This window comes from Amblyomma mixtum, chromosome 6 (genome assembly GCF_055824585.1).
Source record: "Amblyomma mixtum isolate Tamu chromosome 6, ASM5582458v1, whole genome shotgun sequence".
Taxonomy (NCBI): domain Eukaryota; kingdom Metazoa; phylum Arthropoda; class Arachnida; order Ixodida; family Ixodidae; genus Amblyomma; species Amblyomma mixtum.
In genome coordinates, this window is record NC_143017.1 from 49110895 (window position 1) to 49182768 (window position 71874).

General features: G+C 46.6%; 3 protein-coding genes across 4 annotated transcripts in view; all 3 read left to right on the forward strand.

The window, feature by feature from the left end:
- Positions 1–24742: 24742 nt before the first annotated feature.
- LOC149339029 (uncharacterized) lies at positions 24743–30888 on the forward strand. Its single transcript, XM_089547857.1, has 3 exons — positions 24743–24979; positions 28290–28337; positions 30606–30888. Exons 1-3 carry the CDS (start codon positions 24851–24853, stop codon positions 30828–30830), a joined length of 402 nt encoding a protein of 133 aa, XP_089403983.1. The 5' UTR covers positions 24743–24850; the 3' UTR covers positions 30831–30888.
- Positions 30889–36919: 6031 nt separating this feature from the next.
- On the forward strand, positions 36920–37990 carry LOC149339030 (kelch domain-containing protein 3-like). The gene has a single exon (XM_089550862.1). It carries the CDS (start codon positions 36920–36922, stop codon positions 37988–37990), a length of 1071 nt encoding a protein of 356 aa, XP_089406988.1.
- A 20135-nt stretch (positions 37991–58125) lies between these two features.
- LOC149339031 (uncharacterized) overlaps positions 58126–71874 on the forward strand; it is a 15041-nt gene continuing 1292 nt past the window's right edge. For both annotated transcript variants that reach the window (XM_089547858.1, XM_089547859.1), the window contains exons 1-4: positions 58126–58347; positions 58918–58992; positions 63228–63358; positions 69230–69332. In XM_089547858.1, the coding sequence (XP_089403984.1) occupies positions 58176–58347; positions 58918–58992; positions 63228–63358; positions 69230–69250 (399 nt within the window). In that variant the 5' untranslated portion in view covers positions 58126–58175 and the 3' untranslated portion in view covers positions 69251–69332. The remainder of the gene's footprint in view (positions 58348–58917; positions 58993–63227; positions 63359–69229; positions 69333–71874) is intronic.

Sequence of the window (71874 nt, forward strand, 5' to 3'; positions counted from 1 at the left end):
TTAATGCTACAACTTGCCATAGCCCTGCTGCAGTTGTAAACTGGTCCATGACCTTTCTGCTTAGCCCAAGTGACGATTAATGAGATTTTATAAATTTTCTTCGCGGCGTGTCTTTCTCTAAGGCAACCTCGTTATTTCCTTTTCAGAGCGACTTTTGCCTCATTTATTTCTGAAACGTTCTGTGTGACCGCGACTGCGCACATTGCCTTAGCCTTCCTGGCAATGCTTACAACTACGGCAGACGGCAAATGCGTTTTATTACCCAATGAGAAAAAACCAAAACAACAAATAATGAGCTTACGATGATGCTGAAGGGAATACTCCATCCGTTTTTTTGACACTTTCAACATCATAACCACCACACCGAACTACGTCCGCTCCAGGACAAAGCCATCTCCATATCCCTTCAATTAATCGTGCGATGTGCAAGCGACGGCCGCCTTATTCCTTCAGATGTCTTGATCGCATCCGCCCACCTAACACTATGACGCCCCCTGCGACGGCTGAACCTACTTTTGTCTTCCCAATACATGCCATACGTATCGTCATTTCTTCTTTCGGATTTCAACTCAGATTTCAATGACGCCATACAAAGTCAGAATTCTTAACGCGATAACGTTGAGGGCCTCGTGCTCCAAAAAATCCGACGTCGGCGTTGTGAGCGAAAAATCATCGGCATAGCTATGGCAGGTGGTCCCCAGAGAGCAACCTAGGAGCCAAGTGGGCCGTCTAAATCACGTGACCTTGTGGTGTCATCACAACCTGCCCACCAGATAGTGAGGAAACTGATTACCCTGGTAGGTGGTAATTAAATTAATGATTGATAGCTCAGGAAGAGCAACCTGGACCGCACCAGGCCCACCACTGGGAGCTCCTGCCATCGCAGGGCTCTGGTGCCTCGCTTAACCACTGCATCATTGTGCCAGGAGGGGTGTGAAGACTATCATATATCTATGAGTGTAAAGTACAGAACAACCTTCTAAATATATGGGATTTAACCAATTACGCTATTAGGCAGATAAATAACCCATTGCGCTATGATTCTTAGTACGCAAGCACTCATACCCTTTACAGCACCGACCAAGGATCTTGTCACCGTACGTACGATCTTTTGCCGTTACATAGCAACCCGAATTACTACCCGAGTTAGTCAGGTAAACTCGAGTAGAAAGTCTAGTAAGCTCGGGTAATTTCGTAGGAGCTTCACGGCAGCTGCGCGAGAGGCTGCTCGGGAAGATAAACATGGGTCGCACAATCCAAACCGGTGGCTGTGATAGGAACAGCCGCATGCCAGTGCAGTGGTGCATCGCTTAACCGCTGCGCCCCCGCGCTGTTACTGGTATAAGGACGCGGCGCCATTTAAGGATGCTAAGTAGAGAATTGCCAGTTCATCATGTATGGGCATTACACACTGAAAATGTCACGTCGCATCCTTAACGCGAAGCTTAAGTGCCCCTGCCAATTCAAGAATGAAGAACTGCTTTCGTAGGTGTACTCGGTTTAACAACGTTAAACCCTTACCAATTTTTATGCATCTGTGATGATTTCAGATGGGGTTTATGGCTTTATAAACGGCCCAGTCGTAAATTACCAAGGTGATTGTCGTTAATTAATGTAATATATAGTAGCATAGCAGTGACAGCAGCAAGGCCGCAGGCGCGCACGTGTTCTGAACACAAATTGTTTATTGGGAAATACTGGAATGTTTTAGGTTGCTAAATTTCCCGGCGTTACACGATAGCTATGAGGGACATCTTTATGGAGGGCTATGAGTTCATTTCTGCCCTCGAAGGTTCTTTTACAAGTCATAAAACAAGTGCTTTTGCTTTCTTACATCGAAATGCCTTCGCCGCAGCCGGGATTCAATCTTGCCACCTTGGGCTCACGAGAGTAGCGTTATAGCCCCTAAGGCATTGCGCGGCTTTAGTCGGTTATACTGGGGTCCTCGAAAGAAACTGAGCTGGGTTTCGGCGGTAGCGAAGCGCATTTGGCAGCCGTCGGCATCGGAATGGCCGAGTTTTTTGTCCACACTCCATTTAAAATGAATGAAAACATTTGGGAAACCGGTGTACATTCTTATAAAGTCCGAATGCAGCAGACTGGCAAATATGAGGTCGAGGATAATGTAGTCACGTCCAATGGCGTTACACAGACACAGCTTGCCTTGGATGGGGAATAAAATAATTATAAGGACAAGGCAATAATCGAAGAGCACTGTCACTGTAAACGTCACAGAACCATTGAGAATTTCGCACTGAACTTTACGTAGTGCGCTTAACAAAAAACGTTCTCATTTTGTTTTCTCCGCAGGTTTCATGACCAGTGGCTATGACGCTAGAATCGACGCAGTGTGGAAACCGACGCTGCCAGTAGCCGCCGTCGCCGTTTTGCTCGCGTGCGGTATTATATATTTGCTCGCGACCAAGTTTGGAGGCAAACCGCCGGTAACGGTCCGTCGCTGTGAGGGCCTGGCGTGCAGCGACCCGTACGAAGCTCTGGAAAGCCTTCTGAACCACACCGTAAAACCATGCGACGACATCTACGAACACGTGTGCAGTCGGTGGACCTGGAACTGGGAGCACCTGGGATTCCTCCAGGAGTCTCTGGACAACTACCTGGTCCAGATGCGCGCCATCTTCGATAGTTCCAGCGCGAACGCCGCGGGAGCGGGGCTCGCTGGTGGCCTGCGGGCCGGTGGCGGCCTCTACTCGCGATGTCTGGCTGCCATGGAGAGCAGGGCGCTCACTCTGGAGGAAGACATGCTCTTCTTCTTGCACAAGTTTCTCGTGAGAAGAATAACCGACAGCAGGACGACACGCGATGCCATGAAGGTGGGCGCGGAGACATCGTTCACACTCGGCCTCAGTGGATTTCTGACGCTGCGCCCTCAGCGGCTCTACGCAGCCGTAGTGGCGTACGCACTTAAGGGCAGAGCTCTGCAGACGTCGTTCCCGGCTACGGCTGATTTGGAACTCCATGTCAGGGTCATGCTTGGGGCCGTCAGCGCGCCAGCGGCTCCGAGGCTCGCGACAGCTGTAGTGGCCCTTGACGGCATCGTTGTCGCGCATAAGCATCGCCCGAAGTCAGCGCAGAGAAAGATCTCCGCGGCAGAGCTTCACCAAGAATCGCCGCTGCTGTGGACACTCACTGATGTGCCCATGAGCGCATGACTTCCATGTCTGATTCGTTGACAGCGGTGCAGAGGCAGTTCGTCCTGCGATTCTGCCTCGCGGCCTGCTAATCGTCGACCTCCGCAGCAGTGAGCGCGCTCCACAAGTGTATTTGGCCACTGGTCAAGAACCCTGATTTCGCCGAGGTGTTCGAGTGTACGCAGGGCTCGTTCGTGTCCTCGTATCAAAAGTGTAATGCTTAGGCACCGGCGAATTCCGAGGGGTGTTTTTCTTCGATCACGTCAAATGCGGTGTTTTTGCGACGAGAATGTTTGTTGCACTGAAAAACAGTTCTCGGACATGGTTGCATGTGAAATTTAAACGGAGATGAACGATATTATTATTCTACAATCACATCACAGTGGATTCGCCGGACTAAGCTTATACAAGTGCGTTTATTGAAAGTTAATTAACGAGACCACTTCTTACAACATTTTTCTGATAATCTCGGATTTGATAGGGCGGATGTCTGCTGAACGAGAATTCCCGAAGTGGCCCGCCGGCCTTCACAATGTGTCAGGAATGAACTGAAAATGCTGTTAGCGACACCAATTTGAGGAGCGCACGTGTCTGTGGGACTAGTTGCCGGATCAACATTCAAAAAGTAGATTTTCTTAGTTCATTCGCCGGCTGAGAGTGATGATGGTAATTCTCAAGGGGAACCGGGTGCTTGCAATTAAATAAACCTTCTCTACGCTGAAATGTGAATTTTAAGATTTTAAATAAAACATATATAGCCGACTCTGTTAAAGCGTCGTGTATTATAAACGTTTGTGCTTGCAAGCCGCTAGCGTAATCTGAAACACTGCCTGCTTAATGAAAATGCGCTTGTTAATTCCCCTTTAATTTTATTCCATTATTCAACGAGTACATCCATTAAAGGCTCATCGTACTCACGAATCTTTCACGTGGCCCGGATCTCGGAAACTTGGGTGCTAGGAAGCGGCATCGTGGGAGGTCCTTGGGTGTGTACACCTTGAGTGCGCTGACACCCTCGCAAGGATTTGAGTGCAACACGAGTAGAACAACCAGAGCGCTGTAAAAAGCATGGAGGCATGCCTGTTATTTGGGACAGAATGCATGTATTCTCTGAGAAAAAACTTTCTTTAGTTGAGCAATGTTGCCTGCAGCCTACCAAATATCCCATCAGAGAAGAAAGCGACAGAAATTTCTCTTTTGGCAGGAAGTATAGCTCCAACTTATGCATTGATGCAAGTATGCAGGCATGCGTGCGTGCATGTATGTATGTATGTATGTATGTATGTATGTATGTATGTATGTATGTATGTATGTATGTATGTATGTATGTATGTATGTATGTATGTATGTATGTATGTATGTATGTATGCATGTATGCATGTATGCATGCATGCATGCATGCATGCATGTATGTATGTATGTATGTATGTATGTATGTATGTATGTATATATGTATGCATGTATGCATGTATGCATGTATGCATGCATGCATGCATGCATGCATGCATGTATGTATGTATGTATGTATGTATGTATGTATGTATGTATGTATGCATGTATGCATGTATGCATGTATGCATGTATGCATGCATGCATGCATGCATGCATGCATGTATGTATGTATGTATGTATGTATGTATGTATGTATGTATGTATGTATGTATGTATGTATGTATGTATGTATGTATGTATGTATGTATGTATGCATGCATGCATGCATGCATTCATGCATGCATGTATGTATGTATGTATGTATGTATGTATGTATGTATGTATGTATGTATGTATGTATGTATGTATGTATGTATGTATGTATGTATGCATGCATGCATGCATGCATGCATGCATGCATGCATTTATGTATGTATGTATGTATGTATGTATGCATGCATGCATGCATGTATGTATGTATGTATGTATGTATGTATGTATGTATGTATGTATGTATGTGTGTATGTATGCATGTATGTATGTATGCATGCATGTATGTATGTATGTATGTATGTATGTATGTATGTATGTATGTATGTATGTATGTATGTATGTATGTATGTATGTATGTATGTATGTATGTATGTATGCATGCATGCATGCATGTATGCATGCATGCATGCATGCATGCATGCATGTATGTATGTATGTATGTATGTATGTACGTATGCATGTATACATGCATGTATGCATGTATGTATGTTTGTGTATGTGTGTATGTATGTATGCATGCATGCATGTATATATGCATGTATGTATGCATGTATGTACGCATGTATGTGTGTATGCATGTGTGTATGAATGTGTGTATGTATGTTCGTTTGTGTTCATGTATGCATGCATCCATTGTTCTTAACTTTTCCAACGATACCAAAACCTGAGGTGACAAACACTGCATCTAGCGGTTTGTGATACCTAAAAGTCTTGACAAGTTTACATACTGGCTGTCCAATGTGTCCGCCTGTCACCTTTCTGCGCACTTGTTGAGTGCACTCGCAAACACCCTTAGAACGTGTGGGAGAGCGGTCCCTGTCACAAAGGAGACGCCCTGGACTCAGCGCGGCAAGCTCAGCCAAAGACCAAATACCAGGTGACGAGGAGTGTGGTCGTATGGTGTCCGGCTTTCGCCGGTCGCAAGCCAGAGAATGGGTCGGAGCCAAACGTTCACAAAGAAGGCAGTTTACACAACAAAGAGACGATACAGAGGATTTAACAATCACTCGTACTAGCACATACAAAGTGATTTACAATACAGCGCAATTCGTGCAAAGTAGCAATCGCGAAAGATTGTTGGTACAACAGAGATACTACACCTAAGGTGCACTGATACAAGACTGATAAACAAACGAACGAACAAAAGAAAATTTCTTCACCAGGCACTGTGACAGTTCGACGACCCGTCCCGCCGCAGGACAATCCCGCATGCTGGCTCAGGTGAGCTGTGCTTTATGCACAGCACACGGGCGCCTCTTGCGTTTCGCCTCCATCGAAATGCTGCCGCCGCGGTTGGGTTCGAACCCGGGTACTCCGGCTCGGTAGACGAGCGCCTTACCACTGAGCCACCGCGGCGGGTATTCCTGTAAGCGTCGAAACTTTCCGGTGCATGCGCAGAAGACAATTTTTGAGTCATGCTTCTAGCTCTAGTAAGAGCAAGCTTTGAGTATTAATGCATTTGCGCACCATTTCACGACAAGTTTTTGTTTTCACTCAAAAAGATTTGAAAATACTCCCAATAGCTAGTGAAGTGTTTGCCAATGTCAACCTGCAGTACTCAAGCGGCACTAGACTTGTTCCACTAGCCATCTGGAGATTCCTTCCTCCTACCGCTAGGGCTGCTATAAATGCTAGAACACCTTAAAGACCATTGGGGACTTGCTGTTTGGATGATAACATTCCTTGTCTTGTTTCTCTCGACGAAGTTCAGTTAGCGGACGCAAGCCACGTAATGGCTTATGCCTATAAATGCCTATAAAGCGAATGCTTATGCCCCTAAGAGGAGGCAGGTGGCGTAGGAAAGCACTGCGAGTGCGCCTAAATCTTATTCCTCCTATCAATAATCTATGTATTACTGTGTTCTTATCGACACGGCAAGCTCCAAAACAGTCTGCCTTTTACAGCCGTCAGGTGGCTCCGGTTGCTAAAGTGCACGAGTCGTGTCGAGTCAGGAGTCAGTTAAGAGACGGTGCTGTTATAATTCTGACACACATATTTCACTATTTCCTTCCGAAAAAACTATTTAGATACGCAAAGACTTCAGGAAACCTGGACGATCGACACGACTTATCTTTATGTAGTGCGAAATAGTGCACAGACACTAACTAAGCGGTGTTCGAATTTCGGTGTAGCCGAAATTCTAGAATCCCGTGTGCTGTGCGATGTCAGTGCACGTTAAAGAACCCCGGGTGGTCGAAATTTCCGGAGCCCTTCACTACGCTGTCTCTCATGGCCTGAGTCGCTTTGGGACGTTAAACTCTCCTAAACCATAAACCAGAAACTAAGTGATGAGCTAGAGGTATGCGAAAGGGCCGCATTATTCTTTTGTTTCAGTACTTGATCATCGTTTGACAGCAGGGGCGTAGCCAGGGGGGGGGGGGTGCTCATGGGCTTCCCCTCGAAATTTTTTCGAACTGTCACGCACCACTGACCACAACAGCCACCGGCGCGGGAAGTCATTCTTTGTCACCTACAATGTCTTTTTCAGACTGAACAACATTTTGGCGCGAACATTGCTAACTCGGGTTGGATTTCATGGCAACGACCAGGCAGCTGGAGTCACGTAACGCAGGTATCAGTTGGCATCATGATCAAAATTACCATGCGAATACGAAAATTTGGAGGATATCAATAAGCGATCTTGATTGACCTTGTTTATTGAAAGCCCTGCCCACGCGGCGTTTCCCAACAAACACACTCGATATTGCTTATTTCAACTTGCGGCATCATTCATGCATTTCCTACGCACTTCTCTTTCCTTTTTCGCCAACTGCTTTTACATTTTCTTTGAACCAAAGGAATTGGTTTATTGGGGTTTAACGTACCAAAGCAACTCAGGCTATGAAGGACGCCGTAATGAAGGACTCCGGAAATTTCGACAGCCTGGGGTTTTTAACGTGCGCTGACATCGCACGGTGCACGGGCCTTTAGAATTTCGCCGTCATCGAAATTCGGTCGCCGCGGCCGGGATCGAACCCGTGTCCTTCGGGCCAGCAGCCGAGCGCCGTAGCCGCTGAGCCACCGCTGCTGGGCTGAACAAAAGGTATACCGTTCTGTAATTATGGGTGTAGAATAATTGTCGCCCTGCCGGCAATCAAAATAATACGTACTTTCGTATTGATTTCTGCGTTATTCCTTTATTATGCTTTGCTGGTTTCTGACTGATATAGTTCTAGACTTCGTGGGATATATTGTTCCCTTATTAAATACGCTCAAGCAATAAAGACAAAAAAAAGACGCCGCGTTGACTCAGTGGTTATGGTGCTCGGCTGCTGACCCGAAATACGCGAGTTCGATCCCGGCCGCGGCGGTTGAATTTCTTTGGAGGAGAAATTCTAGAGGCCCGTGTACTGTGCGATGTCAGTGCTCGTTAAAGAACCCCAGGTGGTCGAAATTTCCGGAGCCCTCCACTACGGCGTATCTCATAGCCTTAGTCGCTTTTGGTCGTTAAACCCCATAAACCAAACCAAACCTTTCAAATACGCAAAAGCATGGAAGCATTGGTATTAGTTATGTCTGCCACGGTTTTTAAGACATACGAATGCACTCTTTTATTTAAAAAATACATGATTTACTTGTTTAGACAGTGCGTAGCGTTATCTAATACACAATGGCATTCTCAATATGGCAATGCAGTTAATATTCTTGCGTTTGATCCCTCCACAAATGCTATGAGGAGGCCGCGCTGCAACGTGAAGAGAGAAAAAAAAGGAAGAGAGATTGAATTGCTGCACGAAATAAAAGGGAGGACCAGAAGAAAAGTCGATACATACGCAAGCAAAAAAAACTGCCGATTACGTTATTTCCTCATGCGCAATTTGAGCGCCGCACATCAGCTGTTTCAGCTTTTCGATAGATCATGGCAAAGAATACGCGCAAGGCATGTATGTACAATTAGAGACAGGTTTTTATTTTTCAGACATATTCCTTCTTCAAGAAACACTCCACTAACAGTAAAGTTACACTTAAGAAAGATTACAATACAAAAGAATTATTGCGCTTAAAGGGAAACTGCATAGGTTTTATAAACAAACGAGCTTAGGAGGGTCGAATGTCTGAAACTTACAGGTAAAGCATGCGAAGTGTTTTAAGCATGAAATGCTTTTAGCTCCCGTTGTCGGCAGTGTGGTGACGTCACGCCGAGACCGAGAGCCATCATCCGGGCACTGAAATCCACTCATCCGGGCACTGAAATCCACTCATCCGGGCACTGAATTCCAGTCATCCGGGCACTGAATTCCAGTCATCCGGGCACTGAATTCCAGTCATCCGGGCACTGAAATCCACTCATCCGGGCACTGAAATCCACTCATCCGGGCACTGTAGTAGTAGTAGTAGTAGTGAAAACATTTATTTTCTTTTTTTTTTTAAAGGAAGAGTTAGGGAGTAGGGGGATGGGGATAGATAGATGTGGAGCTTCAGTGGTCGGTATTCCCTAGTCCAGGATCCCGTTGGCCTCCGCCGCTGCCTTGGCCCTCGTCACCAGCATCAGCTGTGTGCTCGGGTCGGAGTCAGCCAGGAGGGCCTCCCACTGCTCTAGACTAGGGCTATTTACCTTTGGTAGTAAAGGGCTTTTTTCGCAGCCCCAGGTGGCGTGGTACGTTGTGGCGTAGCCCCCACACCACACGCACTCTTTCGCGTATCTGTTCGGCCACATTTTGTGATACATGGCTCTGCTTGGGTAGGTGTCTGTTTGTAGTCGTCTGAGCGTGGTGGCCTGCTCTCTGTCGAGGATATCCGCCGGAGCCGAGTACTTCTTGCGCGCTCCCAACAACGCCTTCATTGCCTCCCGTAAGATTCTGGCGTGCTGAAGGGTTCGACCGGCAAACCCGCCCTCCGGTTCGTGAACCCTCGGACAACGGTGTCTGCCATGAGATTTCCCTCAACCCCAGTGTCAGGGACCCAAATGATGGTGTGTTGAATGCTTGTGTTGTTTGATCCATGTCTGTGTTGTTTTTGTTCGAAGAGGATACTCGCGGCTTTTCGGCCGATCCTTCCATCCCTGTATGCCCGTGCTGCAGCCTGAGAATCCGTCGCTATCCAGTAACTCAGTCCCTGCCGATTGGCTTCAGTCAGGGCTAGAGCTATGGCGATCTCTTCCGCTGCTTGTGTTGTCCTTGTGCGCACTTATGCACCAGTAACTATATTCCCATTGGCGTTCACTACTGCTACCGCCCTAGCGTTTTCCTTCATTCTGTACTTGGACGCGTCAACATACAGAACCATCTGTTTTTTCTTTAGGAACCTGTCCAACTCCAATGATCTCGCCGCCCGTCTTCCTTCGTGGTTCTTGGGGTCCATGTTTCTGGGCACTGGTTTAACCAAGAAAGTGCTCCTAATTTGGCTGTCAATGTCTGTCTTGTCTTCGCCCTCGTCTTCTGCCGGGTATCCTAGCTTGACCAGTAGTGCGCGGCCAGCGGCTGTTCTTTTAAGTCTTTCCATTTGAAATCTGAGCATGGTTTCGCTGTGCTCCTCATACGTGCCGTACACCCCCATGTTCATCAGCTTCTCTGTCGAGGCGCAGGTCATGACGCCTAAAGCTTGCTTATACGCCCTTCTGATGCATGTTTCCATTTTGTTCTTTTCCCCTTTGTTAGGTTGTAGGTACGGAAGCGCGTACGTCATCCTCGGTATGATGAGCGCAGACTGAAATCCACTCATCCGGGCACTGAATTCCAGTCATCCGGGCTCTGAAACGAGAACATCCGGGCACCGTACGAGACTTGAGATTTAACGAGACTCTCTAAGCCCTCCTACGCGACCGGCATGCAAGCGCCGGATGGTCTCCAAACGAGACAAAAAATAACAGCTGCCAGTGCCTTCTCAATGTTTATCAAGATATCAGTGGAGCTGTGGGTTTGATAATGCACGGAATTATAATTTCCGATTTCTAATAACGCGTGCAAAAAGCACATAAATGCCACGTTACACTTCGTTCTCATACGTGATCCGGGGGAGAAGCGCTGCGTTCAAAGGGCAAGGCATCGCGCCGAACGGGTGGTGGCGTTCCTCCCTTCCTTTACGGTGCGGTTCGGGTGTCCACCGAGATGGCAGAGAATTACTGCGCCATTTCATTTCCTCAAAAAACCTTGCGTTCAAATGGCAAGGCATCGCGCTGAACGGGTGGTGGCGTTCCTCCCTTCCTGTACGGTGCGGTTCGGGTATCCACCGAGATGACATTAGGCCCGTAAACATTTCATGCTTACTCTACTCTCGTTTACGGGAGAGGCAGAGATTTTTTGGGCTAGCACTTGAAATAGCGAAGTAATCGCTGATTAGAATCCGGACACTCTTGGAGCTTCTCCGCAGCGCACAACGCCAAGTGGGGGGGGGGGGGGGCATGATGACGTCATCGGTACACTTACAACGCACAAACGCCTGCCTTGAAGGAAAAAAATTTAGGGGGCACTTTGTCTGTCTAAAGTGGGTAGAGGCGGAAGCGTTTTCCGCACCACCTTCGCTGTTTCTGTGGCACTGGTGGCGTCACATGTAATTGAGTATGAATTACTAATTGATGACAAATCACTAATTAATGGCTAATTACTGATTAATGTCTGAATACTAATTAACTGCTAATTAATGGCGCTTAAGCTTCGCCTTTAGGAGTGGAACGCGACAGCGCGTTGTAGCGCTGCCAGGGAGTCCACGGAACGCCACCACCCGTTCGGCGCGATGCCTTGCCCTTTGAACGCAACGCTTTTTGAGGAAAGGAAATAACGCAGTAATTCTCTGTCATCTGGGTGGACACCTGAACCGCACCGTAGAGGAAGGGAGGAAGTGGGAGTAAAAGAAGATAGATAAAGAGGAGACGTAATGAAGAAATTGAAAATTGTATTTGAGGAAAGGAAATTACGCAGTAACTGTGTCTCAAAATTCAGGGGGGGGGGGCACTTTTTTGACCTAAAGTGTGGTCACTGATGTGTGGTTAAGATGTTAAGCTTCGCCCCTAAGAGTGGAACGCGACAGCGTCTTGCAACGCTGCCAAGGAGTCCATAGAACGCCATCGCCCATTCGGTTCTACACCTCGCTCGTCGGTAAATTGGTTTTTGAGGAAAGGAAATGTATCTGTCTCTCATTTGTCGGTGGACACCTAAACCTCGCCGGAAGGGAATGGAGGAGGATGAGAGTGAGTGAAGACACCGTATTCACTAGACGCGCCTTTGTTCATTCCAAACCATCGTGCTGGCATGGCGGAGTGGATAGCATGCTCGTCTCTCACGCCGAAGACCGGGGTTCGATTCCTGAGCTCGACCAATTTCTTAATCGGTTTTATTTATTTATATGGCCTGACTAGTAAAGCTAATTAGGGTTATTGGGTAATTAAGCAATTAACTGAGCTCAGTCCCACTTACTTGAAGCATCACTATAGGATCCCTTCAATTGGTTGCGTGGTTACTAGTCAAAGTACAATTGGCCCCGTTTGAAATTCGCGCACTGTGACGTCACGACCGTTTCCACCAATTGAAAAGCGTGACATTTTCTGTCGACAACTGCTGCTTACAACGATGAGACATTAAAGGCTTCCGCCTTAAAAAACCAGCGCCACAGAACGCAAACCCCGCCGAGAGTCGTTTGGCAGCGTCTAATGAGTCAGGGCAGGGTGTGGCTGACGACAGCGGTAATTTGAAATCATACCTTCCGTGACGTCACGCTGAATTTCTCTGCACTTCTCTGGTGCAGCGAGGAGAAGCGCAAAATTCAATCGTCGTTTACGTCACTTTTTTTAAATGCCAGTGCAAAAACACTTGGCATGCTTTACCTACAGCCCATATAGATTTGAATCCTTGAATATCGCGTAATCCTCAAAAAAGTGTTGCAGTTGCCCTTTAAAGTGAACACCCACAAGAGAAAGAGGCAAACAAACAAAAAACAATTTGTTCACTGAAGCTGAAACGGCCGCTCGGGTGCTCAACGCCCTTTTTATATAGGCTAGCTCCACGTCTGTCTATTCTTCGCGCCAAAGCAGGCGTGCACGTACACAGTGTCGGCTGTGCAGTCTCCTTCTCCTTCTAGCGCTGGGCGTGCGTCCTCATTGGTCGAAAGCCGGGAGTGGCTTCGAGGAGCATCTGGAACTTTCTGTCGTGGCGCCGCCGCCGTCGCGTGAGTGAAGAGGTGGAGGATATCTCTTAGCGCATGCAAGGCTACGCCCTCTCCGTCAACATCACTTAGAAATGACTCGGAGAGTTAGAAGAATCGACGGCAATCCCCCCGCGCGCCGCGTCCGCAAACGGTGGGAGAGGGGCAGCCACACACAAAAGGCTAGTCGCTCTCCAGGGGTTCCTTCTCCCCCATTTTGTCACGCGCGCCGGCGAGAGCAGTCCGAGCGGCGCTGTTTTTTTTTTGTTTCTTGCTAAGGAGGGGAGGAGGTTGCGCTTTTGCCCTCTCCAGGTTACAACGGAAAACAGCGATGCCGCGAAACGCAGAAACGGGCGCCTAAGAGCTGCCCTCTAAAAAAAAACAACAAGCCTGTTCATTCAAAAACTAAAATAGGCCATTACGTACCTGGGCTGAGGAGAAAAAGTTTTACTGGCACATGATGTCCAACTGCTGTAGCACTGTCTAAGATGCTTTGTTGCAAACAGCTGCAACGAGGTCAACCACGGGTGTGAGCTGTTGTCTTCACGCCACACAGCCATCTTTGAGTGCAACAAGGCACAACGTCTGCAATGTGGGTGCAAAGTCTAGAACGTGCAGATCCGCCAGCTCCTCTTCGGCGAAGTGCTGGGGCAAGGCAGGCTGTCGATCTCCTGGAGGGAATTGACCTACTGGGATACGTTTCGAAGTATGGCCAGGAAAGAGGAACACCCTTGTTCTCAATCGCACAGCAGGCATTCAGCACTCGCACAAGGGCCTGTTCGCTTCGGTCTCACTTGCATCCAGCAAGACGTCCCTAGGTCGTACTTGTGCAGATCTGCAAACAGGATACTCAGCTTCCAGTTTTATCCCCCGAATATGTACCTCTCTCCACGATACACGAAGACAGTATGGCGGAAGCGTATCTCTCGGGACACCCCTACGTGCGGGCAAATCCAGGCCGAGTTGTGTGTGTCCAGGTAAAACACAGGGTTGTTGCATGGTGTGGTACCCCAAACGTCAATCCGTTTACCAATGGAACGGGGCGAGTTTAAATGCAAGCATATTGGAGCATTTCCAGCTGTTTGAAGTCACTACCACTTGTAGGTGTAAGGGTCAACGAGGTGGATATGTTGCATGGAACCCAGCGGTTGGCTACTAATACATACTGTGCCCCACCCAAACGCCGAATGACAGAGAATCCTCGGATAATCACCACACACCTCAGGACAGCTCTATGGCTTTCTGTTGGTATCGAAGCGGTAAAGGCTGCCGTCCTAGTCAGGTTTCCGGGCTCCCAAGCCACCGCACAGGTAATCACAGTCACCGTAGGGTACTACGATCAAGTCTAAAAACATCATTGGTCTACCACCGTGTAGCGGCTTCATCCTCAGAATGTCACAGCAGTAGTATGCAGGGTAGAAAATGTGCTCGTCGATGAATTGTCTTTCTTCGTAGCTGGTTGGTTTATGGTTGGTTTATGGGGTTTAACGTCCCAAAGCGACTACGGCTATGAGGGACGCCGTTGTGGAGGGCTACGGAAATTTCGATCACCTGGGGTTCTTTAACGTGCACTGACATCGCACAGTACACGGGCCTCTAGAATTTCTCCTCCAAAGAAATTCGACCGCCGCGGCCGTGTTCGAACCCGCGTCTTTCGGGTCAGCAGCCGAGCACCATAACCACTGAGCCACCGCGGCGGGTTTTTTTTCTTTATTGCATGGAAGAACTTCCGTAGAAAGGGGGAAAACTTCAATCAGACTGGTTCGCGTCTCAAGTTACCGGGCTGCTTAATAGGAGCCCGCCATAGCCCTAACTCAACACTGCATCCCCATCAAAACATCAAAATTCAGGGAGGCACACACATGCATCTAGGGACGGCAGCCAGCTTGGAGGTTCTTCGCGTGCAGCATATACACTCCTTACCAAAGCACACTGTTTACGAAACACAGATTTGGACGATCTTGGTGGCTCGGCATGTCTGTTCATCATATGGCTTTTCAAAAGACTGAATACTCCCATCAACCCAGTTTTTGTAAACAGGCAGAAATCTAATAGTGTATGGTGTAATTTCAATGTCCTTCTTAAGAGTTCGTTGTACTATGTCCCAAAAGAACATGGCATCATGGCACAGGATGAAGCAATGATCAATTGTCTCAGGCACGTTACACAGACGGCAATTCACATTCCAGGGTACAAACATCCCCTTCTCATTAAGAGCAGAACAGCAGTCTTTCGGGACAGCAGCCGAGCACCGTAACCGCTGAGCCACCGCGGCGGCTGGTTTGAATTGTCCTAGTCATCGTCTTCGTAAGCAGATCTCACGGTTCGATGAGTCCTTGCTCAACAAGGACCTGCATAAGAGCGCACATGTGCGAGTGTGTTCTTTGCGCCTTTTTCGTTGTGTCAGTGTGTCATTTTACATCCGTGATCTTGATTACAGGTACCAGCACCGCCGCACACTGCGGGCAGTTGTGGAGGCCGCGCTAGCTGCCCGTCATCGAAAGCCGACAGCTCCGAGAAACACAGAGCCCATCAACGCACCCCAGCCTTTCCACGTGTACCTCCTTGTCTACGCGCTGGGCTGCGCGGCGTCGGGTGTGGCTCTGCTCTGCGAGTTACTGCGACACGCGCTTGCCGTAACGCCGGGGAACCACATAAGATTTTCGTGCAGCCGTGTTTGCAGAACAGGAGCACGAACGAGCCCGTCTTAAAGACGACCCAATTTATCTGCAAAGAACAAAAACAAAACAGGAAAAATAAGTGACCCATTTCTACACGACGGGACTCAGTTGACGTAGGCATTCCCTCCTACCAAACCCTTCCGCGCCCCAATGACATGCTGGCAGCGGGACATCACTAGTTTGATAGTTTAATTTTAAGAATTACGCACAATTTCTATTGGTAATTATGGTATTGCGCAAAAAAAAACGGGCCATCTTGACACCGGTTATCCCACATGCACTCATGAGCGCAATACTTCAATAATTTGATACATTCGTGAGCACTTTTGGCAAAAGAAACACTGAGTTACTGAAAGTCAGTAACGAGCTGTACACTTAGAGTAAAGATACCAGCAAGCTACAAGCGGCGTGCCTCGATGCCGGCCTCGGCCACAACGCGGCAGGCCACCAGCGGCTCCCAACGAGCTACCATTGAGGCTACGAACCAGCGAACGAAGAATTTCATTGCGTGACTTTGTGTTTTTCAAGTTTCAAAGTCAAATGTTATTGCGAGAAGCATGCTGGACGAGCAAGAACACGTAGAATGCGCAGTCCTTGAGCATAAGCATGATGTGGTTACCACAAAGACCTGCTTACGCAAAGAGACGCAGGACACTGCCTGAATACCAGCCTGCTTATACCATAGCAGAAAAAAATGCAGAAATGCTACTAGGAGGCATGTAACACATAGATTTCGTAATATGGTGCCTTTTTTTATTCTTGAAACACTGAATTATGTTGAAACTGTGCCCGTATGGATTAAGGTTAAGCTGAATAATCGATCTATATACATTGGTGGTGTTTATAGGGCTGCGAGCTCTCCCATTAATGTACTTGAAAGTCTGAAAACGTTCATGGATATAAAGCTGCAGCCATATGTTAATTTTCTGTGAGACTACTACTTTCCAGAATTTGAGGGCAGTTGTCATTCACCTGGTGTAACAAATCACAAGCTCTGAACACAGCTTGAACTTTCCTTTTCCTTAAATTTATTACAGATTGCGAAAGATGATGCTAGTATTTACACACACGACTTGCTCTGTCCTCAATCTTGCCTTTGTTTCTTTTAAGTTGACTCCCTCCCTGCGTGGCTGGGAAGTTAGCGATGGTTTGTCGGATCTCAAGATGCTAATAAAACATTTCAATATGAATTCAAAGAGTGCCTTTTTTATTACTGCAAAAACTACTAAACGACTTGGCTACTGATTATGCTCGTACTCAGGTATGTCTTGAGGGGTCATTGCATATATTTATTGAGTTATATGAAGCAAAACCCGGTACTAACGTACTCTTGGAGTATTTCTCACAACCTGTCATGTTAAGTATCTAGCGGAATATTTCCAGACGCGTTAAGAAAAAAAAACAACACGAATCCCTAGGTAACTCGAGAAATTCTAGAAGGGAAGCGCAAACTAAAGCTACAGGCTATGGCTTCCTGCTCGGTAAGTTACAGGGTAAGGCTTGAGTTATTTAGCTGGACATGGAGTTTCGATTACAGAAGATACTTGTATCATCTTCATATAAGATAATACGCAATCTGCGTTCATTTCTCATTAGGCATCCCTACCTCCTTTCAGTCAATGAAGCAGCTTGCCGAAAATGTCACTGTGTATGAGTAATGTAGAACGGCATAACCCGGTATGAAGAGAAACTTCCGGGGGCGATCGTCTATTACCACCTTGAGATTCCTCTTTACAACAAGAAAAGAGTGGTTTGAGTATTATGGAGCATCCCAAAGCAACTCAGGCTATGAGAGACGCCGTAGTGAGGGGCTCCGGAAATGTTGACCACCTGGGGTTCTTTAACGTGCACTGACACATCGCCGAACACAAGAGGAGAGCACAACGTAAGGAGACAAACAGAGCGCTATTTAGTGATCGCATTCACAGCGGCCGTTGTGCCCCATCCCTTAGTCATCGTCTGGTGTGCGGAAATGAATGTTGAGGTGTTCAATGGGAAAGGGTAACTTTGCGCTCCTTTGAGCAACATTGCTAAAATGTTTGTCGTCATTATGAGGTCATCAATTGTAGCAGCAGAATGCAGGAGTCTCATTTTAATTAGAAATATGCAAGCTTAATTTCTGCAATAGAGGTCTGGAAAGACCTTACGAAACAAAATAGAACTTGCAGGCGAAACTACGCTCGTGACCAGAATAAATGCAGGTGCTGCAGTTAGGCCTTTTACATCGGGCCGCAGCATGTTTTTTTCTTGTTTTTTTAGTTGGCGCGAATTAGCAAGAGGTCCATGGTTCGGGCAACTATCCAAGCACGGAAAACCGGCATTGGAGGGGAAGGCGTGCTATTAGTTTATTTATGTTAATTTACGGTTGCGTGTAACTAAAGGAAACACTATCAACACTAGGCAACAGGCACACTTGAAGGCAGTAGACTGGACAGCCGCGACCGTAACTCAGTTGGTAGAGCACTGTTCGGGATATGCGTACGTCGCGTGTTGGGATCCTCGAGAAGATTGTCGTTAACCTGTTCTCTAGTTTGTCATAAATTACATTACGTTTAAAAAACTATTTAGTGACCGTCGGCGCATCAGTTCAATGCGTTAGCAGCCGAACATTCGTTATATCTGAGGTTAACACACTAAGTTCGTTGCAGGCGATGTACAGATACAGAAATTCGTTGTATCCGAGGTGGCATACATAGCCGAGGTAACACATGAATGTTCTCTATAGCCAAGGTGGCATACATGGTTCGTTACATTTTTGGAAGCACTCTGCATTTCTTGTTGTAGTATGGTAAGATCGACGAATGACCAAAAATGTTTTTAGTAGTAGTTACTTTCAATTGACAATAGTAAAGGCAAAGAAACCCGAAAAACTTATTTTATTCCTATCAATAAATGTTCATAACACACAACCGAATATTTAAGTTTTTCCGTTCCCAAATTTAATTCGCGATCAGCCTGTCAGAAGCAATGTCCTGACTGCTATGCTTTGCGGACTAAGTTATACTTGGAGCTATATTTACGCCCTTCCGCAGTGACAGCTACGAAATAAAATTTCTAAAAATATGTGCGGTGTGCAGCAGTTTGCTTTTATATCCGGAAGAAAGATTGCATGCAATTTCATCCTTGTTGACGGAGTTCGACGGAGTAAGGCTATTTTTAGAATGTGTTCTGGATCAATACTCCAATCGGTTCTGTAGTGTACTCACCGTCGGTGGGGCTTCGGGAATATTATAGGATTTTTCTTCGTGAAAGAAATCGAAAAGTACACAAAAAGGGACAAGCTGCAGTGCTGTTTCCCCTGCTTATATACTACACCGGTTCTTCAGGTTGATTTAATACTCAGGTAATCCTCCTAACATTCGCGTTACAGGGTTGTTAGACGGGTAAAAACGTATTTATCCTCCTGTTCCAGCCCCAGAGACGAGAGGTCCTAAACAATACTTCGATTTGAGCTAGTTGGTTGTAGCATGGCATGTTTACGCAAAAAGCGTAAAGTCCTGTCGTGTTGTGTGCGTTGAATTCGTCTTGTGGCGCCAGTACGCTTTTTACGTAAACATGTCAACTCCTAAACACTTATTTAGGGCTTCTGGAAATGGATTTCTCGATGTTATTTTGCACAAGTTCGCAGGAAGGCCCACGTCAGATTCTGGGGTGTGTTATTCCACCGTCTAAATCTCAGTCAGCTGCAGCGCGAAACAACAAATCATCCAATAAAACGTAAACGTTGATACTGATTTCTCGTGTCTACACGATTGATGATGGTTGTTCGGTGAATTCACTTGCAACCACCGCACAGGCCAGTGATAACCATTGTAGCAATCAACTAGGAACGCAAACAGCATGTTTCTCTACACAGTAACGTCAAGAGAAAGCTAGGACGTGATGACATTCAAATGAGATCATGTACCGATTCGTTAACGAGATATTTAATTATCTTTTAGTCCTCAGTCATTAAAGCTTCATTTACCGGCGCATGAAAGCGTCTTAACGTTACTAACGAAACAAGATGGGCTAGTTGGTGGTTTTGATTCAGTGGATAAAATATGGGTTACTGGCGCTAAAAAGATGAGCAACAGAGAAAAGATATTGACGGGACACTCGCTAGGCATCAACTGATGCTTATTAGATATGCAGGTGAGAGACACACAATGCGCATCTACGCATGCTCGAGAAAAAACGAAAGTTTCCCATAACAGCTGCATCACCGCAACCGCTGATACACAGGACAAACAAAACCAAAATATACAACACTATAAAAGCGCGTGCTTATTGCCAGGTAAGCCAGTATTTTTTTTGTCGCGAGGGCTATTGAAGGGATGCTCGCGTACTCGCCTCGTGCATTTTCAATACAAAAAGCCTTAAATATATCTCTGCATACCTGCTTGCCGAGCCGCTTCAGTACTCGATTGCTGTGATGATGATGTCCTCAGGCTTAATGGAAAGAGGTGCGCAGATTTCCTCTCTGTCCGATACGTCTTTCTTTGTTCTGGGGCACTTCGGCTCTCTAAAGTGCTGCAAGCCCTATTGAAAAAACTCTGCGTGAGTTTGCACGAGAACAGTGATTTTTGTACGATCACGTTCATTTTGCACATGAATGCGCAGAAAGTGTGCGTTACCTGTACGCATTCTGTGCGTCCTGTGTGTACATATGCGCGTACTGTGAGCTGATAGACGTTCACGTACACTCTTTGCGTGTAAGAAATCGTGGACTCTCGTGGAGAACTCTCTGCACGTGGACATTTGCGTGCTGAGAGGGGGCTTGCCGAAGCTGTGCGTGCTTATGTGCATACTGAGCAAGCTCAGTGAGGCTGCGTGTGGCCATGTGTGCGTTTGCTTGCTTAGTAGCAACTTGTCGAGGCTGTAAAGGCTCATTTAGGGTGAAAGCAAACAAAGTTCGAGCATTCAGTTAATGATTACTTCTCAATAATGAGCAATAAGCTCACGTTTTGCTTTTTTATAATTTTCGTCTTGGCGTAAGCACCCATTAATCATTTTCAACTTCAGCAAACAAATAACCAAAAAATTATCTTTTAGTGCAAAATGGTTCCCTTCGATACTGCAGGGACCTGTACATGACAACATGCACACTGAGCAAGAACTTGTCAACATTGCAAGTTCATTGTAAAATAATGTAAAAAAACAAGCTGCTAATGACTCTTACAGCATCCTTCAGTTCTTCCTTTAACCAATTCTGAAAGTTACAGATATCTTATAGATGCATGATGAAAGCCATCCAGAGCACTTATGTCGTTGCCCGTCATGCAGACAGCCATATTTCGAAATCAGAAGCAACACAACCATTTGTTGCTTGCACTCGAAAGGAGTCAATCAATGGAATAACTCTGAAAGGGCAACAGTGTTTGTTAGGTGCAACAAACAAGCTTGGGGATATAATCAGGTTCAATCAAGCATGACGTGCAGAAAGCGAATTGTGAGCTGTAACAGGAATGTTACGAGGCAATTTCCAAAACCATTTCCAAAGCAATTTCCAAAGTAATTAGCATAAATTTACATACACGTAAAAAGGCCATGTAAGCCTACACGAAAAGACAGTTTTGAATTCACAGTTGGTGTCAAAAGTTCAGAAATTAGTGCCCTCTCTCAATTTCAGTGACAAATCACAGATCGATTAATTAATTCCCAGTATGGCTCCAGAACAAATCCAATGAATCTCAAATGTGCGAAGTATATATACCACACATGTTGCCTGATTAGCACCAGCATTGCATGATGCATGACGAAGTATCACACTCTTCATTCTTCTTCAATCTGTTTTGAAATTTGCACTACCACAAAGACCATCTGGATGGACTATGATTCCATCATATTGCTGAGAGTCACATTTGGAGACCAAGAGCAACACAACAGTGTGCTGCACATGAGTGGATATAATGCACTGGGACAACTGTGCACAGTAAGGAACGCTTGTAAGGCGTCAGGTATTTGCTTGGGGAATGTAATCGAGTTCAGTCATGTTTCATGTGTAGAAAGGAAGATAAAAGTTGTAGCAGAACTATGAAATCCAACATCCAATACTGAACTTCCCCAGGTGATCTACACACACATAAAAAGCACGAAAGGATAAGCTCAGCGGTACTGTTAAGTTTGATGCCCTTTGAGGTTTGACTTGCGCGTCTGTATGCAACCATCAGATACCATTTTGAAGTTACCAGAATGCCCAAAACAACTTTGTTGAACTGTTCTACTCTAAACTGAAATACTTTTCCTTAAAACATTTTTTTTGCGACATGCTGTGTAGCTAATTATAAAATAAAGAAAAGAAGCTGATAAAATTTTCTCATCTCAAACGTACTGATAAGTACACAAATCTGAGTGCTTTCAAGAGAGGTGACGCACCCGGTATTCAGTGTCCAGAAGCATACATAATGCTGCAGAATCCTATAGCAAGAAAATTTCTTTTAGTTGACAGATGGCTATGTCTGGTTACAAAGTCAATACCAAGTAAGGCGCATATCCTAACCTGCAATTACATGAAGCTGCACGTGCTTCATAGGCTGTAACTCCGCCAATAACTGCTACATATTTCCCACCTCTAGCACGAGTGCGGAATCAATACACAGCATGGAAACAGCAGTTTTGTTGCTTTAGCTTCTTTACTATGCTGTTTAGGCAAGAGACGAGTTGAAATATTTGCATGGGCAGTTCTCGATTGAAGTAACGTAAAAAACATCCGCACTCCTTTCTGCTGAAGCGACTGGTGGACCACTTTTGCATGTCGCATCTCGTATGACTTGCTAAGGGTCCAGACTGACACACGCACTTCGTCAAACCTTCACACAAAACACTCTTCGCTTTTGCTATAAGCTCCGGCCACAGGCAGTAAGTGTCCCGTCACCGTTCACATCGCAAAAGAAGGCAGCGCTCGCAGGCGGTCAGTTTGAGCTGACAGCGACAGGCGTTGCAGGCACACCGCCGACTAAGTTTCCAAGGAAGCCACACTGTAGAAGGGCGCCGTCTTGTAATCGAAACACACCACAGAAACAATGGCCACTGTCGCTGCTTATGAGCCAGGCATTTTTGCAACGAAGTTAGCAGTGCAATAGGCCGAAAGGTTTGACTCATCAAACGACGGCACCGCACTGCTGACCTCATTATCGTTGTCGACCAGACATCCATAGCACATATGCCCCGACGGATCGCTTAATTGGGAGCTGCTACTACTCTTGGATGAGAGCGCGCCCACCGGCAGCACACACCGGTAATCCTTCTTCTTTTGCGATTCCAGCACAGTAACAGCGGCGCGCAAGACCGCCCAGCAGCAGCACGAGAAAACAAGCGAAGCTCACGGCGGTGATCTCAGAAACCATGCAGCATGTCGCAACGTTGGCATGTCGGATAGGCTTTGGATTTGACGCGCTAGACCATGCCCACTCACGCACGCACGCACGCACGCACGCACGAATGTACCGACACGCATATTAATGCGTCCATGCGTCACAAATTTCTCAAGTTTTTAATGCTAATATGTGCACAAGAACTTAATTATTTTTGTAACGAAAGTTTAATTTGGTTTTAGTCCTTTGCTATCGCACTGCCCAAAAGCATAGAGCCCGAAAGAGACGACCTGGAGGATTGCCTGGAGGCGATGCCTTTCTAAACGGGCCGAAGGAAGCCGGAACTGGCCGAAGCGCTAGCCAACGAACGCAGCGTCTGGGGAGGGACAGCATGGCGGTCATCGTTACTACGTTTTTCGTGGTCCTTTGTGGTGCCGAGGGCATGAACCATCGCTGGCATCAGCATTTGTCACTCTTCCGATATGTGATGTGCCGACAGCAGTGAAATTCGCTGGTGCGATGTACGAAAACGTGGTAAGGTGCTGAGTAAACCTGTGTTTATAGCGTGCGTCAGCGGGCTCGACGGATAGCGCGTCGTCCTTTGCGCGCCTTCACTGGAAACGCTATGCTGACGGTGGGGCTCATTTCCTCCATGGCGGAGCAGCTGGTGGGAGACCACTACCCGGGTGACATCTCACATCTTGGGGGTAAGTTAATTTTCTTCGAACCTGTTCATTATTTCAAAGCCTTTGCGCACAACTGGCCACGTCAACACAGCTAGTACAGAGACGCGAAGACGCAGTGCCTATCGCGGCAGCACGCAGCGCTGAAAGGTTGTTTGCTGGCGGCACACGGGCATGAATGCGCGTGTAGTGTCAGTGGTCACACGGTCATGGTCAGTATGCCATGCAAATATGCACAGCTGATCCGATCGCGGGGTGCACGATATCGGCGCCGTACTGCCGCCGTACTGCCATTCATCTCTCGCCGGGAATGGAATATGTGCCCACCAATAGATCTTCGGCCCGGGCTTTACATTCTCGCCGCATGTTACGCTGTAATTGAAGTAACAGCGCTCGAGCAGTTTAACTACGTAGACTGCGATTCAGCTGTATGCGTTAGGATTGAGCTTCCTCCTCTTTCACTTGTATTTCACTTGTACTTTTATAAATTGTGTATTTAAGGTACGAAGCTCCATATGATCCAGCTGCATTCGTACTTATAGCCGAGCCAGTGTAGTCGAGCCTTGAATAGCAGAACGGTGAGATAAAAACAAATTGCTCTGAAGTTTTTCGCCTCTATTTTGGCATTCGCTTTTTCATACTTTGGCTCGGAGCTGAAATGGTACAAACAACTGCAAAATGCACACAGGTGCCCTAGCTCCATTTGCCCTAAATCCCGAAGTTGCAGTGAAATTTAAGGGTAATTGAGCCTTTAATATGTACGAAGAATAAACTTGATTGTTTCATGATTATAACCAATGGCGCAAATAAATCTGACTGACTTAAATATGCTTAGGTACCTCTCCAATACCTTATTTGATGTTAAAGGAAAAAGTGTGGTTTTTCTGCAATTGGCACTATTAATTCATCATACCTGTGAGAATGTGAAATCAGTGCTAATCATGCCAGATTTCAAATTGAGGGACGCATGCAAAATTTGAAGCAAACCAGCCTTCTACTGAAAATATCGTTCTGCGGTGGGTCTGTTCTTTTGAATGGTGGCATGTATTGTAGAAACGATGCTGGATATCGATATGCAAGTGATGTCTTGTCTGAGGCTAGCTTGTGAATGACTGCCGTGGTTATGAATTTCTTGTTGCCTGCCCCACTTCGAAATGTGGTTAAACAGTCGTGTTCCATTCTGCGACCGGCTCCTTTTTGTGCCTTGCATTTTGCCTTACATGCTTGATTCTAGTCCATTTTTTGCACTGTGCTGCTGTTAAATGTGTCTTTTTACCTTGCAGCAATCTCCACATAGCTTTACCAGCAATGCCTCTTCCAAGCTGTCCAGTATAGCTGTGCCAGCCTTTCACTTGGTGCTAGGATGCCCAGCAAGCAAGCAGGCTTTTGAGGTAAACACTGAAGACATCTTCCGACACAAGTAGCTTTTATTTTCCTAGTCCACTGCTACTTGTGTGACCCCTCGTTATGTTGATTTTGGCAAGTTAGGTTGCCTAATAAGGGCTCTCTTTTGTTTTTCACCTGCTGCTGTGGCCTACTGCATTGGTGCTCGGCTACTGAGCCCAAAGACGCGGGATTGAATTGTGGTGGCTTCGTTTCGACAAGGCGAAATGCATATTTGCTCGTGTGTTATGCAATGTCAGTGCATGTTAAAGAATCTTTGGTGGTCGAAATTTATGCACAGCCCTCCTCTATGAATGGAGCTATTGTTCAACTTTGAGGCATTAAAGGGACACTGATGGCAAGCTGAAGTTGACCTGTGATGATGAAGTTCCGCATCCTAACCACAAAGACGACACTTTTTCTGAAAGTGGAGCTTTATAAGCCAGAGAAAGCAAAACATACAATTTTCATCAGCACCGGCTGATTTCGGAAGTAAATTGTGAAGCGCTGACTCCGTTTTTTTTTGGCACAGATTCCAGAGGCTAGGCTGAACTGCCATTCACCTCAGAACGGTTATCATGGAGTCCTTTGTGTAGACTTCATGAGTTCAAATCGAGTGGCGGGAAAATTTTTAAATGTAATTTTAAATGTAATGTAATTTAAATGGCCTTTGCGCTGCTGTTAAAAACCGGGATAGCAGTATGGTATCCCATAAAACTAGGTTCAGGACTTGCAGGAAAGTGGTTTATCACATTCCGCTAGCTTGTGCAAGAAACTACTTCAGGGATATGTGCAGGTGTCTTTAATGTGTTCCTGAGTGAGCACTAACTCGTTAGGGGGAAGGCAGCTTCTAATCTGGCACTACAGTGCCAATGTCGTGAATGTAAATCATAAGATGACCCATCAGTGTGTACGCCTGATTTCTGTGACACTTCAGTGGTGTATAGAAGTGGTAAACAAATCTGTAAGGTATTTGATGCATATCTCCAAGGCAACGGCTGTATGAGTAGCGAAGCCATTAGTCAATCTTCAACAGAAAGAATTTTCTCTTTTAGATGACGTGCTTGTATATCAGTGACAGTTATTTGTTGTCCTGCCTTTCGCTGGTGTGGGTTATGTGTGGCGCATCTTCATGCGAGCCTTCTTTTCCTTTACAAAAAATTCAATTGATAGTCCAACCCGTTTTCTTCTCTTTTCCTGTGTTGCATCTTTTGGCTGGTTTTAAATCTGTAACTGAGCTCAGACTGTGATAATTACAGCCGGTAAACAGGGCTACTGAATGTGAGCTTGGCATACATGCGTACTGTATGTGTGAAAGTGCAGTTTACAATATTCAGAAATGCTTGACAGCCTGACAAGAATCTAAAATTTTGTTGGAATTCCTATTTGTTCTCTGTTCAAGTGTCGAGAGTTTTTCCGCTTCATCGCGTGATTAGAGCCACTTTGGTACTTAAGCTAAAATCTTTTTCTTTAGCCTGCATGTTTCTCACTTTTGGGACAGAAACGTGGAGGCTAATGAAGAGAGTTCAGCTTAAAAGAGTATAGACACCTAATCTTGGTGGCATGTTTTCTTCTCTATAGTGATGCGGAAGACACTACTATGCATGAATCACCATCTGGTATTCGCGTGAGACCGCTAAATAATTTATAATCAACTTTTTCTGCCATCCTGTTTCGGTGAACAATTTGACTATGGCTATGACATCAAAGAGAGGTTATAGGTCACGTGAGGCGTGGAAAAACTGCACTTATAATCGCTGCTTCATCATTTTAATTCGCTACAGCGCTGACGCCAGCATTCCTTAAGAGCCAGAAGTACCAATTGTATTGCAGTTTTTCATGCCTCACATGACCAATAACCTCGCTTTGACGTCACAGCCATCATTCAGCTGTCGAAACCGAAACAAATACAGCAGGAGAAAGAAATTTGATTATAAATTATTTAGCGGTCATAGGAGGATGCCATGTGGTAATCCGTGTATAATACTTTATGCCTTATTACAAAGAAAAAAACACGTGCCAAACGATAAGGACAGCAAAGTGAGCTATGGAAAGAAAAATGATAAGTCTAACATTAAGAGACCAAAAGGGGGCGGAGTGGGTGAGGGAACAAACGCGGGTTAATGACATGCTACTTGAAATTAAGAGGAAGAAATGGGCCTGGGCGAGGCTTGTAATGGGAAGGCAACATAACCGCTGGTCCTTAAGGGTAATGGAGTGGATTCCAAAAGAATGCAAGCATAGCAGGGGGCGGCAGAAAGTTAGATGGGCGGATGAGATTAAGAAGTTCGCGGGGATATGGTGGCCACACCTAGCAAAGGACAGGGTTAATGTGGAGACATGGGTGAGTCCTTTGCCCTGCAGTGGGCCTAGTCAGGCTGATGATGATGGTATGTGTCGCACCTGCTGCTTCGTGCTATCAGCTGGCCCATGCTTGGCCGACCAGACTAGCCAAATTTGTGATGTGGGTTTTCTATTGCACCTGCATTTGTGTACACAGAGGACTTGAATGGTAGCAGGCGATGCTGTGCATGTGTTCACGCCACAGCACACATGACCCACACTGAAAGCTTCTCTGCCTTTAGTAAGACAGCTGCATCAGTCTGGGGCATAACGTATCCCAGTGCTAGAGTATGAGTAAATTGCTCTGGAATTTTAATCTGTTATCAGGTAGCATAGCGCAAAAGAAGGCTAGCGCGGCTGCCTAATATTCTCTTGGGCAGCTGTGTTGGATTTTCAGTGCCTGTTAGTGTAATCTGTGAAAGTTCACTGTAACCCATTCGTTTCATTGTAAATTAGGAAGTCCTTAGAGCCCTGTACTTTTTAATGATAATAACAAGGTAATGCAGTAATTCAATTGTACCTGTTCTCTTTCAACACAGTAAAGTGCTGCTGGGTCGAGATCACAGTTTTACTTTGTAGGTGTGCTCAGGCTGTCATCATCATCATCATCAGCAGCAGCAGCCTGACTACACCCACTGCAGGGCAAAGCCTCTCCAATGTCTCTCCAATTAACCCTGTCCTTTGCCACTTGCGGCCACTGTATCCCCACAAACTTCTTAATCTCATCCACCCACCGTTTTTTCCTGTGTGTGTGTCTTTTCGCCATTCTGAAATTCTATCATACAAATGGATTGATGCATGTAGTGTCAGGTGCGTAATGTGATACCACCAGCTCACCCCAAGCTGTGCTCAGATTTGCCTCATTGCTGCAGGAGCAATAAGGCAGGCTTGAGGCTGAGTGGTGCAAAAACATGATTTTTCAAGAATGTCTTTGTGGAAATTGCAATTAATCATGTGAATTTGCTTTCATTTTAGGAGCTGCACACAAGCTGTGCGCCTTTCCATGCTGATCATGCTGGCCAGGTACGCTTATGGTTACATTACTAGGTTGTTTTCATAATGGCAGTTGTGGATTTCTGTGTGGTTTTAAAACATAAATTGTATAAGTATTTGGCCTGCCACAAACATATAGTGGTGCATTCAAGGCCAGTGTTACAAAGGGATGTTTTGATTGCTGCAAGAACTTGAAGGCCCCTGTGTGGTCACTGTGGAAGGCCCCCTCCCTACTTAGGAATTGCTATTTGGGTTACTCAGTCAATTGGCAGAGGAATAGTGTATAGAGATAAGAGATGGAAGAATGCTTCCAACTAAAGAAAAAAATCCAGCAAGCAGTCATAGAAGCAGAAGTACAAAAATGGCAAGGCTTTCTCTAATTTACATAGAATCTTTTTCACTTAGACTTCTTATTGCATACAACGGCTAATGCTTGGCTTACACACATATTTTCTTTAGGTATGCTGTAGGTCTCACATTCTTGTATGATATGGTCACGGTGCCAAAAAATGATGGTGTTGTTAGAAAACTCGGAATATAGAGGAATTTTATTGCTGACCTTATGGAGAACTATGGTAGCTGTGCAGTCGTTATAAATATCTTCCAATATTTTCACATAACACTCTTCTACACCTTGATTCCACAATGCCTGCATGACAGCTGTGGTTCCACCGAGTCAATTGCTGTCTGGTAGTCAATGAAGGCTATATATTGGGGTTGGTTATATTCTGCCGATTTCTCTATCACCTGATTGATTGCATGAATGTGGTCTCTTGTTGAGTATCCTTTACGAAAGCCTGCCTGATCATTTGGTTGATTGAATTCGAAGGTTGTCCTGACTCTATTAGTGATTACCTTAGTAAATACCTTGTAGACAATGGATAGTAAGCTGATCGGTCTGTAAATCTTCAAGTCCTTGACATCTTCTTTCTTATGAATTAAAATAATGTTCGCATTCTTCCAAGCTCCTGATACGCTCGTGGTCACGAGGCAAGCGTGTACAGGGTGGCTAGTTTCTCTAGCACAATCTCTCCTCCGTCCTTCAACAAATCTGCTGTTACCTGATCCTCACCAGCTGCTTTACCCCTTTGCATTGCTCCTGAGGCTTTCTTTACTTCCTCCCTCGTTACTGGCGGGATGTCCCATTGCTATGCTCTACTGCCTCTCTCCGTAACGTTCTGGTTACATTCACTACTGTAGAGATTTGTGCAGAACTCTTCGGCTACTTTAACTATCTTATCCATATTGCTTATGACATTGCCCTCTTTGTCTTTTAGCGCATACATCTGGTTTTTACCTCTGATTAGTTTTCTCTTCACTGATTTTAGGCTACCTCCATGCTTTAGAGCATGCTAGGTTTTCTCCATGTTAAACTTTCTTATGTTGGCTACCTTGCACTTATAAATAACTTCGATAGCTCTCCTAGTTCTATTCTATCTCTGAAGTTAGACGTCCTCATGCTTTGGCGTTTCTTCATCAGACCTTTCGTCTCCTGAGATACCTTGCAGGTATCCTCCCAAATGATCTGACCACCTACTTCTGCAGCACGCTCCAATGAATTTAAATATGTATTTAAAGATGACAGTTGAGGTGGGAGATTGAGCTTTGAGATTTGCACTTCAACTCGGGAGTTATGCCACTGCTACACAGAATACTTGATCGCCGTAGAGATATTTCATCATCTCGCACCAAGCTGCTGTGGCGCCACTGTCACAGTTCATAATTTTGCTGGGAAGCTGTTGTAGCGCTCACACAGTTTTGAAAAGGTGGTATTCATTGTTTTTGTGCTATTGGCAACAGTGATAATATGCTTGCTGCAGTGTTTTGTGGCTAGCCTTCTTTTTTTTAGTGAAATAAGTTGTAAATTTCATGTTGAGTATTCTTTCAGCGATTAAATTGCTTTGATTTTATTGCTTAGTGTATAGTTGCGAGTGCTCCATGTCTGAGTGCAAATTTCTACCACTGAAAAGCCTTCAAAATCTTAACAGATGTCCACACTGTTCTAGGGACTCAGTGGCTATTGGAAATGCCCATTTAGCTGTATTCAAGTGCCACTGAGTTAATAGCCATTTGAAAGCCTTCAAAATGCCTGTGTGACACGGTTATTAGATTTTGTGCAGGTTTGATGCTGAGCAGTCTGCGTGCTTGAGTCGGGTTTTCCAGTGTCTGTATTTCAAACCTGAAACTTTTCGAAATCATCGTTAGTTCATTAATGGAAGAAGTACTTGTGCCCTTTTCTGGAATTTCCAGAAAACAGATTAACTGAATTTTTTTGCATATACTCCTACCTTTTTGCAGGTGCTGCATAGTGAGAACCTGTATCAAGACGCCAACCTGCTGGACTTGGAGAAACTGAAGAAATTGTTTAGCCACTGTGTGGCACCCATCATGAGGGATGTGGCATTAATAAAGCCAGTTAAGGTGACCTTATCTATGTCCTTTTGCAAGCATGCTACACACATGAGAGCCATCCCACGAAGCACCGTTTCTGCAAAGCTTGTTATCTCACAACATGCATGCTGAATGAGGCAGTGACAGACAGATGAGGAGGCCTTAATGCAGTACATTAGCGTACCGTGTTGAGCAGCGATGTAGGAGCCTTGCAGCCATGCAAGGTATTATCGGCATCATGATGGTAACTCCATTAGACACTGTCTAGTGCTCTGTGAGCCAGACTCGGCTCTTGAACATTTTGGGACTCACCCTTGGCTCTCAGACATTCTGGAAGCCTCACCCGGCTTGCGCATATTACGTGAGGATGTCTCCTGCTGTACGAGCCTTACGCGGCTTGCGCAGTTATGTGAGAGATGTCTCGCGTTTGCGAGCTTGCTCAGCTTGCGCAAATTATGTGAAATATGTCTCGCGTTTGCGAGCTTGCTCAGCTTGCGCAAATTATGTGAAATATGTCTCGCGTTCTGCGACCTCGTTCAATCGTCGCATTTTGCGTGGCAATAAACACGCAAAGATAGGCACGCAGAATTCACGCTCAATATTTTCAATAGGGAGGCGAAAGCGTGTCCTGGCGCACTCTTTGGTTTTATTTTCTCATAATTTATTTTATTTTTACCCATGTTTCTTTTATTTTTATTTTTATTTTATGCTTTTTATTTGTGTTTCTCTTCTTATTGTTATTTTTATTTCTTTTATCTTTTTTTTGAAACCCATGCATTCAATAGATGCGCCTATATTCATGCTCAAACCCCTAGATTTCGCGGCGGACATTCTATCCGTTTACCAGACGCTCGGCATTCCTGTTTTATCATCTTCTGAAGCAGTGCCTTTAGCTCTTTCCTGTTGTTTCGCCTCATGATGTATACAGGTAGCTCTTTCTATTGCTTTTAATTTTAATGTTTCTTTAGTGAGCTCCCACTGCTGCCATATTCTCATATTTCTATCCCATATTTCAGAGTTCGGTTATAAAATTCATACTGAAGTAGCATGTCATTTAACTTCCACATTTCCCACAAAAACTGTTTCCATTCTCAACGATCCCTATGCTGCATTGAACTAAACAATGCTCAGAAAATGATACCGGCACTACTTCATAACTAATGAACTGAGGTACGGTAAGTACAGATGCATAAATGCGACCTAGCCGTGCATGACTTCAGTCCTCGAATCGTGTGCACATTACAGCACGCGCTCCTTCGAGACACTCTTCCTCATCCTCTACGTTGCAGTTCTCGATCATTTGAAACATCACTTCAGTGCTTTTATCTCGGAAACCGCGTACGCTTGTCTTATCGCGCCCGCTACCGACACAGTTGTGATCGCCCGTAACAGTGAGCTTTCTGTCCGTGCGAAGCCGGTTTTCGACATTTTCAAAAAATGCGTCTCGGCCATCAACCGCATTAGGCCGTTGATTAGGCGCGTACAAGCAAACAATTCTCCAGCCGGTGTCGCTCAGCGAAAAAGCGACCCATATCGACACGACATGCACGAATGATGACCGTGTACCTCTAGCCCCGGCAACTTATTAACAAAAAGAACACAACCAGCCGATGTGCCCACAGCATCGCTAACGACGGCAAAATACCTAGACGTGAAGCGTCGCATCATGCTCCCGGTCTCTTCTTCGCCGTCAACTTTAGTCTCCTGAACAGCCAGTACATCAATATATTGCTCCGTTATAAGTCGGCACAGCTGGCTTTGTTTTCTTTTACCTGCCAGACCTCTAACGTTTAGGGTGGCGACTTTGAACGGCGATGCAGAGGCCATTTTTACATAGGAAGAAGAGACCGAAAGCACGGTGCTTACCGCCTGCGTCTAGCATGTCGCTAGACTTTGCCTTCGCCGCCGGTATCATCCGGCGCGAGCACTTGCCCATGGTTAGGAGGCGCCTTGTCGCCGCCACGCTTGTCAAACGGAACCTTTGGACGCCGCCGTAGACTGGATCGTCGTGCTTGAGGCGCTTTTGCACGTGGTTCCTCGACACTGGGCTCTGCTGACTTGCCCCCGTCGGGCTTGGTCTGGGCCTGCGGATGCTTCGTCGGGGTAGTGACGCCGGTAGTCATGCGGGCGTCGGCCTTCTCGTCCTGGTCCTCGCTGGCCGCCTTTGATTCCACGTCCACGGGCACTGGCGGGCTGGTTACATCTTCTGGCACCTCCAGACGCGTCAAAGATGGGTCGCTAGTTGGCGACCCGCTCGCCTGTGCGACCGTCGTGTCGGCGTTGCTCCTCGCAACAGCTGGCGGAACCCCCACCCCCTCGATTTTGCCCGCGTTGTCAGCACCGCTCGCTGCTTCCTCCGCTTCAACTAGGTCCATGAGTTCTGCGGAGTAGCTCGCCGCTACGCACCCGGTAGCCAACGCGTAGGTGCGAACGCAGTCAGCCTACGAGTGGCCATAGCGCCGGCACTTCGAGCACCTGGGCTCCTTGCAATCGCAGCGAACGTGCCCCGTGCCGCCGCAGCGCAGACACTGCATCGGCCGCCCGGGGCTCCACCACGACAGCCAACTCGCCAGCGACTCTAACCTGCTGGGGCAGGTCGCCCAGCTTCATGCCTGGATTTATCTTTAGGAGCACGGTCCTCGTGGTGGACCCCTTCTCTTTCATACCGGCGACGCGCCAACGCTCCTGGGTGGCCTCGGTAACATTGCCGAACGCCGCGAATGCCGTGCGCATGTCCTCGTCGGTGACGCCGTGTTGCATCCAGTACAGGCGCAACTTTACTTGGTGGTCTTCCAGGGTCGAAGACGATGAAGAGGCGTCCCTTCACGTCGAGCTCCTTCAAGGCGGCCAGTTTCTTTGCGGCATCCGCACTAATGAACGTAACCGCCCACACGTGGTTTATCTGGTATACGCCCCCAACGCCACAACATCGGGGAGCGCACCAACGTTGGCTAGGGCATCTCGGAAGTCCTAGAACCTGTAGGGTCTCACACGCACGTCAACGTGCAGGAACAACGTATTTAAAACGACACGACCGGTGGGCAGGGAGAGGTTGAACGATCTCGTATTCCATATCTTCGTCGCTCGTAAACATGTTTTCGCGGCCAGCAACGGCTGCTATCGCCGTTCCGTGGGAGCGCATGATCCTGCGACCATCCGCTTTAGCGTCAAGAAGTAGAATCCAAAAGCTAGAGCTAATCGAAGAAAAACGCTATCGGGGAGCACTGGTGAGGGCAAAGGGCAGAAGACACAGTCTGCAGGGGAAGCACCAACGAAACGGCCCTTGGTTTAGAAAACGCCGGTGCTGAAAGAAACGACATTAATGAAATAGAATGGAGAGGTGTTTTAACAACGGACATCGATCGCATCAAAGCAGCCTTTTTCGAGCATTATCAGGCGCTCTTCGCATCGATCCGGTAGATGCTAGCACATCTAAGGAGGTGTTTCTAGCCGAGATACCGCGTCTTGACTACGAAACAAAAGAAAAATTATAGCAGGATTTAACGCAAGAAGAAGCGGAGCTAGCAATAGGCTGTCTACACCCCGGTAAGTCGCCTGGACCGGACAGGTTCAGTCGAAAGACGTTGTTATATGGTATGAAACGCGGTCGAAAGAGGTTGTTATATACTATGAAACGCAATAGCAGTGATATCTAATCGCAATATTTAATTTCATCACTTCACGCTCTACTTTTCTACAGAAGGAAAGAGAGAGTTACGAGTTTTTTTTTCTAATCTCTACTCAAGGGCGTCCAGAAATCAGAACACAAGGCGATAACGGGCTCCCTTGCAAGAGGGGTTGGGCTCCTTAACCGGAACAGCCTAGGGAAGGGCACTTTGGACGGGACTACTCCTTGCTCACACGAGCATATTCCCGCGTAATCCGCGTTGCGCTCCGTGATACGAGACCTATCAACTCGGTGGTCAATGCTCGTTCATTTCCAGAAAAAAACTTGGAATGGGATACGTCCTTTCTATGTGGAGTCATTGACAAAAGTTTGAGGGATGCGAATTCGCGGAAAAACTTTGCAGCCGACCAATTAGGCGCAAAATGCCTGTGAAAGGCATAGAAGCGTGAGGAGACATGCGTATTATTTCTGGTACAAGAATATCATGTGACTAGAAGGCGAGACAACGTGGAAATTAATTTTTTTTCGCGAACCTGTGTCCCGCAAACTTCTGTCCATGACTTTACATTCTTAGCTTCAATCATTCTGCGTTAGTCCTATTTTCGCATCGATCTCTCACCAGAAGTTTCTACTTAGTTTACTTCTTGCCTCACTTTCAAGCGCCGCGGCATTAGATATGGGAATGGGCATGTTTAGATAAGAGAATCAGTATGGAAAGGAGGGTTCACAGTAACGTTATTAACATAGTTGACTGTGCCCGGCAAGCTATCTCCCTCTTATATTATCGGCCGCCTGTCTGTAATCCCGTGCCCCCTGTTCCGAACGAATTTTTTTAATAATGACCTACTAGAGTGACAGCATACCGCGATACTCTACTACGAGTCTTTATTTCACTTATTTTGGTAATTTACTTTAGTTTTGTATTTGGCTTTGAAATCCAAAGCCGCATACCTCACGTACATAATTTTATTCAGCATTCAGTTACAATATCTTGCATATAATAAAGCGATGGTGCAGGATGGTGGTGCAGTTGTTGTGATAGCATTCGTAGTCCTCAATATCGAAAAATAGAACAGTGTTTTGCCACGGACACTGGATCAGATCAAGGCACAGAATCTTCTAATCTCGGCAAGCATGAACGTTATTTTGTCATGACTCTGCCTTTCCCGTCATGCTTTTTGCTCACAATAAATTCCTCTTCAGTAAAAGTTCAGTAGGAGAAGTCTGTTCTAGACATGCGCGTCAGCTACGCGATGAAACTGGCGAGAAGTGTCAGACACCAGTGACGCCACCTCAAAGCAACGAAAAGGCATGTGACCGATGCGCAGTTCAGCACACCTGTCTAGTCCGGACACCGTAAATTCTGCAACCGTAAACGCAGTGCACAACATCCTGACAGGCTACCAATCACAATGGTTTCGGTGCTGAGAACTGCATTCCCCTAAAGCGTGCTGGTGTTTACTTGTAAGAGGCTGCTCCGGCGGATGAAGTCTGCGGAGAAAGAATAGATTGGTTTGGTTTGGTTTATGGGGTTTAAGTTCCCAAAGCGACTCAGGCTATGAGAGACGCCGTAGTGAAGGGCTCGGGAAATTTTGACCACGTGGGGTTCCTTAAGTGCACTGATATCGCAAAGTATACAGGCCTCTAGAATTTTTGCCTCCATCGAAATTCAACCCCCGCGGCCGGAATCGAACCCGTTTCTTTCAGGTCAGCAGCCGAGCACCATATAGCCACTGAGCCACCGCGGCGCGGCGTAAGAAGTGATTGAAAACAATGTTTGGGAAGAGACGAAGAACTCGGTTGAAGTACCATATATGCATGGGATTTCGCACAGGAGATAGCGAAGAAAATCAAAGCTAAGTCATTGCTTCCTGCCCCGCCACCCTCCCCCGCCCCCGCCCCATCCCCCCCCCCCGCTCCCTCCCCGCCAAAAAAAAAAAAACGGAGCAAGCTAGCAGGAGACGCCACCCAATTAGGAGAGCCTGCGACGTATGCCACAGCCCCGAATACGCACAGCACAAAGTTAGCGTAGTGAATCGGAAACCGTGGAAGTGGTATCTTCATTGGCATGCGCAAAACGGGAATGAGCGTGAAAGAACGCCTAGAAGGAAATTTCGAAAACAGTAGAACGCTCATCGTTGTGAACTTTGCCAGCATACTGAAATCCTTTAAATCCGCTACTGTTCAGACAAGACAGTTTATCCCCACAAACTTCATTGTGCTGGAAGTTCTACAAGCCATCCGTATACAAAGAAGCAGATATGACTGTGCGGCATTCTTCTCTAGGGCTGACTGCGCGCTAGATAAGACTCTTATATCAATGTGAAAAAGTGTATCAAAGTTACCGTGTTTCTTTCGATTGTTTTGATAGGACGCTTCTTTTCTAGGTTAAGACGCATGGGTGCATTCCCGTAGATTAGTATTTTACTGCGAAGTTTTCTATTAAGGAAGCCAGTTCTGCGTTGAGCGCAAGTATATCAGCTACTTCCAGACTAAGACCCACTTCAGAATTACGCTTAGTAGTCACGTGCTTTAAGCAAAAAAAAAAAAAATACCAGGATCCCTTCTCAGGGTGAATGTTTGTTTCTCCGAAATGTGGACGTTGAAACTGCAAGGTGTTCCGGGAGCTGTCAACAGCCACGCTGTCGCTATTAATGGCAAGATCTACTCCTTCGACATCACCAGCTCTGAAGAGAACTTCGTCGCCGTGCACATTTTCTGCCCTGCGCTCTACCGCTGGCACCTTGAGAGGACGCAGCCGCTACCCCGCGATAGGCCGGTTCAGTTTTTAGACTTTAACGTTGGAGCCTACGGCGACTGTGCGTACGTGTACGGTTTTGGGGGACTGGCCCAACGACTGGCCTCGCATGGCAACCTTTACCGCTTCGATACCAGCACAAAGACGTGGAGCCGTCCTGAGGTGTGCGGTGATGAGCCGAGGTATATCTGCCACGTTGCGTGCATGATGCGGAACCGCATGTACATCATCGGCAGCATGCAGGTAGGTAATACGTTGCACTTCCTTGACCTGGATACCTACAAGTGGCATCGAGTTCACACAACTGGAGACGTTCCAGCGTGCCCGCCTTTTAATTCGGGCTGTGCCATTGGTAGCCGGATTTATGTTTTTGGAAGCGCGCCTGGCAGCAACTCTGTGTATTACCTGGACACTGTGAACTTGACCTGGGTGCGCCCGCACGTAGAAGGCGTAGCTCTAGCGCTGCGCTTCAATCATAGCGTCTTCGCGTACAACGAAGAGATGTACATCGTTGGAGGTTACAACAGAGAGCAGCGCGCACTCTTTGCAGACCTGCACAAGTACGACCCAGGGAGGTCTCGCTGGACGCAAGTGAGGCCAAGGCGGTCAGGCCCTTGTGCCAGAGTGGTCCAGGCCTGCTGTGTGATTGGGGACCGGGCGTTTCTGTTTCGCGGCCGCACATCGACGCGCATCAGAGAAGGTCAGTCGCCTCCACGAGATCGGCACCTCGTCGCGCACCGCCTGTTCGCCCAAGTGGCATTGACTGATCTGCACGCGCTAGACTTTGCACCCACATTGGAGACGTTGTGCCTTGCGGCGGTCATAGATGCCCGTTTGGATATCGGCGACATGGCGCCGACCGTAAAGGAGACTTATAAAGCCATGACAGGTGAAGACAACCGATAAGCCCTGTGTTTGTCTACGAGAAGACATTGCAACTGTGTGTGACAAAACCATTTAGACGGTGCCTCGGCAAGATGCATATCATGTGTGAATAAAACTTCTGTTCACCTGTCTAGCCACGAAATGGCCTATTTTAATTCATTACTGAGCAAGCTAGTTGCTTTTTTGTGCTTGGCTGATATTATTAATCCGAGAGCATTATATAGCTGTGTTGCGTCAGCAAAATGTGTCCGCAATTTCATCCGCACGTTTACGTCATTCTTTTAAGATAAATGTGTGATTGTGACAGATAGTGTGGGATAAAATCTCGGGACCAGTGTGCCAACAAACCGTATATTTTACTGACAGACAAGAATAACGGTTTCCTCGAAAGTTTATTTTTTCCACAAGTTTGCGTTCATGTGTTCACTTTGCCTTTCCGTTATTCCTTTCCTTGCTCGTTTTGGCTCAAGCTGCCCCGTGCTCGTTGTTATGATTGCGTAGTTATGTCTCAGCTTTCGCTTCGTTTTGTTATTCTTCTTAGGAATGTTTTCGTTTAGTTATCTTTTTCGTTTGACTTTATGATACGTTTTCGTTCCTGTTAACTTTTACTTTTGACTTCACGTTTTGTTTTTAGCTGCTCTGGATAGTGGTTTCATTTTATGTCTATTGTCACTGTTTTCTTGTTTTAAACTGGTTTTAGGTTCTGCTCACTGGGCCTGCTGCGTGTAGAATTCCTGACGTACACCGCCAAAGGTTTGATAAGGCTATTGATGGACGGTGTTTTGATGTGACGATTTCTTTGCTTCGTTCGCTGTTCATGTTTTCTGGTGTCACGTGAGTCCTTGCTGACGTTTAAAAAGCTGCTCGTTCCTCTCAATAAATTGTTGCTAGTTCGGCACCTATCCTGTGAGCTTTAGTGTTCGTCCTCCTCTTTTCTAGCTGCTTTCTTTAGCCGTGCGACAAGACCAGCAAGGGGAAACCACAACTTAAGCAGACATAATTATAGGCCGCGATTCTGTAGCGCTGACTGCGTGCGAGATTGGGCTTTTTTATCAATGTGGAAGCCTTTAGCAAAATGGGCCTGCTTCTTTCGATGTGTTTTGATATGTTTGTTTTCAAGGTTATGGCGCATGTTTGCGGCGGGCTAGTATTTAAGTGTGAAGTTTTGTAATAAGAACACCAGTTTTTACTTTGTTTGTCACGTCTGTCAGCTTCTTGGAAAGTCAAACCTACCTCAGAATTATAATGTGTACGCTCCTGCTTTACAAGGGCCAAGATCCAGTCTTAGACTTAATATTTGTCTGTCTGAAATGTGGACATTAAAGCTAAAAGATGCTCCAAGAACTGTCAATAGGCATGCTGTCGCTATTAAGAGGAAGATCTGCTCCTTCGACGTCAGCTAAGAATCGCTTTCCTGAAGAAACACTACCTTCGTGAGCTTGGGCGCACCCTAACGGAGCTACATTAGCTAGAGAGGCTAAGCCCGGGTGCCTATCTCGAAGAGATTAACAACGTAAAAGCAGAGCTTCAACAATTTGCGACAGAAAGATATAAGGGGGCCTTGATACGATCTAGGTCCCGAAGGTTTCTTGACGAGCAACCTTCTCGTCGGGCCCTGAGTGATGAAAGAGAGAATGGTCTTGCGAAGGAAATATTGGAAATTCAGTACGGTGATTGCACATACAGCGATGCGCCTGGTATTCTCGCTGCTTTCTTCGACTATTATCGGAAGCTGTTTGGCAGTTGCGAAGATCCAAATCAGGGTTTCGATACAGTTCCTTACTCGGAAACTTCCCTCGACTTGACGATGAGAAGTGTGCCTTAGTGAATGGACCTATCAATTTGGATGAAATTCAATCAGCCATTTCTGATCTGCAGAGCCAGAAATCTCCTGGGCCAGATGGTAATACTAGCGAATTCTCTAAAACATTTTCGCCTTGCCTAGCGCCTGTTTTGATGGAAGTTTTCCAACCGCCGCCGCAGTGGCTCAGCGGTTATGGTGCTCGGCTGCTGACCCGAAAGACGCGGGTTTGATCCCGGCCGCGGCGGCTAGAATTTCTTTGGAGGAGAAATTCTAGAGGCCCGTGTACTGTGCGATGTCAGTGCACGTTAAAGAACCCCAGGTGGTCGAAATTTCCGGAGCCCTCCACTACGGCGTCTCTCATAGCCTTAGTCGCTTTGGGACGTTAAACCCCATAAACCAAACTAAACCAAGTTTTCCAACCATCTTATGATGTGGGTGTCCTGCCTCCCACTTTCTATTCTGGGCACACAATATTGTCACGTTGTAGTGACTGCAATCCAGCAGTCAAGAAAACACCAACAAGTCTTGTGAACGAAGCTCTTCATTTGGGCTGACTTGGGACCGCAAAAGAACTGAATCACTCGGCGGCAGCGTAAGCAACAAACGTGCTCGTCGGTCGTCGATCTACGAATGCCCGCTGCTCGCGGCATCGTCACAATTTAAAACCGGCAAGGAAACTTCGAGATAACAGGTCGAGATCATCTAGAGTATTCTAGAAACACGTAGATGCAGCTGTTCATGGCTGTGAACAATCGAGGTAAGTCCGGTCGCTTCTCGCGTCTCGAACAAAAATGATAACACCCCTTTTCTGCGGCCTTGCGCGAACGAACGGACGCTACAATGATACGTGGGATTACCCCCTTCCCTAAGAAGCATCGTCTCGATGCTTTAAAATAAAAATAAACACGGATAATGCAAACTTCGAGTCCTTTAGCGTTCATAATAGTGTTTAAGACGTACGACATGTACGACTTCCGGGCGTGTGCGTCGTCGCGGAGATGCTGTCGTGCCGTCGCGGATGACTTCGAGGTCACCGATGCGACGGAGAACTCTGTATGGGCCAAAGTAGCGTCGCAGCCACTTTTCACTCAATCCATGGCGGCGCACTGGCGTCCATATCCAAACACGATCACCTGGATTGTAATGCGTGTTTCGTCGGCGCAGATTGTAGCGTCGGGCGTCGGTGTGCTGCTGGTCTCGAATGCGAAGCCGCGCAAGTCTTCGGGCTTCCTCGGCGCGATGAAGGTAGGCGGCGACGTCCAGGTTGTCTTCGTCTGAAACGTGCGGGAGCATTGCGTCGAGTGTTGTCGTGGGCTTCCTGCCGTATACCAGCTGGAATGGGGTAAACCTGGTTGTCTCCTGAACGGCAGTATTATAGGCGAAGATCACGTAGGGCAGAATGGAGTCCCACGTCTTATGTTCGGCGTCGATGTACATGGCGAGCATGTCGGCGATGGTGTTGTTGAGACGCTCTGTGAGTCCGTTGGTTTGTGGATGATAGGCAGTTGTCCTCCGATGGCTTGTCTGACTGTAGTTGAGAATGGCTTGCGTCAGCTCCGCTGTAAACGCCGTTCCTCTGTCTGTGATGAGCACTTCGGGGGCGCCGTTTCGCAGGAGAATTTGTTCGACAAAAAATTTAGCGACTTCTGTTGCGGTACCAATAGGCAACGCTTTTGCTTCGGCGTATCGGATCATGTAGTCAGTGGCCACGATGATACATTTGTTACCCGATGATGAAGTCAGAAAGGGGCCGAGGAGGTCCATCCCAATTTGCTGAAAGGGCTTAGTTGGAGGTGGTATGAAGTTCAGGAGTCCGGCTGGTCTAGTCGGAGGCGTTCTGCGTCGCTGACACTCACGGCACGTTTTCACGTAATGGGAAACATCGGCAGCTAACCGCGGCCAATAGTACTTATCCTGGATGCGGTGCAACGTGCCATCAATCCCGAGATGCCCTGCAGTCGGCTCATCATGGCATGCCTGCATAATTTCTTTCCTGAGATTTTTGGGCACGACAAGAAGATGCACTGTCCTGTTGGGCGCGAAGTTCTTCTTCAGGAGGAGATTATTGTGAACGACGAAGGACGACAGTTGGCGCTTGAACCCTCGGGGAGGCGATGCGGTCTTTCCTTTCAGATAAGCAACCAGGCTTTGCAACTCAGGATCCGAGCGCTGCTGCAAGGTAGATGTACTATGGTAGCGTAGGCTGCATAGAAGCCCATACGTTCAAAACATTGCAGCTCATGGTTCGCAGCCAGCGCCGTCTTCGAAATGCGTGGGCAACTAAGAAGTGACGTCATAATTAAAACAACAATGCGACGTTAAAGTCAAGTGTTGTAGTGACGTCATATTCGTGACGTCAGCGTCACGTGCTGCTTGGCGGGAAAAATAAACTGCTGAACGCCGCGACGCTTCAGCGCGACATCCGACACGAGAACGAAGAAAGAAGACACGACGAGTGCCGACCACCAACGCTAATTTTAGGTAGTCAGTTCCCGTTGTGCCTTTTTCCTTCGTCCTCGCCTCAGGTGTCGCGCTGAATGTCGCAGGTGTCGCGCTGAAGCGATGAAATGTGACGCCGCCAGACAGGTTATCGCTCGCACATCGTGCAACCGCACACCTCTTTTTTTGCGTACGGGGGCCTATGGCCAAAGACGATGCCCTTTTGGGGCAAAAGCGACCGAACCGCACCCAACCGAACGAAACTACACAGAAGCGCTCGCAAAAGGGAAAAGCGGAAACTGTACACGAACGATGCACACCAAGAACTCGAGCAACAAGCAACGAGGAAAAAGTAGGGCTAGCAGAATCGAGTTTCAAACAAAAGCAAGCAGAATGGTCAAAAGATATGACAAGGGTATGACATCAGAGCACCGTCAACCTTGCATCGTCCCGCTGCCATTGCCGCTGCTTTGAGCGAACGCTGTCATTAAATTTTTACAAAGCAAGTGCTATACTTTCTAACAAAATGCACACAACTAAAACATTTTAAAAAGGAATCACTGCAATTGTTTTTGAATGCTTTTGAAACACAAAATATGTCCTAATTATTTTCCTCTTCTAGTCGTATTTGTCCACTCATTTCATTTTGGCGCTTTAGTTCCACCACTAATTTGATGTCGCTAGCACTTGGTTCTGGACCGCATTCAAGCTCCGGCTTCGCGACCTATTTCATTTGATCTTGGCTGCTGCTGCGCGAAACTGCTCGCGCTTACCGGTCCTAAGAAAGCGTCGTCGTCTTCCTCTTCCGGTGCTGCGTCGACGGGGGCTAGGGACAAGCAGTCCGCGTCGGAATGCTTGCGGCCAGATTTGTAGACTACAGTTATGTCAAATTCTTGAAGACGCAAGCTCCAACGAGCAAGGCGGCCAGAGGGATCCTTCAAATTGGCAAGCCAGCACAGAACATGGTGGTCGCTCACAACCTTGAATGGTCGTACGTACAGGTAGGGTCGAAATTTGGACGTGGCACAAATAATTGCGAGACATTCTTTTTCGGTCGTCGAATAGTTGGCTTCGGCTTTCGACACTGAACGACTTGCGTACGCGATAACTTTCTCCTGTTCACCATCTTTCTGAACGAGGACCGCTCCTAAGCCCACACTGCTTGCATCTGTATGAATTTCGGTTTCGGCGTTTTCATCAAAGTGTCCGAGCACAGGAGGGGACTGTAAGCGGCGCTTCAGCTCCTTGAAAGCTTCCTCTTGCGGCCTTTCTCATTTAAAAGGCACGTCAGCCTTGGTAAGTTGGGTCAAAGGTTGAGCGATGCGCGAAAGGTTGTTGACGAATCGCCGGTAATAAGCGCACAATCCAAGGAATCTGCGTATAGCTTTCTTGTCATTAGGCTGTGGAAACTCTGCGATCGCAGCCGTCTTCTGTGGGTCGGGGCGAACTCCATCCTTGCTTACGACGTGACCAAGGAACAGCAGCTCCTCGTAGGCGAAGTGGCACTTCTCTGGTTTCAGTGTCAGACTTGATCGTTTCCAGCACCATCCGAAGCCTTCTGTGGTGGTCTTCAAAGCTTGAGGAGAAGACAACAACGTCATCTAAGTAGACTAGGCAAATCTGCTACTTCAAGCCTGCGAGCACCGTATCCATTACTCGCTGGAACGTCGCTGGGGCAGAGCAGAGGCCGAAGGACATCACCTTGAACTCGAAGAGTCCGTCTGGCGTGATGAACGCAGTCTTCTCGCGATCTCTTTCGTCGACTTCAATTTGCCAGTATCCGCTCTTCAGGTCCATCGATGAGAAGTACTTAGCGTTGCATAGCCGATCCAATGTGTCGTCGATGCGGGTTAGGGGGTAGACATCCTTCTTCGTAATGCTGTTCAGGCGGCGGTAATAGACGCAAAAGCGAAGGGTGCCGTCTTTCTTTTTCACTAGGACGACTGGAGCTGCCCAAGGGCTCCTCGATGGCTGGATGACGTTGTCACGAAGCATTTCCTCAACATGCTTGCGAATAGCTTGGCGTTCTAGCGGCGATACGCGGTAGGGGCTCTGTCGGAAGGGTCGGGCGTGTTCGTCTGTGACAATGCGGTGCTTGGCAAGCCAGGTTCGTCGCACATTCGATGCTGATGAGAAGCAATCGCTGTACTTTTGAAGAAGACTGCGTATTTGGTCTTGTCTGCTCCGTGGTAATGCCGGGTTGATATCAAACGTTGGTTGATTGCCTTTGTCAGATGGTTCTTCGGGTTGGTCGGGTAGGACAAATATGTATCTGATGTCTGCCAGCTCGTCGACGAAAACGATCGTCGTACCTTTGTTTAGATGCCGGTATTCTTCGGTGAAGTTGGTTAGCAACACCTGCGCTTGGCCATGTCGGATTTCGGCGACTCCCCTTGCGACGCCCAATCCTCGATCCACGAGTAACTGGGTGTTCCCCTCGATGACGCCTTCGGCATTTTCGATGTCTCCAGTACGTATGCAGGCGAGAACACTTGATCGGGGCGGCACGCTCAATGCTTCGTCGAGGACGTTTAGGGCAACGCGATGAGTAGCTGTCGTCGCTGCAGATATGGCTTTGTCCGTGGAAAGCTTGATCGACTTGGATCGAAGGTCAATTATCGCCCGATGTTCATTCAAGAAGTCCATTCCCAAAATCACGTCTCGCGAGCATTTCGGTAGGACCAGGAAGGTTGTAGCATAGGTTCGCCCATTTACTGTAACTCTCGCGGTGCAGCGTCCTGACGGCGTAATAAGGTTACCACCTGCGGTGCGGATCAGCGGGCCATCCCAAGTTGTTGTAACTTTCTTGAGTCGGACAGCGAATGGCCCGCTCATGACGGAGTAGTCAGCTCCCGTGTCGACCAAGGCAGTAACCGCGTGACCGTCGACCGTAACTTCAAGGTCACTTGTTCGCGTTTTCGTGATACACATGGTCTTCGGTGTACGATCTCGGCTTCGTCGGGTAGTGAGGCTGCGGTGGGCGTACTCCGACGTTACTTCTATGGGCAGCGGTAAAGGCGCCAAGTCTGGCCGCGTCGTCGTCGTCTTCGGTGTTGTCATCGAAGTTGTTTTCGAAGTTGTTGTCGAAGTTGTCGTCGTAGGTGTCGTGGGAGTTGTCGTCGGGGTTGTCGTCGGAGTTATCGTCGGTGGAGGATCTTTGTCCTTGCGCTTAGAAGCAACCTCACCTCCAGAGGCTGCTTTATTCAGTTTAACCTTCGGGGGCTGGGGGAGCGTTCACGCACGGCGTAACCTCGCTTAGGAGATACGAAGCGTGGTGACGATGGCGACGGGGAACGTGATAGGCGGCTCGGCCCGACGCAAAAACTCTTCGATTTCGACTGGTCGCTGGCCGGGTCGGGGTCGTGGGGCGCCGTAAGAGAACCCTCGGATGCCCAGTCTTCTGTATGGGCAGTGCCGGAGGACGTGACCGGCTTCGCCACAGTGGAAGCATAGTGGACGTCGCTGGTCGGGAGTTCTCCACTCGTCGCATTTCCTCGTCTGTGTGCGGCGCTCGTAGGACGGGCGGGTTGGGGCGAGAGGGCGGCGGTCCAACGCAGCTGGCTGAGGGCGATGGGGGCTTGCGTCCCGTCGTCGATTGGCAGGACGGCGCACAGCTGCGGCGTAAGTCATGGCTGGGGGATGCAGAGGCTGCGTGGGTGTCGGCGTCACACCCAAAGCCTGTTGAACCTCCCCAAGTGAAATTGGCCGACGGCCGACCATCGGTAAGCAATTGGACAGTGCTCGGCAGCCGGTATCCTCGGCCAACCAATGGCGGCCCCTAGTCGGGCCGTGGTTGGCTGCCAATTGGGCTGGTTAATAGTTGGCCAAAAACGTTCAGCCAACTACCGGCAAATGATAGGGAATTAGTCGGCACCCAATGCTCGGGCAACCACACGGGGACCATCGTAGGGCCATGGTCGGCTACCCACTGGCTTGGCCGGTGACGTATATGCCAGACGCACGCGCAGTAGGCGCGTGGAAATTGCGGACGAAACGCTCGATCGAAGTACGTTTCATATTATCCCAATATTTTTTTTTTGCGAATACACTGCGCGCATGACTGCATGCATGTTGAGCCTAATTTATCAATCGGTGAAATGTAATGTGTAAGCAATATGAAGGTGCAATGCTGCGGCATCAATTTCGTTTTAATGCTGAGCATTTAAATAATTGTCGGACGAGTGCAGTTTCATCGAGAGATAAAAGGAAAGTCCCGTAATTCTGACATCAAACGAAACTGAAACTCAAAAGTTTCGGTTTCGTTGTTTTATTGAAACTGGCAAGCAATTGTTTTTTTATCTAGACGTAGTGAAGCAATGTAAATTTTAACTTGCATAATTTAAAACAAATGAATAAAATAACACATTTATTTTATTGTTTCTTCCTCGCGAACATATTTTTGACAGAACATTTACGAAAGCGCGGTGTCAGTCACAACGACTGAATCTGCGACGCGATGCTCTTCCCGCGCTTTTCAGTCTCATGCTCTCGTAGCAGCGGCGTAGCTGGCACAGTGCTTTATTTGGATTTGAAGCATTGGTTGTTGCTGCAGTGCCGTGTCTTGGCTTTTCACCGTGACAACACCACCTGATCTAAACGTCGGAAGGTAAGACCTCATCATGGAGCGGTTCTTGAGGGCGAAACGTCGCCGAGAGCTTTATCTGTCGAAGGCGGGCAGCGTGCGGTGTTTGCAGCAAGTCGCAGAAGACGTAGAGGCGGCAGCATGCTCCGAGACATAAGATTTGCACCGCTCGGGGACAGCTTAGGGCAAGCATATGCAGCAGTGAATACTTTTGAATCCTCTGTCGTGGCAGCTGAGACACAGTGTTCAAGTGGAGATCAAGCTGAGTCAGATGTAAGTCCCTTGCACGGCCAAAACGCTGGTCCTGTGGTTACTGATGAACATAACTTGGTTGATGTTCCCGACAATGCCGAGTATCCAAAGGGGATAAGAAGTCAGTTGAGGGCTTGGGCTGTGAAGCATCATATCAGGAGAGCGGTAGTTAATTCACTGCTTGACATTCTTAGGCCGCACTTCACTGGTTTTCCTAAGACACAGTACGCTCTAGTGTCCACTCGACGAAGCGTGCCACTTGAATAACTCGGCAGTAGTGAGTGCGTTCATTTTGGCCTTCAGAGAGGCTTATTGCGTGCATTGGACATGTGGCATTCGGCTCCAAGTAATGGAGCCGGAAATTCTTCACCACTGGTGAACAATTGTCATGCTGTGCTAAACATGCTGGTCATTTTATCAGCCATATATTCTTCAGTACAATACATTTGTCCCAGGTGGTGGAAATTCCTGGAGCCCTCCACTAAGGTGTCCCTCATAGTCCATGCGTTGCTTCTGGGACATTAAACCCCTCAATGTTTTCCCAGGAAAAAAAATTTAAGTGCTTTGACATTCTATTCTATTTAGTCTACTTTGTCATTTAGGGGTAAATATGCATGTTGGTGGCAGGGTAGCTGTTTTATTGTTGGCTTAGATTGCCTCATCAAGGCAACTTGTTAAAACAATTGCTACTGTATACTGCATCAGGTTTCAGCAAATTGTAAAAATAATGAATTTCTAAAACTGCTTGCAGTTGTTTAGTGCCGTTTACAATGGTACATACAATGCCAAATTTTTCAGTATATAAGGGTCTGATTTGAGCTAAAACATTTATAATACTGTTGTGAAGACATTGAAGACTGCCCACAAATATATCATAATGGATGCTATGTACAAAGGACAGAAATTCTAGTTCATTGCATTTTGCCCTCATTACCGCATGTTATTTTGGGTTCAAAGTGAATATTGCAATGGTTATAGAATATAGTGCTGACTATTGTTATATCCGAGTCTGGACTACAAAGCACTGGATTATTTGGTTGGAATATCACTGCTGAGCTGGTTTCAGCCTTTTTGAAGTGGTGGCGTTTGTTTTTGCTCTCTTCTTTTATCGTAGCCTGCCTGAGAGCACACTACCCTGAACAAGCGACCCTGAAGAGTAGCAGCGCTGTTATAAAGCGCTGGCTGATTGGCGCGCAGGATCGGGAAGGTGGCCGCAGCCAGAGGCGCCAGCCGACTCGAGCAAGGGAGCCAGTGGGCACAGAAGAATAAGACTTCACTTCACTTCACTTTAAAGATCCCCTTCAGAGGGTATTACATAAGGCGTGGGTTAATATATTCAACAATCATAAATATGCGGCAATCATAAACAATCATATTCAACAATCATTGCAGTATGATACCAATGGTTACAGCGGATAAGAATGAAGGTGGGCACGTGATGGCGGCAACATCGGCGGGGAGGGCATTCCAGTCAACAATGGTGCGGGGAAAAAAGACCTGAAAAAGTTGCAGTACGCGATAGAGGCCGGGCGATCTGAAATGGATGTGCGGTGCGGTGAAATATGCGGGTCGGATGAGAAATGTAAGGTGTTTGATTCAGAGTGCTATGGAAAAACTTACGGAGCAAAACACATGCAGGCGACGCGACAGCGAGCTTCAAGGCTTTCGAGACCGGAATTATTATTTAGAGATGAAACGCTTATTGTATATGAGTAAGCAGAATGAACGAAGCGAATGGCGCGGTTTTGAACTGATTCGAGTGCATTTGTTAGGTATATTTGGTGTGGATTCCAGATGGGACTGGCGTACTCGAGTTTAGGTCTAATAAGGGTTTTGTAAGCTAGAAGTTTCACGTGCTGCGGTGCATGACGAAGATAATGGTTTAGGAATCCTAGAGATCTATTGGCAGATGATATGATTTTGGTAATGTGTATTCGCCAAGAAAGATCGGTACAGAGTGTCACACCGAGGTACTTGAATGATTGGACGCTTTCTATAGATGAGTTGGCAACTGTATAGGAAAAAATAAGGGGGTTGCGTTGACGCTGAAATGAGACGAGTTTGCATTTTTTAGCGTTTAGTGTTATTAGTCAGAGGTCACACCATTCATGGATGCGGCTGAGGTCATTTTGAAGAGCCACTTGTTCAGAAATGTTAGTAACGGTACAATAAATTACACAGTCATCGGCGAATATGCAAATTTTACACGATACTTGTGGCGCCAGATCGTTAATACATATTAGGAATAAAAGCGGGCCGAGCACTGTTCCCTGCGGAACACCGGATGTTATGGGGGAGAGTGCCTGAGTTGTGATTGTTAATAGAAACAAGCTGAGAACGGTTATCTAGGAATTCTTTAATTCAGTCTAGAATATTAGGGTGCAAATTTAAAAAGGCTAGTTTCAGTGATAGGCATTGGTGTGGTACCTTGTCAAAAGCCTTCGCGAAATCTAAAAATAATGCATTGGTCTGTATGTTACGGTCGAGGTTAGCATGCAGGTCGAAAGTGAAGATTGCCAATTTGGTCTCGCAGGAAAGTCCCCTACGAAACCCGTGCTGAGCCGGATGAAGAAAATTGTTAGAGTCTAGGAGGTTTACGACATGGGAATAGATATATGACATACATATGTTTCATGATTTTGCAAGGCATACTGGTTAAGGAGATGGGGCGATAATTCAGTAGAAAGTACTTTACACCTAATTTGTGGACCGGAATGACCCTCCCCACCTTCCAGTCATCCGGTAGCATCCCTGTTGAAAGTCCATCCGAATACAATAATAAAAGATATATGGCTGAAATGTGTTTGGTGTTTTTCAGTATTTTGTAAGATTGCACAGTACGCGTGCGTTTACAGCAAGTGGAACTGCTTGTATACTGATGTCTGCATAAAGGAACCCATTAATAATTGCTGCAAGTTCGTCTTCATTGTTTGTGTCTCCTCAAGATGCCTGTGCATACAGGTCGGATTCCTCATGGCCAAAATTTAGTTTTCAAACGTCATATATAGATAAGGTAACCACGATTTGTCATTGATTCACAGTCTAGCAGGGCACTGGCTGGCGACGGCAAGGTCGGCATACGGCCTCGGCCCTATGTTGGCAGCCAAAGGTCGGCCGGTGTGAGGCCAATAACCAATCCCGACCTCGGCCCAACCTAGTTTGCCAAGCTAGGGCCAAGGTCGGCCAGGCCGGCTACCGACTTTGGCCCAACATAGGGCCGAGGTCGTTTTTTCAGTTGGGTCGTCCCGGATGACGTCAATGAGCGATGAAAGTTGCGGCTGCGTTCCCGTTGGCAGCAATCGTCGGAGCTCCTCTCGCACAACTTGACGTATAACCTCCCGCAGGTCATTGTTGTTAGCGGTGTCCAGGCAGCTTTCTGAGAAAAAGCGCTGCTGGCGGTCATACTCGGTGCTCTGGCATCAAGTGTTTTTTCCATGGTGGATGCCTCTTCGACGAATTCCGCGACGGTTTTGGGTGGGTTCCGTCGAGGCCCGCAAAGAGTTGTTCTTTAACTCCTCGCATAAGCAACTTCACCTTCTCTTCTTCCTTCATGTTCGTGTCGGCCCGCCGGAAGAGACGCTTCATCTCCTCAGTGTACATTGCAACGGTCTCGTTTGGATGTTGTATGTGAGACTGCAGCAGCTGTTGGGCTCTCTCCTTTCGCACGACGTTCGTGAAGATCTTCAGAAGCTGCTCCTTGAAGGTTTCCCAGTTCGTGAGGCTAGCTTCCTCATTCTCAAACCAGATTCTTGCTGGTCCCTCCAAGGCGAAGAAGACGTACCTAAGTTTCGTAGCATCATCCCAGTTGTTGAAGACAGCCACACGGTCGAACTGTTCCAGCCATTCTTCGGAGTCGGCACCAGGTGAAGCCTCGAAGGTTGGTGGCACCCGGGGTTGGTGAAGAATGTTTGGAGTCGTCGTCTGGGGCAAGCTCATGGTGGACTTTGCTGCTGGCCTTCGCTTCCGGGTAGGGTCCGGCAGAATCCCGAACTCAGGTGCGTCTCCTAGCAGAAGTCGGCTTGAGCGGTGGACTGGACTCAAGTCCTGCGGTAAATGACTCAGAGGGCTGGCGTCACGACTTGTAGTCGGTGTCCGGAACATGAAAGGCTACCCAGCACCTCCACCAGATGTCACGTTGTAGTGACGGCAATCCAGTAGTCAAGAAAACACTAGCAAGACTTGGAAACGAAGCTCTTTATTTGGGCTGACTTGCGCCCGCGAAAGAACTGAATCACTCGGTGGCAGCGTAAGCAACAAACGTGCTCGTCGGTCGTCGATCTACGAATGCCCGCTGCTCGCGGCATCGTTCAATTTAAAGCCGGCAAGGAAACTTCGAGATAACAGGTCGAGATCATCTAGAGTAATCTAGAAACACGTAGATGCAGCTGTTCATGGCTGTGAACAGTCGAGATAAGTCCGGTCGCTTCTCGCGTCACGAACAAAATTGAAAACACCCCTTTTCTGCGGCCTTGCGCGAACGAACGGGCGTAACAATGATACGTTGCATTATTAATTCCCAAAAGCAAAGATACTAATCGGTTGAAAACTGTTGAGGGATATCGTCCAATTTCCGTCTGCAATGTTGAATACAAAATTTTTGCCAAGGTTCTTAGCAGTCGTCTGCAGCTCGTCATTATGGACTTGATAGGTTCGCATCAGGTCTGTGGTATTAGAGGCCGCAGTATTCAAACACATATCCATATTGCACGTTCAGTATTAGAGACAGTATCAGATGAGACAGGCCAAGTAGCTCTGATTCAAATTGACTTGGCGAAGGCGTTTGATAAAATTCGGGACGATTTCTTGTTCCCGGTCTTGGAGTATGCAAATATTGGTGACGTCTTGCTCAAAGGCATAAGGCTGTGCTATAAGAACTCCTGTACAAGGGTTATTGTTAATCAGGAGCTAACGAAACCAATACCACTAGAAGCATCTGTTCGCCAAGGATGTCCACTGTCTCCATTGTTGTTTGCCCTATATCTGGAACCCCTCTGTCTCAGTATAATTAACAGCGCAGCTATCCGCGGTTTCTCTCTGGCTCAATGTGAAGTTAATGTTTTAGCCTACGATGATGATGTCGCCCTCTTTTGTTCTGACAAAAAGAGTGTACTTGAGGCTCTAAACTTGACTAAACAGTTCTGCGATATATCCGGCGCGGCTCTTAAATTAGAAAAATCCAAACGCTTTTGGTTGGGTTATTGGGGAACTAGGCCAGGCCAGTTCGGTGGCATGTGCTGGAACTGTAGCCCTCTTGAGTACCTAGGCGTTACGCTGCACAATGTTCGCAACAGTACAGCCTACTGGGATTCACAAATTGTAACTCTACGGCGGCAAACACAGGCTTGGATGGGTAGGGAACTCTCAGTGTTTGCGAGGGCACAGGTCTGTAACACATTTTTGTTTGCAATTCCCGATCAAAACGCACGACAGAATTTTCTGTCGCGTATCTGTCGCGCGACAAAATTTTGTGTCGCGCGACAAGCTCTCTTGTAGTGCATTGTGTCGTGCGACAGGGGCTCGTGTCGTGGGTTCTTTCTCGCGACAAAAGTGTTTGTAGTGGGTTCTGTCGCACGACAGTCATCATTCCTGTATTTTGTAGTGTGCAGAAGGTGCCTGTCGCAGGATTTGTCGCGCGACAGGTTTCTGTCGCAGGTGCTGTCGTGCGACAGAGAGAGTCGTGCCGCGCGACAGGGCCTGCGTGCCTCGACAGAGTTGCCTGTCGCGGGTTCAGTCGCGCGACACTACAGCCTGTCGAGTTATCTGTCTTGCGACAGATACCTGTCGTGGGTCTGTCTTGCGACAGATACCTGTCGTGGGTTCTGTCTTGGGACAAAATCTGTCGAGGCAAGTGTCGTGTTAGAGGTTGCAGTCGATGGTAATTGTGGTTTTCTACAGAAATCTCGAATTTCTGTAGCGCCATGCATCGTGGGATAGTGATAGGCGGACATTCACCAATTTCGTGTTAAATCGCTTGCACTTTGGCGAGCCACGAAGTCGATGCGAGTTGCTTTGATCGACTGGCGACGATCATCGAGGGAATTAAATGAAGTGTTAATTCACAAACGCGACTCGAGTTTGCAACTCGCTTCCCTAGACCTAGCTACCGGCCGCACGAAAATTGGCGGGGATGAGAGGCGCCGCTCGCAATCAATCTTCCCTTCAGTTCGCACATGACAGTGTGAGCGAAAGAAGACCATGCTCAAGAGAAAGCATATGCACCAGCGAGAATGCTAGCGGTGCCTGTGAATGAGGCATGCTGCGAGCCACGCGAGCGTCTTCATTCCATCCGGCGCGAGCATGACGAATGGCGCTACCGAAGGTCTGTGTACTCGTGGCTGCTGTGACCTGTGCGTCTCGCAACATACTGTACCCACTACCACATGCGGAGAAAAGGCTAAGGTCACATATACGCGTCGCTTAACGACACGTAATGAGAGTAATCTGATGGCGAAAAAGCTGGAAGATTACTCGCAGTAATCGTCCTGCTATCACAAAGGCAGCATGTATGTTACGCACGCATGACCTGTTGCCTGTATAAATGATCAAGGCGACTCCCATATCAAGTTTCCACGTTTCAGTTTTTAGCCGCGCATGCTGCAAGATCATCATAAAATATGAAAAAAATATATATATATTCTTACGACTTCGTTCATTGCTTCCATTGAAAATTTCATGACAGTGACACAACCATCTCGCTAAATATAGAGAACAGCGTACGAAGCCTAAGGCCCAGTACAGCCTTGAGCGTGTTTGAACACGGACGCCTAGAAAGGGCGCGCGCGTGGACCGTTGCGTCGCGCCTTCGCTGTAATTTCCCGGAGGAGCAAGAACCCGAATATTTGTCAGTCGACGTGGCGTTACCCCGCGACGCCAAGGATTGGGTGGCGAGTTCTGCGACATGAAGTCGCGCCGCAAGAATTCGGTCAGTGAGTGACTTCCCCATGAGGATGTATTTGTTTGGGGCTCCCCCTCCATGACCAAGGGGCTTAAATAACTCGCGCGAACTCTGTGACTCCGTACTGTAAACGTGCGTTTAATGTCCATTCACACTCGCAATAGCAAAGGCCATGCGGCCAGCAGTCGCTTGCGATCGGGCAGCAGCTCCACGACACTTCCTCACACCTACAAGAGTGACCTGCAGCTCGCCTGATCGTTTGATTCTCACGTGAAATGAGAAGTCTTGGGACTGACGTCAGTCGATCGCGCGCTTTGGTTCAGTCTCCTGCGCCCTCGCGCCTCGTCCTCTAGAGTGTTCTGGTCCCTCACGCTCGGTCCACTAGTGTTCTGGTCCCTCGCTATTAACAGTGTGCTACGACAACCTGAGCGAAGAGTAGAATGTCGGGGCGGTTTTGACGGGCGCCACTGCCATGCAAGCGTAAGGGCGCTCTTCTCGGGAGCGGCCTGCCAGCCTGGAAGCCGGCGTCAGAAAAATTCACTGGTATTGTTTGTTCACGTCCATTTACTAAGCTCTGGGATAGAGTATCGTTAGCCAATATCGAGTTGTTGGTAGAAGCGATAACAGCAAAACAAATTTTCTCCCACAGCCGCTTCTGCTGCCCATTGCAGCTCGCCTGGCTTCTGCTAGCTCTGCTCCTGAAGGGGTCGCGGAAACCGAGCTTATTTCACTATGACGCGGGGCTCACAGTAAAACGGTGGCGAGGGTAGCACCTCAGTGCTAGCCAGTTCCGAATCGCACTCAGCTTAGGCGTCGATGTGCAATCGGCTAAGCTTAGCGACGACAAGGGTAGCTAGAGAGCAGCGCGCAGTTCGTCAGCCGGGCAGCCGGCGGGCGGCGTCGTTGCCGAAAGCTCGGCTCGCTCAATGATTGGCTCAGTAGCTCGCGAACTGAGCAGGCAAGGCTGGGAAATAGAGCAGCGAGCGTCTGTCCTGCGACTGAGCGAGACTTTATTCTCACGTTTGCATGCAGCATAGGTGAACAAATTTAGCACACATATATGCATCGAATATTTGCTGCCTTACGGCGTTTATTAAGCTCGTCCTCGACGTCACCGTTAGCGCGGAAACCGCGCATATCTTTATTTCACTACGAGACATGGTTCACAGTACAACGTACAGTGAAGAGAGTAGCACCTCAGCGCTAGCCAGTTCGAAAGCACTCACAGCTCTGGCATCGATATGAAACCTGCCAGGCTTAGCGACGAATACGTCATCCAGGGAGCAGTGGCCGCATTTGTTTTTCCAGTCCCGGACTACTTGCTGGCAGGTCTCGGCTTCCGCTCGGACAGGAAAAGCGTCATGGTCACATGACCTACTTGCCATAGGCTGCTTTCGAACACGGCGCCAGAGCCGGGCTCCCCCTCGGTTACCGTACAAGGACGCTGTCATCTGCTAGCAGACGATGCAAGCCACGGCCACTACGACGCCGAAGCAACGCCGTGCGCTCGATCATGATACTGAGTCGATTTAAAGACTGTACTGTCAGCTTAGCGTAGGTGCATTACAGAACTCAGCTTTGGAGGTATGCTCGCCGCTACTGCTTGCGGCGAAGCTCGCACAAAGTAGCCCAACTCGTTGCGGAAAGGCGGATAGACGAAAGCCTCCGCAAAAATGTTGACAACAAGCTCTATAGCTGCTCCAGTATACGAGTGGTTCACCTGCGACGCTTTCAGGTAAGCGTACAGACAGCATGTGGCAAAACAAGCGAACAAGAACCTCTTGACGACACGAGCAAACAATACGCGCTCGCAGCTCCGAACGCGCGTCCGTGTGCGGTGGATTTCAAGAAAATAAACGAAGATGCAAGAACAAAAAGTCTTGCGATGGCTCAGAGAGGAGCTACGGAGCTCATGTGAAGGTTTAACGCATGATATCGACCTCCAGGAACACGAAAAGCACTCAAAATGCACACGGAGTCTAACTTAATATGGCTGCCAGCGCGGCGCGCAGCTATCGTCTGCTGCCTTCTCAGCAGCCCCAAGCAGCCCGCGGACTGCCATAGGCTAAAAACGAACGCGTTGCTATGGCGATGCAAGCAGGTGGGCGGAGCTTTCGGGCTGCCCGAGAAAAACAAATACCGGACTCGAGTCCGCAAGTAGTCCCGGACAGTCCGGGACTGAAAAACAAATGCGCCCAGTGCAAACTTGTCGCTCGGCGCGCTCGCGGGCAGTGTCATTTCTGAAAGCTCGGCTCCCTCAATGCTCAGCAGCTAGCGACTTGGGCTCGCAAGGCTGGAAAACTGAGCAGCTAGCGGCTGGACTGCGACTGAGCCCACGTTTGCAGCACAGGTAAACAACTTTTAGCGCACATACACGCTTGGGATACCGGCTTCGTTGCGGCCACCTTAAGGTGATTCTTACGCTCGTCATCGAAGCCATCGTCACCGCTCGTGACGCACTGGCTGAGAACTACAATTCGAGTGCGTGCTAAAACAAGCTGCTCGTATTTCGCGGAACAATCTGAACTCGAAAACACAGTTGCTTCTATCGGCTTCCATGTGGGCTCTTGCTCAATTGTGAAAGTACACGCGAACAAGATGCGGCGAGTGCGAGCCGCTGTTGCAATCAGCTAAAGCGTGACGCAACTATCGGCGTAGTTTCGCAAAGCAGTTGATATCAAAGTTATCCGCTTGTACGGGTCACAGTTAAGCTCTCAGTTTCGTGTAAATCTCTGTCGAGCATGCCCGCGTCAGTCAAAGTAATGCATCGCAGCTGCTCTCAGTCCTACCGCTCACGTCCAACATATCCTTGATATGCACCAGCTTGAGGAACGGTGCATTTCTTTGCCCGTTTTGTCGCAATTAAGAGATTTTAGCTGAAAGCAAACGAAATTTCATTCCGTAAACAGCGTCGTCTGCGCCGTCGTCTGCTCCGTCGTCTGCTAGAACATCCGGGGCACCCTGGGTGATGGGATCACAGGATCGCAGCTTCTACAAAAGTATTTAAAAGCGCTTTATTGTTCGCACTTAATTTAAAAATAAATTTAAAAAAATTGGAATATTTTTCTTCTTAACATAATTTAAATATTAGTAGTAAAAAAGCGCATTTGAGTTGCAGCTTTTCAACGACGCAAAAACAAGGGCAAAGCCGCTGCCGCCGGCGCCATGTCAGTGCGTGCGTTGCCTTACGTTTTGTGTTATTTGGCTTTTCATGTCATTGTTTGAGTGCTTGTGCGGCGGACATGTGTGAAGAACAGAAGTGTGTTTTGGAAGCCAACGACGAGTATTACGCCCAGTCAACATCGGTGAGTTTGGACGGGCAAAGCCATGAAGAAAGGCAGCGCTACGACGTCTTGTCATCTGGAAAGGCAATGAAGACGACGGCGCGGTTTTACTAAGCCTGCATGAGCTCCATGATTGGTGAGTCCCGTCACCGCTTCTCTATTACTGATCTGTATTCACACGCGTTATTAGCGTGCGGCTATATAGGGATGACAGTGGAGGCAGTCTGCGTGTGGTTGCCTCAGCTATAATGCGTTGCCAGAAAAGAACGGACGTATAGCCTGCGTGACAAGTCTTGCTTCATAGTCGAGGTTTGCGTTTAGTACTCAGGTGCCGTGGTAAATAAAAATGCCACCAGAGATCACCACAGAGTTATGCGGTCGCTTGCTAGCGCTGCGAAAAACTACACACAATGTTTACTACATTCAACTGGCATGGATTTGTACTGCGTAGAAGACGACGATCAGTGCCGCGGGTGAGAGCGCTTTTGCGTGGACAGCTGAGAACAGGCAAGGGAACTGACAACGGGTGATTTTGCTCGCGGCTGGTACCCATCGGATGGATTTGTGCTATTTAGAAGATTATTATGAGCGGCAGTGCTGCGCGATGAAGCACTCGCGCTAGGCGAACTGCGAACAGACGACGGATGATTTTGCTCGGTGTTGGTGCTCATCGGATCAGTGCTTACTTCTTAATATTCGTCATGCAAATTTTTTTGAAGACAGTGATCGCATGTGGAAGGCTGGCGCATATGTACTAGTCATTTGTAAACTTTTTATCTGTGCTTCTCCATTGGAACAGAATTTGGCAATATTATGTCAGTTAGGTCGTTCTTGTGTCTTCCCTGAACTGTAGGCGTCCATGCTTCCTCTCCTTCAGAGCTCTGAGAACTGTTCGGGATGCAACTGCACACTTATTTGGGATTTCAAGCTTTTTGCTGTATGCCTCGCTTATGCGGCCCGCTTTCAGGTCGTTCGCAATTGGTGATGGTTTGTTATTCATTTTCACTTTCTCTTATTTATTCTTGGTTGACTGCCGGCAGCAGTTCTCCGCGCTCGGAACTGTTCCCAGGCACGGAACCCTACCCACAGACCTCCCTGCACCTCACTCACCAGTGTTATTCGGTATTTTTTTTTGCTCTTGCCCCTACTTGCATTACCACTCGACAAATGTTTTACTGTTTTTATTTGTGTGCAATTTGTTAAATGCACTACTAATTTTCGTATCATGCTCAGTTGTGACGTGAGATATCGGGCTCATTGGTATTGAATGCATGTCTTTTGCATTCTCTCTTCTCATTTATGCAAGGTAAACTGGTCGACTGGTTGCTACGTTCAATTTAAGAATACATTAGACGCTTGTGCAAGGCACCCTAATAGTAATTAACTAAAGCCTGCGCATGCTATATTCGAATAGTTGGGCTCTTTTCATCATGCATAAAAATAAAGTGGTATTCCAGCCAGCTCATCTCTCAATGTGGTTATGACAGTCATGTAAATGTACTCAAAGAATGTGTATGGGTGTTTCACATACAATCTCCTTATTTATTTTGTCATGGGCCACCTCATTGCTTTTTGTGTTCCTATATTAATACCTTATTTTAGTTTCTGAAGCAGTCGACAGTTTGTTTTGTCGTCATTCATGACATTGTCACTGGCACTGACAGCTATTGGTCGGGACGTATTTATCTGCAGTTGCCAGCTGCCAGCATCTGCTGGGCCATGCGTGCTTCCTGCCTTCAGCTGTGCCATCCCTCCAAGCCATTCATGGTAACTATCTTTTTCAGTTACGCATACCTTACCTGCCTGTTTTGAAAAATATTTTCAACATAGGCTCACTGCTGTGTTTAAAAATGCATGCAGAACTCTACATGCACTTTACAGCAGTACCTCAGCTTATTACATGAACTGCAAATTTGTACGAAATATAGCCGCTCATGTAGCTCTTGACACTGCGCTGTTATTATAAAGTTGAGCCTGCTTCAGGTGCAGTGACTATTCCACACCTGTTGCCTTTTATGCATGTGTGTCTAAAAGGGCCAAAATGTTCGTTTATCTTTTAAAAACGTTGTGCTGTACAATAATACTTTAATGGTATTTCTTGCTTGTACACTGAAATGTCAGTCAGTAAAGTAACATTGTATGATGACACCAAATCTTGCGTGGCATAGCATCCTTGCAACGTACATGGCAAGCTCCTGTCAGCGCAGATGTATTGCTGGTTTATTGCTGTGGCATGTAGTTATACTGTACAGTTTGTACCTCTACTTTCTTGAAAGTATCCTTGAAAAATTTAAAATTGGTTTTTGAGCCAAGGAAGTGACAGAGTAACTGTCTCACATCTTGATAAGCACCTGAACCATGATGCAAGGGAAGGGATAAAGAAGGGAGTTTAAGAAGAAAAGAGGTGCCGTAGCAGAGGGCTGCAGAATAATTTTGGCCGCCTGGGGATCTTTATCCTGCACTGACATCAAACAGCATGCGGTTTAGCCTGTGTTCACTTGGGCCCGCATAAAAAAAAAAACGAGCAGACCTTCTTAGAACTAACATTTCATTGCACCAGCTACTTTGTAGTTTTGACTGCAGTGACCTGAAATCAACGGTTGTTTACTTTGCACAACCCACATGCCCTAAACAAGATGTGATGATGCTAGACGAGGTGACCCTCTGTGCATAGCAGCGGGTTGGTTCAGGGAATGCGAAGACTCATGGAGAACCGCTCAGTTATATTTGATTTGATGTTATTGTAGTATTAGTGGTGAGTTGTAGTATAAGTGATGAATTCTTGCAAATGATTGAGGACATCAATACTCAGTGTGAAAATGAGAGCTAAATCAATACTTAATAATCAGGAAAGAGGCCATTTTATGAAATGCAGTAAGGTACTGGAAGTCGAAACAGAATACACCTCGGCCTGGTCATGCACAGATATAGAGCATTTGAAAGAAATGGTTGGGAGAATAAGAAAGGGGTTTATTGCCTTAGGCATGCACTCAGAAGTTACGAGCAGCACCTTGCAGTATGCTCAAAAAGAGATTTTAAACTGCTTTGCCTTTGCTAAGCTGTCGGGAAAAGTGGGGTACTTTGGCTTAAAATTGAGAACAGTGCGGTGAACCACTCACGAAAATCATAGGGTTAATGATAAGAGATTGGGAGAGAACTGAGTTGGTTGGAAATAAATGCGAATTAAAATCTGAGCGGGAATCATAAATGGACATAGGCAGGGCATACATTTTTTAAAGAAGCTGGCTATCCTTTTGGATAGTGGAGTGGTTACTCACAGCAGGAAATTGTGCTCTTCTTGCTTTCATTTTATGGACATATGCTTTGTGTCTTACATCTCTTGGCCTGCCATAGGCAGCATATGGTCATAATAAATTTTTACCTGTCTAATTATGTGGCATAGGTAGAATTGAACTATATAACCTCATCAATGCACACCCTCTCTGAAGTGAACTTTGTCAGCCCCGTCAGTCACCACATTGATGCATGTCACCCCAAATGGGAGCCGTCATGGTGGCTGAGTGGTTATTGTGCTTGGCTGCTGACCCGGAAGAGGCAGGTTCGATTCCAGCCAGTTTTGATTCCAGCTGTACTAGTCTCATTTCAATGGAGACGAAATGCTAGAGGCCCAGGTACCGTGTGATGTCAGCACACCTAAAGAATTTTCCAGTCTTCTACAATAGCGCCCTGTATAGCCTGCGCCGCTTTGTGGTATTAAACCCTTTAAAACCAAGTAAAGTAATGGATACATCATTTCCAAAAATTGTTTAAATTTATTATTTTCTAAACGTTAACAATTTTCTGCACCTGTTTTCCTTCGTCTTTCCCTCTTATTTCCTTCCTCATGCTGAGTAACAGGTCAGTGATTTTAAGTGCCAGCTAAATATTTTGTTCATGTCATTAGCAAAGTTTCTCTGTCTCTCTCTATTGCTTTGCTTTTTGTATCTGCAGTATAGTATTATGCAGAAATATGTCAAGATTAGATCCAAGAGATATGGCCTAGATTTCAAGTTCTATAGTCAACCACACATTACTTATTACGCTATCGAGGCTTTTTTTTTTGGCATGTGCTACCTGGTACAGAACTTATGTGGCCTACAGCTGTAAATATCGTTTGAATGTGCATAAATTGAATAGGAAGGCAAATTTCCCTTTTGACTATGTAAATAGATTGGGCAATCATCATGTGCTCACAAAGCTCATAAACTTTTCTGTTTCCAAAACTTTCTGTAAAAGGCACTGACTCACTGAAATACACGGCAGTTACTTTTGCCTAATCCTGTTATTATTTACTGAAGATTGGTTTGAAGGAAAGTCCACTGAGCTCGAATGAGTGCACGGCAGCTTGTCTTTGTCCAAAGTATTTGGAGAATAATGAGTTTTGTTACCTGGCAAAGATAAAACATGGATGGCAGTGTGTTGTAATGTCCACAGGGCATTCTTCCAAAGCCCAGTATGCATGTAATTCCTTTCTTTTTGTGCAACATAAAATGTCTTCCCTTTACGCTCATGGTTGAAACAAAATGCTGAATACTTCATCACTCAAAAAATGAAGGCCATTGTGCTGCTCTACAAAATATCAGGCTGCCGCGGTTGTTGCGAGGCAAATTCACCAGGTTGTCATCATCATCAGTCTAACACCCAATGCAGGGCAGAGGCCTCTCCCATGTCTCTCCAATTAACCCTGTCCTTCGCCAGTTGTGGCCACCGTATCCCCACAAACTTCTTAATCTCATCCGCCCGCCTAACTTTCTGCTGCTCCCTGCTACGTTTGCCTTCTCTTGGAATCCACTCTATCACTCTCAAGGACCACTGGTTATCTTGCCTTTGCATTACATCTCCTGCCCAAGCCCATTTCTTCCAAATAACCCAAGTTTTTTTCACACCTATTTGTCAGGCTCCGCGTTTTTTTCTCGCCTATTCGTCAAGCTGCAAGCCACTTGCACGCTCTACAAACCTATTTAAAGTACATTATCCAGCATTGTTGGCATGGAGTGTGTAGTGCTAAAACAAAAAATAATACAATAGCTGATGATCTGCTAGAGCAACAGAATTCCAAGAGTTTGAGAAGGGCAGTGGGAGAACTAGCAAGGCGGGATAGCGAAATTCGACCAGCAGCGGACAGGGATCCTGCAACTTGTAGAGGACAGGCAAATTGGAGACTTGTGGAAGGGGCTGTAGTCTTAAGTGCGCCTAGCTGGCCTTGTGATGCAGTGTATAGGGCCTTTTGTTTTTGAGTAAAACTGGTTTCTCCTGATTGTTGCATTCCAGAAAGATTCATCAAGATTGGGTTAAACCCAAGTTTCGCGTGCAAATGTGCCTGTAAGGAAGTGTAGATTGATAATGCATGAAGCTAAAGAACCACTGGAGAGTAGTGGATACGTCTCGTATTTCTTCGTAGCTATATTGTTTAAACAGTGCTGGCTATTTTAATTCCTTTTTAATGCTTATTGCTCGTTGAGTTGCATAAAATTTTAGGATAAATTGAAAACTGCAGGTAGGTTTAATTACAATAATTATACCCGTATTTCTGAAGCTCTGTTCGAAGAGAGGTCCACATTTTGTGTGCATGCTTTGAATTTGATTATTTTCACACTGCAAAATGGAGGACAGGTCTGCTGTGAGAGTTTTTTTGCAATGAAGCGAGAGCAAGTGGTGCGAATGCTTGTTACTGTGTCGCCCTGCCAATATTTCTAGAACCCCTGGGACCACTGAGCTTGTGAGTATCTATGACTCAAAAGCTCGGAGCTGATTGCCCGTTCCGAGGTTGTCTGTGTTAACCGGTGCAAGGCCAAGGGCTCATAGCTAACAAGCATATGACACCATAGAACTAGATGCAGTCAGGCTGGGACTGTGCAGTATGTCAGTGTTAACGAGGTTTACTCTGCGAAGCTAGTGTGAAATAATAATTGTTCTTATGGAAAATATCGTTTTTTCTTAGTCATTGCAGCAATGCAAGCATATCAAATCTGATATCTCTCACTCATCCCTCTATGTTTCAGATTCAAGGGACCAAGAGTTGCGTGGAAGTCGTGCAAGCCACAAAGTTGCGTGCAGCTTGAGCCAGCAATCAGGAGCAGGCTGGGAATTTGCGAATTGCCAGTGGTATTCGCTCAGTCAAGCAGGCTTTACTGTAAGTACAGTGTTTTCGCCATAGCATTTCTTTGAAAAGTACGCATTGAGCTTGAATAGGACAAGCTGTCGGTCTAGTTGGTGCTGATCCTTTGTGGTTGACAGAGCTTAGAAACACAGACTGCTGTCAGAAAGAAAAATATGAGGGCACAGGTGCTGACTACAGATTTATTCCAGAATCACCGAAACACTGCATATATAACCAAAACGCAGGCGCCAACAGGTGGCAATTTTATGCACTCGTGTCAACAATAAGTGATATGGCCAATAGTGGGAAAACAACACAAACTAGAAACAGAAACCAAGACTATAGAGCAGGGAAGGATGAAACCATAACAAGGTTAAAGGAATAGTTTTAAGCAAGTCATTTTTAAGACCACCAGCACGTGAAACAGTGGAACGGTTTGACCAAAATTTTTAAGTACTGGTCTGATAACACGGAACTAAAACACTACACGCAAACACAGATCAAGGGCAGTGAAATAAAAGTAAAATGGCAAGAAAAAACATGCGGTGAAAAGAAAATGGTGATTGGGCAAGCAAACAAGAATTGGTCTACAAAGGTGAAGTGAGCTAAAAAACTGAAAGAATAAAAGGGGAATAAATGCACATGAGCAACAAAGGTGAAGCCAATAATTAACATGGCTAAAGGAGGAAGATGAGCTACTGTAAAAACGAGAGAGAGAAAATATCAAAATATGGAATTCAATTAGTATTAAAGATAAAAGCAAACAAAAACGCGAAAATAGAGTTGGCAGAAAAGTGAAGGCATGCAAGATGTTTTTAAAACCAGGGCTAGGTCAAACATCCTGAAGAAAGGCAGTCTTTTTTTCCGAGGGTGTTCTTGCCCATTAATCCTCGAGCCTCAAAATCCCGGCGGCTCCCACCAGTTCGTCATGTCGGCTTATTCTGGTGCTTTTTTAACACAATGGCACTTTTTCGAACATGGGTGGCATGGCTTTTTTCGGTCACAGTTTTGGCAATGGACTTGCAGATTTAGAAGGACGTGCTTGTAGGCCAGTTGGTTGGAAATCGTTAGAAAAACCGCAAAACAGGATGGGACAAAGGCAGGCGAAACACAAGGCGGTACGACAACTGAACATTTATTGAAGAAATGAGTGCTCATATGGATCAGTTGCGCATGTAATCTGCAAACAATCATTGCAAAAACAACCTAGGGAGGGACACAAATTCTAATTCTTTCTGAAAAATGGACACAGAAGGCATGCTAACCCACCTATCTGGCTTCGACCTCAGGATGGCAACAGCCTTGAGAATTTCTTTCCAACTGGCCCTTTATTCATCCAATAATAATGTGCAGTTCAGTTTAGGTTAACAGTCTTTACAACTGTGACAGTGGACAGGCAGGCAAGGTCGTCCGGGCCTACCCAAGGAATGCTAATACTCTTGCAAGGGAGTGTTTCACCATCTACCAATTTGGCCGGTATAAAATCGACCACAGCTGAGAGGAATCGTGTACACCACCCCCGTTGCACATGGCATGAGGCATTCAAAAAGTACCGCCAACGGGCATGTTGTACGAGATTCCCCTCAGCTGTGGCCAGTTTTATATCGTCCAAAGTGGTAGATGTTTACACATTTAACAGTCTTTACAACTGTGACAGTGGACAGGCAGGCAAGGTCGTCCGGGCCTACCCAAGGAATGCTAATACTCTTGCAAGGGAGTGTTTCACCATCTACCAATTTGGCCGGTATAAAATCGACCACAGCTGAGAGGAATCGTGTACACCACCCCCGTTGCACATGGCATGAGGCATTCAAAAAGTACCGCCAACGGGCATGTTGTACGAGATTCCCCTCAGCTGTGGCCAGTTTTATATCGTCCAAAGTGGTAGATGTTTACACATTTGTTTGCAAGAGTATGCGTGTTCCTTGAGTAGACCCGGAGGCATCTGCCGTCCCACTCACTGTCTCATTGTAGACTGCTATCCCAAACTGAACTGCACACAGATTATTGGATGAAGAAAGGAGCAGTTGGAAAGCGAAATTGTCGAGGCTGTTGCCATCTTGAGGTCGGAGCCAGATAAGTATGTCAGCACGCCTACAGTGTTCATTTTTCAGGAAAATTAGCGTTTCTGTCTGTGTTTCCCCCGGTTGTTTTTGTTTCGTTTTTGAGCAGGTGATTGTCATATTTGCTCAGCTCTATGGTTGCCATTGAATTTTTTTGCCTCTTTACGATTGTTTGCAGATTACACACGCGACTTGTCTATATAAGCACTGCTGTTCAATAAATTTTCAGTTGTCAGTACGGCCTTGTGTTGTCACCTGTCTCTGTGTGATAGTTTTGTGGTTTTGCTCTTTCCGACTGGCAGATTCCCGAGAGATGTACCCGATAAATCAATCTTATGCTCCCTTATCCTTTCATTGATGCCAATGTATATCTTGCCGCAAGACAAAGGGATTGATTAAATGCCCTCCGCGCATAGCGCTAAGGGTTTTCTGTGCTGCGTGGTGCAGCGTCTTTTTTTTTCATTTAGGATTCCGCAACTGCAATAGGTGCTAGGGGGTCAGAAAAGGCAATGTCTACTCCTGCTTTCTCTCCGATTTTCTTAAGGTTCTGTGAAATTTACCTTTAGAAAATTCTAGAGATAGAGTAGATGCTTTTTTTGCTGCCGCCCCCCCCCCCATCACCTATCACACCTCTCTAGGATCGTCAATGAAAAAGAAAAAAGAAACAGGCTGCACCGCATTGCACAGAAACCCTTAGTGGCATGCACAAGAAGTGCTTTCTCAATCCCTTTTTCTTGCTGCAAGGTATACATTGGCATCAATGGAAGGCTAAAAGAGCATTACACTGATTTATCGGGTACATCTCTTAGGTACCTGCAAGTCCACTGCTGATAATGGGACGCAAAAAAGCCATGCTGCCCAAAGTTCGAGAAAGCCACTGTGTTAATAGAGCCCCGTAATAAGCTGACGCAATGCAATGGTGGAAGCCGCAGAGATTTTCAGGCTCCGGGGTGAATGTAAAGAACACGGTTGGTTTCACTCGGAGGATTGCCTTTCTTTGAGGACGTACTTGATCTAGCCCTGGTTCTACATGTGTGTTACATGCCTTGCCTCTTCCGCCAACTTCCCTCTTTTGGTGTTTTTCCTTGATTTTTGCCTTCATACTGGTTATTGAATTTCACTTTTTTTATATTTTATCTCGGCTTCACTGTACGTCATCTTCCACTTTTAACCATCTTCACTGTTGGCTTCACCTTTGTGGCTCATGCGCGTTTTTATTCCCTTTCTATCCTTTTAATTTTTAGCCCACTTCACCTTCGCTTGTTGCTCAATTCTCGTTTGCTGCTCAATTCTCGTTTGCTTACCCAATCACCATTTTGCTTCTATTGCGTGTTTTTCTTGCCATTTCTCCTTCATTTTTTTTTTCACTGCGCTTGGTCTGTGTTTGTGTATAAGGTTTTTTAGTTCCATTTTATCAGACCAGTTCTTAAATATTCTTTTGGTCAAACCTATCCACTGTTGGCAGTCTTATAAAAATGACTTGCTTATAAATTTTTCTCTCACCTTGTTCTGGTTTTATCCTGTGTTGTGTCCTCTGGTTTTTGCTTCTAGCTTTTGTTGTTTTTCCACTACTTCTCATACCACTTCTTGTTACGACTGCATAAATCGCTGCGTGTTGGTGCCTGTGGTGTGGGTATTTATGCAGTATGTCGGCAGTTCTGGAAAAAGTTTTAAGTTCAGTGCCTGTGCCATCATCTTTTTTGTTTCTGTCCCTTGTCTGTATGTCTGAGTGCTGTCAACCACAATCGGTGCATTGAGTTGACTGCTCTGCAGCTACCCATGTGTATGCAATGAAGTGGCTTCAAGAATAATGTACACAAAAAAATTGATTGCTTAAAATTTCTGGCATGTTTTTTAGGAAAACATTTGGCATTTAAAGGGCTAAGAGTGCTCTGAAAATCTAAAAATTATGTGCTTCTTGGGGCCTTTCCTCAAATTTCACATCACCTTGTAGCGTGATGCAAGACATTCAAGTTGTTACCCACAGTTTACTTTTTTGTTGCCCACTTATTGGCTGCCACCTTTGGGAGGCAGTGTCATGGGGTTTGGGAGACAATCTGATTCCTGTGTGTTGGCCTGAAGTGCAAGCTTTTGGATGTGGGGAGCAGGTTCACGGTGCCAACTTTTGGCTGTAACTACAGTTTGGCCATGACTGTTAGTCTTTTTCTGTGATGCAGTGTCATTTATGTAATGCATAATTTGATGATGAAGCAGTCTCAGGGGTTGCGGTGCTTAGCTGTTGACTTCAAAGACACAGGATCGATCCTGGCCGCGGCAGTCGCATTCTGGTGGAGACAAAATGCTGGAAGCCTGTGTACTGTGCGATGTCAGTGCACGTGAAAGAACCCCATGTGGATGAAATTATCAGAGCCCTTCACTATGACATCCCTCATAGCCTGAGTCACTTGGGACATTAAACCCCATAAATCCAAACCCATTTTGGTACTTCTCAGCTTCGCCGCTGTCCTCTGCAGGCCAGCGAAACCTCCCACAAGTTGACGAACGGCAGTTTTTACACCATTCGTAAATGCCTACATAGACGCTACATCATTGGTTGCAAAGGTTGCCAGATGTGCAAGCGTTTCCGGTAGTTTTTCTCTGTTGCTTTCGTCAGGCAGCTTGCAAAAGATGTTTTACTAGGCTAATAAACGGTGACGTTCTTTGTGTTCTTAAGGTGGTGCAGCGTGATAAAACAGACACTTAATAGCCATGCCATGCTTTTTTGTAGCCAAAGGCAATTTGTCGCCTTATTCTCATCATCATTTGCCGTTCATGCTTCCTCGAGGGACGGCAGTTGGAAGAAGGTCTCTAGAGCAGCTCCTTGTCTGAAGAAATGCCGAGTGGCATTCTTCAATCCTAACTGCCCATCAAATGGAAGAGCAGTTGTTTTCACCACTCCACAGAGTGGAGACGGAGTATCGAGTTGAGGCGCACTTCTGAATTCGGCGGTTAGCCTTTCATAGGCAGCAGATATGTGCAATAAACTTTATTTGCTGTTAATCTTCCAGATAAACACTAAATCCTCCTCATTCCTCATCAGTGCACACACTGTGTAAGGACTTTGTCACTCCATTTGTCACCACTTTGATGTATGCCATCCCTAATTCAGGGGCTGTATAATTTTTGAAATTTTGTTGAAATTGCTTGAAAACCTTTGCAATTTCCTGCACCTCTCTTTTTCCCCCAAGTCCCAAACCTACGCAGAGTGCAAGTGGGTTTTTAAACTCCAGCTAAATTTTGTTATTCATCAAAGGGCTTTTCTCTCTACTGCTTTGCTGGGTGTATCTGAAGTATAATAATATGCACCAGTGTGTGAAGCTTTGCTCCCAGAGCTATTAGCCCGAGGTAGTAATTTTAGAGCATTGCGTTGCGTTCTCAGCCTGGTTGCGTTTTGAGCCTGAGTTGTGCTGATTCCACGGATAGAACCCAAGTTGGCAGCCTCTAATGCAGCAGTGTATCCCAGTAGTTGCCATGGGAGCCGAGGTGGTTAGATAATGGAATAAAATAATAGCAGGTGGCAGTGTGATGCTCGAGCACCACAGCTCGAAACTAAACTATATCGATCAGTATATGTATATCTGTCTGGCAGGCATTAAAGTCTGGCTGCTTAGTCACGACATTCCTGTAAAATTTGTGGGTGAACCGTTTGGCATGAATGTACCAGATGGTGTCATACGATTCAGCCTGTCGTGCAGCATAAACTTACTAGTTAAGTTAGAGCCTTTCTTGCAGCACGGATTCGAACTGACAACCTATGTTAGGTGTATTAATGCTCATTATTCGATCTGCTCATTTTTTATATTCAGCCACACTAACATTGCTTATTACCCCATCTGTGCAGATTCCTTCTGGCACTATTTGAAGGGTTGCTCGGCTGAGGATCTCCAAAAGCGCCACAAGAAGGTGACGCGCTACCTGGCACAGAAGTGCTGTGGCCTGCGGCGGTAAATATCTGTTCAAGCCAATACTCTCTTGTTATATGCATGAATAGATTGGGTAAGCTCATGTGCTTACAAAACTTGTAACTTGACTGTATTTCCTAACTGTCTGTATGGTACACTTAGGCACTGGAATAACCTGCAAATCTCACTGGAATTTGCCTACTATAGTGAGATACTGCTTTACCCAAGTTCTGCTTAAGGATAGTCTCTACTCAGATGACGCACAGAAGATTATATTTATGAACCAGACTGTTAACAGCACTTATGGACCACATTAGCAGACTGTTCTGAGACCGCACGCAGCCAGGCTTTTCAGCGTGGAAGAGGCGGCTTTAGACAAGGCAGGCGAGCGCTCTCTTCCTGCACGTTAAGTAGATGTCGGATGAATCTCGAAAAAATATGGACGCGCCAGGAATATGACTACTACAACCCTTCGGAGATGTGCAGCGCACAGTATATGGCCATGCCAGCGACATGTCTTTCTGTTCAAACTTTCTCTAAAACCGCTGTCACTACGCAGAAGCAGGTAGCAGTATCTGTACTAAGAATTCGTATCTTAAAGGAAAAAAGAAAGCGCAATGCATTTGGTCGTGACATTACAATTTGTAAAGAACTAATAAACATTTCCTTATTGTTTGGACTAACTCAGGTTGTTTCTAGTGCTACTAGGCTGAATTCCATCCTCGACTTAGTTTTTCTAAGCTCTACTTTGGCCCAAAATGACTTCTCTTGTGAAGTAATTGATGGGCTCTCAGACCATAAAGGCGTGTTAGTTTCACTCTCTTGTCCAGTCTCCAAATCACCCTATTTGTTTACTACCTTTCCTGACTTCACTCGTGCTGACGACAATTCCATTATTGAGGTTTTAGCTGATCGTTTCGATACATTCTCTGCTTTCTCAGCAAGCCACGATGTAAATTTTCTTACTAATTACTTTGAATGTCTTGTCAAGGATTGTGTCCAACGCTTTGTTCCTATTAAAACTAAGAAAAGAAATACTAATGTTCCTTGGATGACTCGAGACATTTTGCATTTATCTCGTCGCGTTCGTAGACTAAGGCGATCTAGAAGAAGCAACGATCCCATAACCTTAGACAGATTTCACAAGGCAAAAAAAGAACTTAATCTTAAGTTGCGCATGGCCAAGGATTTCTTTTTTCGTGTCCACCTGCGCGATCTGTTAAAAACTAACCCCCGAAAATTTTGGTCATCCATCTTACCTCGTGATACTGCATCCACTTCGTTCAGATTAGATAATGACGTCATCAGTGAGCCGGCTGTAATATCGGATGCTTTCAACAAATATTTTAACTCGGTGTTCGTTCCGGATAACAACGTCATTCCGCCACTCACTAATATAATTTCTTCTCCAGCAATCAGTGATGTTGTAGTAAACACTGATGGCATCCTAAATCTTGTATTAAACCTCGACGTTAAGAAATGTACCGGCCCAGATGGAATACACAATGCGTTCCTGGTTCGTTACTCCATGTGGTCTTCAAAATATCTGACCATCATATTCAACAAGTCCTTAGCATCTGCTACCGTTCCTTCTTGGAAATTAGCCAAAGTGCTCCCTCTTTTCAAATCTGGTGATAGACAGTGCTTGTCGAACCACAGACCGATTTCATTGACATCACAGTCATGCAAAATGTTGGAACACGTCATTCATAAACACATCATGCTTTTTCTTGAATCCAATAATTTGCTGTCTAACTTTCAGCATGGGTTTAGGCGCGGATTTAGTACGGTAACACAATTAACAGAATTTGCTCATGATATATTACATAACCTCGATGTCGGTAACCAAGTTGATGCCATTTTTATAGACTTCTCGAAAGCATTCGATACTGTTCTACATTCCAAGCTTCTTGCTAAACTAAATGCTATACTAAACAATCCTCACTTGGTTGATTGGAGTTCTAGCTTTCTCTCATCTCGTTCCCAGTTCGTTTCCTATAACTCTTCTCATTCTGCTGCTGTTGATGTAACGTCAGGAGTGCCTCAAGGCTCCGTCCTTGGACCACTACTCTTTTTAATATATATAAATGACTTGCCACATAATATTTCTTCTAACATTCGTCTTTACGCTGATGACTGCGTTTTATACGAAGTAATTAATGGCCCTAATCATCATCGTCACCTCCAAGAGTCATTTGCTATGTTTTGTAGTTGGTGTAGTACCTGGCAAATAGGAATTAATTTCGACAAAACCGTCCTCATGTCTTTCTGTAACAAATCTTCCGTTTCCCATTTTAGTTACTCTTTCAATGGCCGTGTGGTGGATAGGGTCTCTCAGTACAAATATCTTGGTGTCATATTCACGCATAACATGTCTTGGTCTAAACACATTGATTACGTATGTAATAAAGCACTAAAAAAACTAGGTTATCTACGACGCACGCTACCCGATTCACCAAAAGACACAAAGCTACTGTTGTATAAATCTCTAATCCGCCCTGTTCTTGACTACGCAGCTGTAGTGTGGAACCCGTACAAGCAATTCGAAATTAACATCTTAGAAGCAGTCCAAAAGAAAGCTGTG

Bases quoted from the DNA above. Each gene is read 5' to 3' on its own strand.
- LOC149339029 (XM_089547857.1), top strand. From the start codon at position 24,851: ATGTGTCTTTTTACCTTGCAGCAATCTCCACATAGCTTTACCAGCAAT. The intron at 24,980-28,289 runs GTAAACACTGAA...CTTTCATTTTAG, and splicing joins CAAGCAAGCAGGCTTTTGAG to GAGCTGCACACAAGCTGTGC. The intron at 28,338-30,605 runs GTACGCTTATGG...ACCTTTTTGCAG, and splicing joins ATGCTGATCATGCTGGCCAG to GTGCTGCATAGTGAGAACCT.
- LOC149339030 (XM_089550862.1), top strand. From the start codon at position 36,920: ATGTGGACGTTGAAACTGCAAGGTGTTCCGGGAGCTGTCAACAGCCAC.